At 31.3% G+C, this 72089-nt stretch overlaps 3 protein-coding genes across 7 annotated transcripts; 2 read left to right on the top strand and 1 right to left on the bottom strand.

Moving 5' to 3' along the window:
* Positions 1–25091: 25091 nt before the first annotated feature.
* Positions 25092–30939, top strand: LOC129303531 (hexokinase-3-like). The gene is made up of 9 exons (XM_054942906.1): positions 25092–25683; positions 26787–26937; positions 27021–27203; positions 27570–27644; positions 28947–29102; positions 29249–29347; positions 29418–29545; positions 30069–30150; positions 30242–30939. Exons 1-9 carry the CDS (start codon positions 25412–25414, stop codon positions 30623–30625), a joined length of 1530 nt encoding a protein of 509 aa, XP_054798881.1. The 5' UTR covers positions 25092–25411; the 3' UTR covers positions 30626–30939.
* Positions 30940–33853: 2914 nt separating this feature from the next.
* On the bottom strand, positions 33854–40829 carry LOC129303187 (biotin synthase, mitochondrial). 3 transcript variants are annotated; one of them, XM_054942312.1, is made up of 7 exons: positions 40592–40829; positions 40275–40479; positions 39783–39962; positions 38997–39103; positions 36458–36663; positions 35917–36056; positions 33854–34405 (listed from the first exon to the last, which is right to left on the bottom strand). In XM_054942312.1, exons 2-7 carry the CDS (start codon positions 40467–40469, stop codon positions 34109–34111), a joined length of 1125 nt encoding a protein of 374 aa, XP_054798287.1. In that variant the 5' UTR covers positions 40470–40479; positions 40592–40829; the 3' UTR covers positions 33854–34108. The 3 variants fall into 3 exon arrangements, with proteins under 3 accessions (XP_054798287.1, XP_054798288.1, XP_054798286.1); XM_054942313.1 differs by having other exon boundaries at positions 40275–40475; XM_054942311.1 differs by having other exon boundaries at positions 40275–40829.
* A 21432-nt stretch (positions 40830–62261) lies between these two features.
* Positions 62262–69323, top strand: LOC129298066 (OVARIAN TUMOR DOMAIN-containing deubiquitinating enzyme 11). Of its 3 annotated transcripts, none has more exons than XM_054936476.1 (11): positions 62262–62391; positions 62924–63121; positions 64456–64529; positions 65204–65258; positions 65367–65441; positions 66155–66228; positions 66336–66384; positions 67333–67417; positions 67801–67857; positions 68006–68101; positions 69004–69323. In XM_054936476.1, the coding sequence occupies exons 2-10, from the start codon at positions 62954–62956 to the stop codon at positions 68050–68052; spliced, it is 684 nt and encodes a 227-aa protein (XP_054792451.1). In that variant the 5' UTR covers positions 62262–62391; positions 62924–62953; the 3' UTR covers positions 68053–68101; positions 69004–69323. The 3 variants fall into 3 exon arrangements, with proteins under 3 accessions (XP_054792451.1, XP_054792443.1, XP_054792460.1); XM_054936468.1 differs by lacking the exon at positions 62262–62391 and adding an exon at positions 62398–62565; XM_054936485.1 differs by lacking the exon at positions 62262–62391 and adding an exon at positions 62697–62799.
* The last annotated feature ends 2766 nt before the right edge of the window (positions 69324–72089 follow it).

Genomic DNA, 72089 nt, shown 5'->3' with positions numbered 1-72089 from the left:
CGGGGATCTTTTAGACTAGGCTAACCCATATCACTACAATAGAAGCCAGCTTTCCTTAGAGTGGTACATGGGTTATTCTTTACCCTACTAAAGAGGTCTTTTGGAGCTTTTTCAGATTCAAACCTCCAACCTCTATCACCTAAAGAAAGTTGAGGCTAAGTCTGATGCTATTAGGTCAAGAACTCAATGGTACATAAGTGATTGGCTGTGGTGTGTTACACAAGTTCATGATAGTTCATTGAGCGTGGTTTAAGAGTTAGTATAGGCTTTTAGCACTTATATGGTAAAATAAATACCCTAGTTGTATATTATTGTTGAAAACAAAAGGTGAGTTTGGAAATTGGTGTTCATCTTTTGATTGAAAAATAGTTTGGACTTGAAATCAGTGCCATTAGTTAGAACTAGGAGTAAGGTCTTTATAAATATATGAATCACCTTAATCGAATATTGGATGAAGAAATAGGGCATGTCAAAATTTCATCCCCAAAGATGTCAATTTCGTGCAATGCACAAAACGCATGGCGCAAAAGCAAAAGAGCCGCCATGCATTTGTAGTAAGCCGCAACATATCAGGCTATTTTGTTGAAAATGATGTTTTTCTACTTCTTTTGCAAATGATATAATACATTTGGATTCTCATGCTTTTGTAAAGATGTTTTACTCTAATTTTTAATAGATATATCTATATTGGAATTATTTTCAATTGCAAAACTTGGGATCCCATTTTTTTAAATTGTATGACTTGATAATCCTTTTTGATTATTCTCATGATTACCCTAAACTTAGAGTTAATTATGGTTTAGTAAGGAAGACTTTATAAAAACCATGGTTCGAGAGTAACATAATAATCTTTGGCATGGTAGCTCCTCATATTGGTGAGCTTAACTTAGCTCATTCACACGAATATAGCTCTATTCGATTTAATAGCCTATGGTTTCCGTTAAAGTATCAAGAGGTTATTGATCATGCATCTCATTAATAAATTATCACATAGTTGATAAGCTTATGACTGCGATAATATGTGTTGTAGAAGTTAATGTGATTTAGATAACTGATTGACTTATATGTACATAGATTAGACTACCTTAGTTATTAAGTAGTTGTCCTCACCTTTTTACTTGAGATTTTACAAACATTAGCTCTTAGTAAGATAGAAGGAAAGTACTTGAGGCTTAGCAATTTTATCCCTACTAAAATGACTCTTATATTTTGAGCTTTGATATGTATAATTTAATTTGACATTGCCAACCAGGATTACATATTTTTCTACATACTTGCACCATTGGCATACTTAGTTGAAAAGGTTGATTTTGGACCCTAGGATATGTGATTTGTAATTTGAGTTATATGGGCAAGGCTAAAATACTGGAGCAAATATAAGTATGATTATACAAATAATTGAAATTGATTATCTTAAGATTTGATATTGTAAACCTACCCTTATTGTTTTTTGCAAATCAAAGGGTTAGGGGATGAAATTAAGATATGCGATATTTAATAATTATGGTGTGTTGCACAGATTATCCTAAATCTTTTGAGTGTAGCCTAAGGGTTGGGTTAAACTCTTGATACATGGGTTGAGTTTTGGATAGAGCTGATAATTCAAGCCAACCCGAACCCACCTGAAAAAAAGTTAGGGTCGGGCTTGACTATATGGACTTTTTTAAAAGGGTGAGATACTTTAAGCTCTATTTGGATAAGCTTAGCCCGAATTGAGATTAATTCGAATAAGTCTAGCCTGCCCGAGTCATCGGCTCTAGTTTTAGACACCATAGTTGTGAAAATGTGACTAGTATGGGGTTGGTTATTCAACTCTTTAGTATAAAATATTTTGAAAATGAAACAAGTGTCATTAAGCTAGTTTATTGAATAAAATTTTTATGGATATCTAAATCACCTCAATTAGATATAGGACAAAGTTTTGGGGTGCCTCAAAAGTTCAACCCCAAGACTAGAAAATGAAAACAAAGTACCATAATCTATTCTATGCAATGCGCCGTAATGTATGATGCTTACACTATGGCAGATGACATAGAGAGTGTTGGCCATGGCACATCTTCCTTTGGTTGTGGGGGATTGCTCACTTTGATGGTTTATGATTTTTTGACCTATCTACAAATGTTTTCAAGTTTAATTAGTATCTCATACTTCTATATATTTTAGAACTCTAATTTCAAATTATCTTAAATTTAATGTGTTTGATTCAACTAAACTTGGGATCTCATCTTTGCCACTATTATTATTTAAAATTAAGTTTGATTATTTGGAATTTTAAATGAATTTAAATTACTTGGTTTTGGACCATTCTACTATGGTAGAATAATTCTACCATAGTAGTGTGTATTTAAATTATAAATTGTTAGTTTCAAACATTTTAACCATAGTAGACTTTTGAATCGATCTTTTCCTTTATATTATAATTAGTCTTTTTAAAAATTGTAGTTAAAGCATTTGATTATGGTAGGATAGTTAATGTGAATTTCTTCCATGTTGCCATTGAGATTTTGGTTATATGTTGGGGTAATAAAGGTAATATTACAATTAATGAAGGATATGATTCTCCACTGGTGCAAGCTATGTTCAATGCTCCTTTTTGTTTATAAGAAACTTGATTGGCTCTAGTAGATTATGCTAATCTTAACAAAGCTCTTAGCTCTTATTGCTATAAGTGGATTCCTAGACTTCATAAGGTATTATTGTTTGGTGCGTTTGAGTTGTCTATTGGGAGAAATGCTTGAAAGATTGGGTGTTGCAACCACCTTTTCCCTTGGTTAAAATCTTAGGTGTTCTTTTGTTCTCTCAAAGGCTAGGAATCATTGTCCTTATTTTTTTCCCCTTGTTTTGTTTTTTTTTTCTTATAGTCATTTTCCTTTGGCTATTGCTAGTTTTTTTTTTTTTTAGCTATTGTTGGTTGCTAGTGCTGATACTCTGATGTTGTTTATAGTTTTGTTGCTTTTGGCTCAAATGATATATTTTCCTTGTTAAAAAAAATTAAGGGATTTGAAGTAATTAAAAAAGTAAAAACTAATACCAACACATATAAAAAATATAAGGACAAATAATTATGTTATTGGATTTATTTAATCTTATTTCATTTTTATAAGTGAAGTAAATTTGACATCTCGAAACAAGATAAAATATGAGTTAAAATACTAGATTGATCTCTTTGGCAAAAAGAGACAAGGGCAAGCGCTATTGTCCCACCACACCCCTATTAAAAACGAATCAAAATTGAAGTGAATTTCATCATCTAATTTGGTAATTAGTGTTATTAAATTCAAGTTAAGTTATGAGAGTATAAATTATTAAAGATCATGTAAACATCACCCCAAAAACCTACTAACATGGATCACGACTCAAGTTATAAGCAATGTGACATTTTCTGATATTCGTGCAATCTTTTCTTTTTGATAGTTTCAATATTTTTTAAATAAACTTCTTTTTTTTTTTTAATAAACTCTAGAATTAGTATGTCTCCGAGAGAAAACAATGCATAGGTAATTCTTCAATTGTTAACATGGCTCATAAAAAAGTGAATGATTGTAAAGTGAGCCCAGCTCTATTGACCAGGCCCAAATTGATTTATTTTTTTTTAACCTTGTTTTGAGAACCAAACTATGTTTTTGTTTCTATTCACACTTACGCACTCATTAACAGTAATAACAAATTACATTAAAATTCACCCAAAACAAAAATTAAATTAAAAATTTACTCCTTCATTGTACCCAATTCTTGAACATTTAAATTTAAATTTTATTTAAGTTAAAAAATAGAAAAAAAAAAAAAACAACCCTTATTGAATCAGACAGCTCCTGTAAACTTTATATTCTATATTGAATTAATTAACTCACAAGAATTCTCTTAAAAGAAGCCGTACTTCACCAATTTAAATTAATGTAAACGGTAGAAATTCTCTTAACTAAAACAATTGATTGTGAGTTTAAATTCTAACACGCGCGCGCGCGCGCGCGCACCAACTTAATGAGGAGGAATTTACTCTTTACTCTCAGTATTCCAAAAAGAAAAAAAATGTCTGTCGTCATCAGGTTTCCTCTTTATACTTAAAAAAAAAAAAAGTTTAACTTTGTGATGGACCTGTTTGATATCTGGGTTCAACTCCCTTTTAGGGCCTTGGCCAGTATCACAAATATGGCTCAAAATTATTGAATGCATTTTTTTGACCCAAAAAAAAAAAGGAAAACCAGATAATGATACAATGTGATCTAGTACTTTGTTAAGACTTTTGCCTTGTTAATTTTATGATACTACTGCTTATATCTTTGAAAGAACTTGAAAGGCATCAAAATCAGAAAGTTTCAGTGTGAAAGGAAAAATCAATTTAAATCATCAATATTTTATGATAGACAATTTTATGCTGATTTTGATCCATTTAGATCTTTACGTCGGTGGTAAAAAAATTAAATAATAAATATAAAACAGTGCTTTTGGAAAAAAAAAATATTATTATAATAATGTTGAAAAGATTTTTCAAATATGTTGAAAGATTAGCAAAAATGTCAAAATAGGTCAAAACCTCAATGTCATAATTCAGAAATACTTACCCAATGTTTTGTTTAATGAATGTAATTAAGGAAGGGAAGTAAAAAGAATTTTTTATACATATAGCTATTCATTATATCATATTCGAATATTATTGAACTTAATCAAAGGTATATTCTCATAAAGATATTTTTTGGATTCACACAAGATTAATATTTCATGCTTAAATGATCATAGTTATAGGAAAGAATTTTAATAATCCTTCAAGTCCCCTCAATTTGGAGGAGATGATTTTAATGTTTTTTTTTTGTTTTTAAACCAAACAAGAAAATAAAATATCTCTCCAATTTTCTATCGAAACAAACTTTCATTCCATCCACTCTAACCAAATACTCTAATTTACGATATAAGCATTGATATCTATTTCATGATTCTAAAAAATTTGTTAAAATTTTAATATTTTAAAAAATTATTTATTTTTTAATTATATTCTCATAAATAATTTATATAAGTTTGTTAATAATAACAATTAAAGTTTTAATGTACTAATTTTTTATAAAAAATAATAAATAAAGTAAGATATAACTAATAAAATTATATAAAAATTACTCTATATTTTAGACCAACTATAATTTTAAAAAAATACTCTAAATAGGAGGGAGTAAAAATTTGAGAGAGTCCTTCAATGGCACGGGCGTTGAAGGCCACAGGCCTTTGATTGATGAAAACAAAAACAAAAAAGTGGTTGGACTGACGGACTTAGGTCGGTCCAATAGGGCATGGATATTTTGGTCCAACCAAGGACTTGGCTTTTTAAATGATTATTTTTAAAATCTATGGTTCTTAAATGTCACTATTTGTCATCTCAAAGTAGCGTCGTTTCCCTTTGAGAGACGTTTTTTCGTTAAAAGTGTAGTCACAATCACCATCGATTTTAAAAATATATGGAAAGCCGACGCAAGAAAATTTTCCATGAAGATAATATGAGGGATAACAATATTACCTTCTCCTCCACTCAATAATTGTTAATGATCTAAAATTTTAATCTAAACTCAATCTTTTGAACAAAATAATATCAAACATAAAGCTAGATGAAATCTGCGAGATCTTGCATAGGGTAAGCTTAACGTTAATAGTTTTGTTAATATTAATGGTGTAACTATTTATGGAGGTGTTATGAAGGATAATTGGGTTAAAATTTTTTACAAAATTCTTAACTATCAACCCAACATAACAAATGAGCTTATAAATATTAAAAGAACAAAACATTTGTTGAAATGTTAAGATTCTTAGAATTAATGTTTACTCAAATTTAATAAAAACTATGTCACGCATTGAATACAACTCCTTTGATAGCCATCGTTCTTTCATTGATTATCAAGAATCATATATGTCACCATGCATTACAAAAAATTATTAAAATAAAGACAAAAATTAGAGATGCCTAGTTATCATCTCTAATAAAGACGAACATAGAAACTAATTATATTTTTAGAAATGATTTTAATTTTAAAAAATATTTTAAAATATAAAAACATATTTGGATATGACTTATATATGTCTCTAAAAAAAATGTTAGAAAATCCATCTCATTTTTCTGTCATTATGCATTAAAAATTTAATTCTTAAAAAATTAAATGTTTAAAAACAAGTTTAAAAACGAATAAATTTTATTCTTAAACTAGTTATCTCTAATATTAAATCATTATTGTTATATATTTTCTTCAATTTAGAGACTAAATTGGGGACTTTTTTATATAAATTTAGAGACAAAATTTAACCACATCTAATTCTCCCTCTATATTTATTTAGAATTTCATAATTTTATTTTTATTAATTTAGAGAAGACTAAAATAAATATATTAGAGAGAGAATTATTCTTGTTTCTCAATACGTCTCTAATTCAAAGTAGAGATAGATTTAAAAATGGGGTCATATTTTTTTATTTTTTTTAATTTTTAGATTATCAATTATTTTAATACATGTTTGAAATATATTAAAATGAAAATTAATTTGAAAAGATAAGAAATTTTTTTATCATTGTTTAATGAACTTCCCATTCAATGCATATAACAAAAATTCAATGTTTGTGTTCAAAAATATTTATCTTTAAAATTTATAGAGTGTTTGAAAATATTTTACATGTCATTTAAATCTTTTTCTTTCACTTCCCCTATTTTTTCAAGTTTAACCATTCTAATTTTTTAAATTTTTATTTAATATTTATTAATTTATTTTATTTACAATAATTGATTAATGTTTTGTCTCTTGTATCATTTATATTTTTCTTTAGTACTTTTTTATGTTTTAATAAAATTTTACCAAATAACAAAATTGTCTTGAAGGAGTCACTAATAATATTTTAGAACAACACATGAAAATAAAAAAATAAAATTAAAATTCCAAAACATCTATGAAATTAAATATTAAAAAGAATTATAAAAATTCATTTGAAATTACTATACAATATATTAGACTAATAGAATTAATTATTTAAGTACAGAATGTCATGTTTTATTCTAATTATATATATATATATAATGGTCATTTTCAGCATAGGAAGGGGAAGAGAAAAATAAATTTTGAAGTATATAAGAAAATAATTATTTTATGTAATATGCAGTATAACTTAGAATTATATAAATAAAATAATATTTAATTTATGAAATAAATAAAGTATTAAATATATATATATATAAAACCATCTTTATCCGATTTTAAATTTTAAAATTTGTTCCCTATTCAATAAATTTTTTTAAAATAATTTTTTAATACAAAAATCCTATAACTATATTTAATTTCTATATTCATTAAAAAATTTAAAAATTCGTTTTGTTTACAGTGAAGCATGCTAATCTTTTAGTTCACAAAACCTTAAAAGAGAATTTTAATATTAGGTTATTCAATATTCCGCCACCTATTGTAGAAGCCTTATGGCATTAAATGTGACTTGATTTTAGTCTTCATGCATGATTTTTACCATGGCCTTGTATTAAAAAAAAAAAAAACATCCCCACTGAATTCTTAGATGATCATGTACCAGTCGTTATAGTTTTAACTAGTAATTTCAAGCTTGAGTTTTAAGAAATAAGTTATATTATAAAATTTGAGAAAACACTACTTTTAGTTCTTGTACTTTGCTGAAGTTTTAGTATAAATTCATGTTTTTAGTATTTTTAAATTTTTACACTTTTCTCGGTCAATAACATTGGTCGATATATTTTCAGAGGAATGTTGACATAGCACAAACAATATTAATAATGCTGACATGTCAATTAACATATTATTTTGTGCCTGAGTGTCAAACTAATATTGACTTGGACTTTTTAGTAGGAAAAAAAATAGAAAAAATACATTAGATGGAATAAAAAGGCTAACTAGACTATTTAAATGATCAACAAGATGTAAGCTTTTTGTTTTTTAATTTTTTTGCTTTTTGAAAATCTCATGTCAATATTAACGGTGTTGATTGACATGTCATCTTTATTAAAACCATCTGTACCATATTAACATCGCTTTGAAAATGCAAGGACCAAGTTATAGATAAAAAAAAATACAAAGACTTATACTAAAATCCGAGTAAAGTGTAGAGACTTATGCAAAAATTTGAGCAAAGTATAGAGATTAAAAGTGTGATTTTCTTAAAATTTTTTAAAATCATGATTTTGAATTCAAAATTAATTTTAAATAGGTATCCAAACAAGTTATCTATGATAAAACTCTTCATCCAAAAAGGTATTATCTTACCTAACTTGGATTAGCTTGGGTGTCATTAAATTGTCTCAACTTGAAGCTGGGCACGCTAGCGTTCCTAGTGCCACACAACAGTAATAACAAAAAAAATGTAATAAGCACTTATGCATGGATCCGTGGCATATTGGGGCTAATTGCTCATTAGCAGTATTATTAGATTAAGGTACGTTTTATTTTTGAACTTTTTTTAAGAAGCACTAGGAACCCCTCTATTGATAAGTAAGATAATTTTATCCTTGAATTATTTTTTTGAGAAACAAAAAAGCCCTTTCTGTTAGTGTACTGTCAACTTTTCCATTTTTTTGCTAATGTATGTGGGGCCTACGTCTAGTAACAGGTAAGACTCTAATTATGTCCTTTAGTATGAATTTGCCCTTAAATTTTTTTTCAGGAGCATTGAGCATTTTAAAGTCTTTTTTAAGAGCACCGAGCACCATGAAATCTTTATTAAAATAAAATTTAATAAATTATATTAAAATATTAAATGTTTTAATATTTAATAATGTAAATATTATTATTTATAAATATTAACTACTCAAATTAATATTTCAAAATTAAAGATGACTTGTAATATTTTATATATCAATTATATTTTTAATATTGATTATGTTCCTTAAATTTTTTTTGTCATTCTTTGTAATTTTTTTATTAATTAATGATCTTACTCTAAAATATTACACCACCTAATATAATATTTTAATATTTTTAATATTTTTTAATTTTATATTAAAAACAAAGAGAATGAACCTCTAAATTAATAGAGTGATATTTTTTACTCATCTCTCAATTATTTGCTTCTTAAGTAATTTTTTTATAGTACATTAATAAAACAAGCGGTATCTTCCAAATAAGCCTTTTTATTATCACATTGTTGGTTTTAATCTGTTATGTTTCTAATTTTACCCCTAACGTTACAGAGTATAAAAAGTATTAAATTTAGATGGTGCAATATTTTTTAGGAAGGTCATTAATTGATCAAAAATATTACAAAAAAAAGGACCTTGAGATTTAAGGAATTTAACCAATATAAAAATATAGGTAAGTTTCGACCTGTACGAAAGGCTTAATGATCTGGGCACTGACTCAAAAAAAAGGATCAGAGATTGATATAAAAAAAATAAAAAATCATCAATAAATTTTAGACAATTATTTATAAATAATAATATTTAAATTATTGGATATGAAAATATTTAATATTTTAACAATATTTATTAAATTTTATATTAACAAGACTTCAGGGTACCAGGTGGTCTTAAAAAAAGACTTTAGGGTAACCAGCACTTCTGAAAAAAGAGTTCATAAGCAAATTAACACTAAAGAACATAATCAAAGTCTTAAATGTCTGTGTGTAAGCCCTACATACATGTCATGTTAGTAGAAAAAAACAAAGTTAGTGGTTGACTAATAGAAGAGGTTTTTCTTCTTCTAAGAAAAAATAGTTCAAAAAGAAAATTATCCTTATCAATACAAGATGCCCAACGCTTTTTGAAAAAAGTTTTAAGGATAAAAATACATTTTGACCCATTATTATTATTATTTTATTTTTGCCAGAAAATTATTATTATTTTATTAATCATATGTATAACGTGTAACGTTTTCTCTTTACTCTTTATATATATATATATATATATAATTCAGGCCAGAGTGTAATGTTGTAATTTTATGCATCGTCTTTATTTTTTGACCAACAAAATATGCAATCCATAATCAAATCAAAAGAGACCGTGACATCGCATCAACAAAGCTAAAAAAACAAAGGGATTCAAAACTAAAACCAAACAGGAAAAAATAACAGGGCACAAACAAAAAATAAATAAATAAAAGGTGAGAAGCTTCAGCTATCACCCAACGCCTAGTCTGTCAGTCCTTGAAGAAGGTTGATCCAAGATCAAAGAGGCCTCCGTGACATCAATAGCTAGAATATTAGACAAAGGAAGTGATGGTATCACCATCCACTCAAGAGGGTACACATCCTTACAAGCACCAGCAGCTAAATGTTCAGCTGCCTTGTTACCTTCACACCAAGTGAAAGAAATAGAAAACCTAACATTTGATGTCATAAGATCAATTAAATCTAAGATTAGACCTCTATAAATCCATTCACCAAGGTTAGACTTGCGTTCTTTCACATAGTTTACAAGAGAGAAACAATCACTCTCAAATTGCATTATCTAGGTCAATTGCAATCACTAAAGCCTTTTTAAGGGCTAGATATCACGGGCTGAGAGTCTGGCGCAGCACACGGTGTTCGTGTGGCGTCCTGGAGGACCCCATAATCCTCAGGACAAGCCTTATCACATACGAATCACACTGGTTTCACCCTGCCATGGGCTCATCAGGGAGGCGGCACTAACCCCCGACCAGTTGTGCACTTAACCTGAAGACTAAGGCAGAATGCACCCAATGCCAATGTCGCCCCTTTTATCCATATTATGCAAGGCTAACCAGCGGATCATTTATTATATTGGTCTTTACACAGTCACGGAGATATCATCCGTGACATAGAGCTTCTATCATAAATGCCGACAGTGACTTGATTTTTTCCACACAAGCCCATTCGAAGTCTCCCCTTACATCTCTATAAATTGTTGGATATTATAAACTATTTTTGAATATTTTAAAAGAAATTATTATGAATTAATAATATTAATTATTATTTAAGTCTATTTATTATTCTATAATGTATAATTTAAACATCATTATTATTTGAAATCATCTTTTAATTGTAATTAAAGTAATTTTATTGCCCAACATTATAAAATCTACCTATAAAAGGCAGTGCTTGCCACATATTTTGGAAGAACTTTTATGCTCTTAACCTTTCTCTCCTCTTTTATCACATTGCTTCATTGTGCATATACATGAGGTCATTCTATGAATTTTTGTTATTCTGTGTTTCTACTTTTAGTAAAAAGAGTATGTTTAATCTTAAAGAGCTGCGGCGCGATCAACCCAGTGTGGCAGAATAGCTCTTAAGGATAGTATCCTTATACACGACTCAGACTATATCTTTACCTATTGATGCCAACAACTTTAAGAGCTATTGGCTACTGATTCGGATCATGGTGTGGAGTGTAAAACTTAGAAAAAAAAGGGCATGTTGATGTTGAAGTTTTTTTATGATTTTCTTGGCTCACACCAACATATCTTTCCAGTGTGTAATTAAGTAGGTATGTAGAAGTTATGAATTTGCTTCTAATAGGTTCGAGCCATCATTTAAATTGATGTGTGTGTGTTGGGGGGGGTATGGCTATTTGAAAAATATTATGTTTTAGTATTGAAAATATTATGGAACATTGACTAAATGTTGACAGAAAGATTTGCATCAGGGTTTCCTATGGCTATTAAATATGGAAATGATTGTGTTCTTGTTGAATGTACAGACATGTAAAACACAATTACTTGAATCTATGCTTATTTTGCAGAGCAAGTTCTGTTTATTTTGTGAAAAGGAATTATTTTGAATCGCATTAATGCATCCTTATATATAATCAAGTACAACACCTGAAGTTTTTTCTTATATGATGTTTAAATATATCATATGGAACGTGATGATGAATAATTATTTGATATGGATATTTTATTAAAACTACTATATGATTTGAATTTTCTGTGTGGAATGAAAGCATTGGTTCTGGGTCAAAGAAGACATCCCTTTGCAATTTCCTTTTGTAATACATTTAGTATATATCAATTAATGGAGTTTTTTTAAAAATAAATATTTGTAAATTAAGTTGATATTATATCCAATGTGGAACATTGATGAACCATCAATTTTGGAATATTATAGCACTAACTCAAGGGATGGCATAAAAGTGTAAGTAGCCATTCGTTACTTTATTAAGACATTGAAGTAGTAGTAACGTATGCTTTGGTTATAATTCATTTCATGTGATTGGTTTTTATAATACTAATAACAAATAAATGCCATTATGGTTGTTGAATTGTTCTTGGGAGCAAGTGTTTAATCTGTGATATATATTATGATTAATAATATTGATAAAAGGGGCTTTGATTTTGGAATGGGAAAAGTTGACCTTGGCTAATGAAGGTGGTATAGCAATTGTTATGAATTGCAATGATGGAAATTTTGTCAAGTTATTCAAAAATGCTTCTTATTTTGTGCTTGTAAATTGGTCAAGGTTTAATGTTAGGATCGCGTTAAATGGTTATATCATTTCACATTTAAATGATGTTATAACATCTCTCTTGGTAATTTGAGTAGAAGTTTTTGCCATTAGTTCAGTATGTAACTGTCACTATTGAGGAACATGGTTCTCTAATTGTTATACCATTTGGTCGTAGATATTAATGAGTATTTATTTGCATGAATGAATGATTTTGGAGTGGTTATATAGTATAATAATTTGCATCTCAGCTCAATTTATTTTTATGCGGTATCTCATAAATCACCGCAAGAGGGATATTGCGGGCTATTAAAAGCATTTTGTCCATAACTCATGAATAAAAATTTGGTGTTTTATGTGGAAAATTTATTTTATATATGGTAATTATGCCTTTTTCTTGAGTTATTATTCACAATGCATGAAAATATTTTGAATGTGATTGAGATAATTAAAAGTGTGGGGGTTGTGTCTAGCAAAATTATTATTATTATTATTTTGCTTGATTCTAAAAATGTATGTGTTGTGCCAAGTTATTAGTCTCATTCTATAAATGCCAAGATGGTTTTGTGGTGGTTTAGAGAGGGTTTGTGAATTTTATGTGGCTTGAAACTAGCATATAAAAATATAATCATTTATCTAATGTAGATAAATGTATTTTTAAAAAATGGTGTGTGATCTATTTATCTTGGCATAGATATTCATGGTTGTGGATAATAATTTATCTATAAGTGTTATGATCTCATGAGATAACTAATTTTTAAATTATGGAATTGAAAATAATGGATTCTCACTGCATAAAATACGTGGATGTTTATTGAGTTATAAATTTATGTGAGAAAATCCACTAGTAATTATCTACCTCGATAATGATGAAATCAAAATATAATAATAGGATCATAGTAGAGTTCAAGCTAATTAATTTGAAATTAGATTGGAAGCTAAGTTGTTAGAGATCATCTAAGCAATTATTTTGTTGTGTAAAATTGACATTTCGTGTCGATCAATTCTTATAAGGCTAATATGTTATTTAAAAAAATAATATATTTTTCTTACTCAATTTGTATATATACAAATTTGTGAGAATTTGTTGCATTAATAAGTGTTAATCCCATAACATATGTTGCATGGAGATTAAGTCTCATAAAAACATGAGACAAATGAGTATTTAAGGGAAACCATAAATGTTGGTATCATGTATAATAGATTTTCATTGTATTAAGACAATACAATGATGTTAACTGAATTTTATATTCAGATTAAAAAAATCTATTAGTATTCAAATAAAATGTTATTTGAGCTAGAGTTTTTCACTCTGAAATTGGCTAATAATGAGGCTGAGTAGTTAAGAAACTTCTCAATGAATATTCTACTATAAATAAAATCGACACAAGCCATACCGATAACTTGTAATTGCCAAATGGCAATAGTCATTGTAAAGAGAATAATGATATAGGTAAATATTGATTGAGAGACAATTAAGTATGCTAAAAAAGGGAGTTATCTCAATCGATTATGTGAGATCGGATGTAAATCTAATGAATCTGTTGACTAGCCCCTAGGGAAGAGATTAATTTTTTAAATGTCGAGGGGAATGAGACTTAAACTTATTTGAAATTAACAGTGATGGTAACCCAATCTTTATGATTGGAGATTCCATGAAAAAGGTTTAATGAGTAAGAACAAGTCACTTGTTAGTTCTGTTAGCACTAAATTTTCTGTCCCTTCCTATGACTTGAAAAAGTGCTAAAACGTGTTGATTGAAGGCTGAGCAAAAGCTCTTAATATTTTTCATAGTTCTTATGGATGGTGTATTCATTACAGATACACTTGATGAAAACACATGTGGAGTGGGACCGTTCCTATGAGATCGTGGCAAAATCTCTAGAGCATTTGTTAAAACCAAGCGTGTGTATGGCTGATAACGTGCAAAAATGCGATAACAACAAAAATTGTGGGGGTATAATTTGACTAATAAGACCTCTAGTAGACGACCAAGATCTGTTAGTTTAATAATAAAGTTACACTAACTTATCTGTGCGCTAAGTTTTATTAGTCTAGGTTTGGTTCAAGTCAAAAGATACGAAGTTCAAAGTGATTATCTTTCATGTGAATAACTTAGATGACCGTGGTTTTTTGACATATGTAGAGAATTGTTGCAATTGTGTCAAAAAGGAAAGTCTCATGTTGCTCAAATGAATGGAGGCCTTAGTTTATAGAAACAAATATGTGAACTTGGGCTAGATAATAGGCTTAGAGGAGAAATGAGCTCTTGCATACAATTGTGTACGAGTTAAACGTGGTATTGGGCAATTTTTCAAAATTTTGGAAATTGTTTTTGGAGATACAAAATATTTTGTATAATATAGTTTTTCAAAAATTTTCCTTCCTTTTGAAATATGTGGGAATTGTTGGATATTATAAAATATTTTTGAGTATTTCAAAAGGAATTATTATAAATTAATAATATTAATTATTATTTAAGTCTATTTATTATTTTGTAATGTATAATTTAAACATCATTATTATTTGAATTGTTTTTTAATTGTGATTAAAGTGATTTTATTGACCAACATTATAAAATCTACCTATAAAAGGCAGTGCTTGCCACATGTTCTGAAGGAGCTTTTGTGCTCTTCAGCCTTTCTCTCTTCTTTTATCACATTGCTTCGTCGTGCATATAGATAAGGTTATTTTATGAATTTTTATTGTTATGTGTCCCTGATTTTAATAAGAAGAGTCTGTTTAATTCTGGAGAGCTGCTGCGTGATCAACCCAGTATGGCAGAATAACTCTTAAGAACAGTATCCTTGAACACGACTCAGATTATATTTTTACCTATTGGTCCTAACATAAATAATACCAATGGCAGCATTATTGTCTTTAGAATGAAAAGCACCATCAAAGTTGACTTTCAAGCATCCCATTTTAGGAAATTGCCGCACATTCAGCTGTTGATTATTACCATTTGCATCCTCAAAACCTAGTCTTTGGTCACAAATTGCCTAATATTCCAAAACTTCAGTTTTAGCCTTAAGAATCACAAACATTGGATCAACTTGTCCATGGTTAAAAACAAAGTCATTTCAAAATTTCCAAATAAGCCATAAAATCGAGCATAAATGGGACAAATCATATGCTAAGAAGGGACTCCCAAAATGAATAACAGAAAACCACCAATTCTTGAAGCTAGAGGTTCCATTGGGATCAACTTTAAAAGAGGACTGACTACCAAACCATACATACCTTGTCCAAGGACAAAGGAAGAACAAGTGCTCTATTGTCTTCGGGGCTGCTTCACTAATGGGATAAACATCAGTGTGCCGTCGCTTTCTTTTAACAAGGACATCGAAAGTTGCAACGGCATTAGAGAGGACTCGCCACATAAAATACTAGATTCTAGGCAAGGTTCGAATCTTCCATACATTTTGCCAAATATCACAAGGAGTAATAGAGTATTAGCTGGAGTGATGACCAATTCTCCACTATGTTTTGCCTTGTGGTAGCCTGCCTTAACAATGTAAATACCATTCCTAGTAGGTAGCCAAATGACTTTGTCTTCCCTCTCACAGCTCGATAGAGGAATTTGTTTTATAGCTTGAATATACTCTTCATGAACCATTCCAATTAGAATTGATAAATTCCACTGTTTATATTGTTTGCCCCTATAGCCGAACCCAGATTCTAAGGCAATCTGTGACTTCTCAAGGAAGAGATCCATTTATCTTTCCATGTATGAATGTTCTTGCCATTTCTGACCCGCCAACAGAGATCTTTTGCGAGAAAATCTCTACCATCAATGATCCTAGACCAACACCATAAGGCTTTATAGCCTTTAGTTGCAGGGAGAAAATCAGATTTAGGAAAATAAAGTCCTTTAAGAATATGATCTCAAAGAGCATCAGGGTGTTGCCAGAGACGCCAAGCCGTTTTGGCAAGCAAAGAATCATTAAACAAAACAAAATATCTGAACCCCATTCCACCAACCTTCTCCCCTTGAGTTAATTTGTCCCAAGCAAGCTAGTGGGTTTTGTTACTACCTTGTGCCCCCTCCCACCAAAAAACTGAGATGAGGCTATTCAGTTTCTTGCAAGACTTTGATGGGAAAATTGAAGCAAGACAGAGAGAAAATAGGGATTGAATTAATAACAGATTTAATTAAGACCTTCCTACCAGTATAAGACAAATGTTTTTTACTCCACCCATTAACTTTCCTACAAACCTTTTCCCTAACAAAAGCCAAGGCCTGGTGTTCGGTCTTTTCCCAAATATTTGGAATGCCCAAGTATTTTCCTGGTCCCCAGCTTCACTAATAGCAATCACTTCACACACCTCCTTTTTCACAAAAAAAAAAAACAAGAGTATTATTGGAGAAATAAATTTCCAATTTTTCCAAATTAGCTGCCTGACCAGAAATCTTTGAGAATTTCACAATAGACTTTGAGAATTTCCGCCAACTGGACACAATTTCCTCAAGAAGCATTCATAAAGAAGAGCGTCTCATTAGCGGAAAAAACTATGAGAAATCTCAAGGAAGTTAGTACTCAGCTTAATTCCCTTCAAAGAGCCATCTTCAATGTTTTTCGTTATCAACAAAGACAAAACTTCTGCTACTAAAATGAACAAGTATTGCGAGACTGTATCTCCTTGTCGCAACCCCTACTTGGTGAGATAGAGGCTATTAATTAAATTTAAAAACTAATAAACTGTATAAACTTTATACAGCAAAACATTTGTTAATGGCCTAGGATACTTGAAAGAATAAAATGCATACTAAGCCCAAAAAATGATTTCTTTTACAGGAGCCAAGAACTCTGACAGAAAACATTAAAATTCAAAAAAGAAAAAAAAACAAACACAAGATCTTATATTATAAAATTCAATATCGATAACACTATTAGTAGAAAAGATAATAAATTTTTTTGTAAAAATATACTTTTATCCTATAATTTTATATAAGATTTTAATTTATTTTTTAAATTTTGTAAAGTATCTTTTTAATCTTTTAATTCTAATATCATTAGTTTTAAATAATTATTTTTTGTATCATTCATTGTTATTTTAAAAAAATTAAACTTAATATGTTAACATTTGAGAATGTTTTATCAATATTTAAAAGTTCAATATAAAAATTTGTTGGCATAAAACTAATAGTATTAGAATTAAAAGAATAAAAAAATACTTTATAAAGTTAAGTGACTAGAATAAAATATTATGTAAAATTAAACGATTAAATATGTACTTTAGTCTAAAATTTTTAATCCATTAAATTTGTTTCAATTATTAATTTGGTCCTTTAAATTCAAATTTCATCAATATGGTCCTTTACATTTTCTTAAATTATCATGTGTAGGGATCTAAAATATTAAAAAATAAAAACATAGAGACTTAAAACACCGAAAAAAGTGCAAGAACCTATAACAAAACGTAAGTAAAGTATAAAAACTCAAAATTATATTTTTCTTAAATAAATTAATCAATCATTTACCTTTAAACGAGACACCTTATTAAATAAGAATAAATATAAAAAATGATATAAATTTAAAGATAATTAATTAATTTATTGAAGATTTGATTCAAATATTTTTAAAGCCCATAAAGTAGTATAAAATTACGAGAAAAAAACAAGTGAATTTGGTACAAATTAATTGTAATATAATACTTATTTGAAAAAATTACATTTAAGTTTCAAAGAAAAAAGTTTATTATCGAGAGGTTTCAGCCGTTGATGGCCGTTGCTCGATTATCAATGCCTTTAATTAATTTATCAATGCATAGGATTTAAAACTTAAAAATATTTTACAAAATTCATGAAATCTCTCGATAATAAGCTTTTTTTTCTGAAAGACCTAAATGTAATTTTTTTAATTTATTTTGAGAGGTCACTTAGGCGCTGCAAAAACTGGGTTTGATTAAAGCATAATAATATGATAGAGAGGATCTGACAAAAAAGCCTGAAATAATAATGTTAGATAAGGTGTGTAGCATTTAAAAAGATGGAATCACGCTATAAGGAGAAATAGAGGCTTTCATCGTATCATATTGTCTGCGACATCGCCCATTCTTTATATCCCAGTCACTACAAAATTTGATGTGTCATCATGTCATGTCTTCAACATGTTCATGCTTCATGGGACAATAATACCAGCACAGCATCATGCTGCAACGGGCAAAAATATATTGTAATCTTACCAGAGATAAGCATTGGTTTGAAATGTTTTGGATGTTTAGATTTTTGGTGTGCTAAGAATGATTATTTTAAGATTTAGATGATTACCCCACATTATAAGTATTATTGTTAAACCCTCGAATTAACTTAATAAAATTATTATTTTTATATTTATAATTTATAAAATTGAATCAATTTATTTATAAATTTAAATTAAATGAAACTTGTTTAAACTCTAACTTAACACTTTAAGTTTATTATTTTTACTTTTTTAATTTGTATAGTCATACTTACTTGCAAACTGAAATAAACAAGTCAATCTTTTCACAGAGTTAAACAAGTTAGAAATATATTATATAGAACTTTGTTCAACAAAATGATAGGATCTATTTCAATAAAAAATAAAATTCAAACAAATAAAAATTAATATTAATAAAAACACAAAAAATACTAAAAATAAGTTGTTATATTTTAAAATTTTTATGTTGAATATGATAATTTATGATAGATTTAATTTTAATAATTTATATTTAAAATATATTTAAATTAAATTATAGTCATATTTTATATTTTAATTTTTTAATTATATACTTTTAATATCTTTTTATTCATAGAGATAAACTCTTACTGATTTACAATTCAAATGCACATTTCTATTACCAGTTTAGTTTACACTTAAGAATTAGACAACATTGAGTATAAAACACTTTTAATTATTTTATTGGAATTAAAAAATGACAACTAGCTCGTTAAAAATATCTTAAAATGAAAATAGTTTTCAACTCTACTCCAGTTAAAAATATAAAGAAAAATATATAATATATGATAACCCATAGAATTAAATTTATAATAGGATTAAAATTGAAAAATGATAATAAATAATCATCCATAAATCCTCATAATTTTTAAATTTTGTATCAGTAGCCCTTTCGTATGAATTATTTCAGTAATGGAGCACAATATATTATTGATAATATGGAGCGGCTTTTGAAAGTTTAATTATTTTTTTTCAACATTTGATCTTCTCCAATTTCAAGTTATGAGTAAATAATTTTTTTCAATTTTAAATTATATGTGAATAAACCTTATAACAATATTATGTTATTTTAATTAACAGAATAATAGATAGTATATTCATGGAAATTATCGATTCGCATCTCCTCGATTAGACTAAGTGTACACGAAAAGTATTTTCTAAAAAAAGAAAGAAAATATATCTAAGACAAAAATGGGATACATGTATTTTTCGTTTCTTTTTTAAAAAACACATTTTCACCCACCAAACGGTACATTAATATTCCTCCGCTCTTGTGAGATGGATAAGAGTGAATCTCTTTTTCTCTTTTAATTATAAGAGCAAGTTAACAGTGTAAAATGTCATATCCAAGTATTATGATGAGAAGAATACCCACTCTCTCAAAAAATATAAGGCATTTTTTGTGAGGTAATGTATTAAAAAATATAAGATATTTTAAATATTTTAAAGTGTAATTAATGAAAATTTTAAAATTATCTTAACTAAAAGGTGTAATTAATAAAATTTGTTAATTAAGACACCTATTAAATGAAGATAAACATAAAAGGAGAATATAATTTTAAAAACAATTGACTAATTTATTGGGAATATAATTCGATTAACTGATGGAACTCTCTCTACGCACTACAATTCCAATTCAAGTATTGGATGGTTTTCAAGATTTGAACCTCCCCAATTTAATTACCTACATCAAGAGAGAGATAGAAAATTATGAACAAAGGCAAGGCTAACTAGAGCTAAAAAGATAGGTCAGGCTTAAGAAATTGCTCATTTAAATTCATTTTATAATGATATAAGTTTGAAAAAAGAATTTTTAGTATGACCAGTCTTCTAAGTCTGATTTTATAAAAATAGGCTTGGATTCTAGTGCTCATTTGTCATTGTGTCCTTAAAATTAAAATATTTTAAAATTACATTTAGACTTTAGAATATTTGTTTATATTCTACATTTTTTACCATATATTCATATTTTAAAATTAGAATTTATTTTTATTTTTTAATATTATAATTTATATTTTAAAAAATTATAATATTATAATGTAAAAATTAATTTTCTTTTAAATGAGGGTCTATGAGACTGGCCGTGGGCATGATGAATAAAAGCCAAGTTTAAAAAAATAACTAATTTCATAGTAATAAAACTTTTATGTTTGACTATATTGACTGAGCCCATTGGGGCTTAACATGCCCTTTACTTACTCTATGTCCTATTGTCACTACAACTTACCAATGGATATTTGATTAAATGGTCAGGGACTCATTAGTAGTACTTGTAAAATTTTTTGAAAAAAAATTTCATCTAAACAAGGATCTAAATTAGTTTGAAGTAAATTGAGCAGGAATAAGCCCAACATATCCAGATATTTTAGGAGATAAGATGGGAAACCAAAAAAAAAATATCACTATAACTTACCTTGATTTTAATTTTATATTTATCTCTCCCCAAATGTAAAATCTTCCCACTTCGTTGTCATTTGTAAAGAGAACAATGAAAAATACAGACAGACACACGCACACTTTTTATATCTCCTCACTTGAATGGTTGCAAATTCTAGGCCATCCTCACTCATCTCTTTTACTGGCTACAAATTCATCTCTATTCTTTTAGCATGAAGTATGTATATCTTTGGTATCCTATGTTTAATACACATTGAGTTGATGAGAATTTAAGGAAGGAATCGATTAATTCGAATCAAGCCAGGCATTTTTCTTAATATCAGGCATACTATGAACTATTAATTATATTTTTTTTAATATTATTCATATTTAAACCTATTAACTATGAGATATGAGAGAGAATGTAATATAAATTTAAATAAGAAAAATTAATTTTTTTTAATATTTTAACTTTTAATTTATTTATAATTTAGTTCATCAACTATAATTCACTATTGTAGTGACTTCCTTATGATTCGGTCTCTCAATTTTTGTTAGTTTTTTTTTTTCATATCAGCTTATATTCCATATTAAAGAACAAGTGAATGGTATTTTAGAGTAATATATGAAAATTTTTTTATCTCTCTTATTTGATAAGAATAATTTTTAAAAAAAATTTGAAAAGTAAGGATCGAGTTATAAGTGAGTCAAAAGTTGAAGGACTGAGTCACAGCGAGTCATAATTACAAAACTGAGTTATAATGAGTTATAATTGAAAGACAAGGTTACAAATAAATTAAAAACTGACAGGTTAAAAGATTAATTTTTTTCTTTAAATAATTATCTAAGGGGAATGACAAGTAAAGGTCTCATAAGAACATTAATGTTGAATCAAGAATTTTGATACTGAAATATTAGAGAAAGAATATTGAATTTGAAAATGTTAGCGTTAAAAAATGTTTAATTTGATATTAATATTTGTATGAGTCCTTACTTGTCATTGTTCTTATTATTATATTAATAACCCAAATGTGATAGTAAATTCATGTATTTAATCACGTGGACAAATGAAATAATTGAAAAATATTTTTTTTTAAAAAAATAGGAATGTTGTAGAGCAAGGAAAAAGTGAAGTACGGTGGAGGGGGGGTGGTGGGCTTGGTTTTGGTTGAGCAGAGCAGCACAGCTGGATCAAGCTCATCCCAGCTGGCACTGTACCTTCTTCTCCCCATTTCCCACCCTTTTCTTGTGCCATTCCTGATTTTATTATGCTCATGCCACCCCCTGCCCTTCTGTTATTTTCTTTTTTTCTAAATTATAAAATAAAAAATATATATATATATGTACTTATACACACACACATTCAACTACCCCTCACACCTTAACCAAGGGCAAAACAGCCAATCCATCTCCCTCTCTTGAAATTACAATCTTACCCCTCCCTAACTTTTACTTTCTACGATATTTTCTTGCAACTTGTCCCTCCTCTCTTTCCCGCTTTGTCCTTTCTTATCTTTTCAACAACGTGGGTGAAGGCGAACAATCTCTTTTTGTGTACTATTAATTTAAGAAATACCAGTAATGATTATAATAAGTGATTAAAGATATTTACTGCGATGTTTCAACTGCTGTTAAACCGTTGTTGTATCATGTTTCTGTCATTATTGTACTTAATTTTAGTCATTATTGCACTTAATTAATTCTTCCAATCACTAGCATATTATTTTTGTTCATGAAAATTACCAGCTCTATCCTTTCTTCCTTTCTTTTTTGTTTTTGTTGCTAAAATTACCAGCTAATTGGTATCTCTTTGTAGAAAAAAAAAACTGTATCATACAATTTAAAAAAATTAATTAATTATATTAATTGTGTTTAAAAATAAAAAATGAATTACAATACCTTTTATTAATTGTATTAATGAAGTATTCATTAATTATTTTTTATGAACATGAATGATAAAATTATGAGAGATAATTTTAAAAGTTTGTAATAAATATCTATTAGTGATTTTATTTATAGAAAAAGCAACTTAAAATTGATTGTTTCTCTTATAAATAAAAATAAAATAAATAGTAGGAATTCTACATATTTTAAACACGTGGTGTTATGATATTTTTGAGTAAGTATACACTTTTTGTTCTTATCTTGAAAAAAGAGAAAAAATATTAATTGTATGCTTCACCTACAATTATTAGAGACAAAATTAAAAAAATTATCATGATTTAATGAGATTTTAATTAAATAATAAACTTTATTAGCATGCATGATTTGATTAAAAATACTTTATAAATAGGGTGGAGAGAATAAGAAACTGTCACATATCTTTTTTTTATTTATAAGCAAAATAATAAATTTTAAGAAGCATTTATCATTTTTTTACATTGTCCCACATAAACTCAGTATTTATTGTCACTAAACAAACTTATTTCATTAATTACAAGGATAATTTAGTTTAAAATTTTTAATTTTAGAGATAATTATTATATTTAACAAACTTTATTAAACTATAAGAATTGATTATTTTTTATGTTAAAAAATGGAGGGAATAGTTTGGAGGGGTTTACTGTTTTCCCTCAAAACTCAAATCACTGTTATTTTTGGCATAATTAACTAAAACAGTTGTTTAAAAAATTGTACCTACATGATAATGTAGCAATTCAGTTATTTAACAATAAGAATGATTGCAATATAATGATATAAGAATTTATGATCCTCATGTCATTTGCAATATAAGAATAAACACACAGTTATATTTTATTTATAATCCTCATTACATTTTAATGATGTAGAATGTCACATTACCATAGAATTATCAATAAATTAAATTCATGTTTTATTGTTCATAGAATTTAATATACACATAATAAGAAAATTTCCTTTACTTTCCTAAGAGAATTTATTGTACTGCTATTTTTTTTAACATATATTATGAACGCAACTGGTTCAATTTATTTCCATTAATATTTCGTATTTGAAAATATTCTAAACTTTATTTTCATTTTTAGCATGTATACATGTACGTATAATTTCCAACAAATTGAAATACCAAATAAATAAAGTTTTTAGCTGGAAATAAAATCCACACAATTTCTAAAACTATATGAACAGTTAATTCAATGGTTTGACGAATTTACTGATATTTATATTTCTATATCTACCAAGAAGATTTTGTTTTATTTTTAGTCCTGTCAAAACTTTAATAAGGAAATGATCTTTTGCGGATCCATTGATTTCTAAAATTTACTTATGTATCGACAATTTCGAACAAAAAAGATTTTGCCTTTATTACAAACGTCCAATTATCCAATAACGATTTCAATAAGGAAATAATATGCTACTATTAACTAAACTAGTGTAATATAATTACAGTCACAAAGTAATTGTGAGTAAAATAAGAAAAAACGAGAATGGAAATTAAATACGCAGTTATATTCTTAAAATTATTAAAAAATATATAACTGTCAAATTTTATCATTTTTACAATTATTGATTATAATAAATTATTATTTAAGAATTTATTAGAATAACGCTTATTGCTGCTGCTGCACTGTTTAGGAATTCAAACTATAATAATTAAATAAAATTAATAAAAGTTAATTACTCTATGTTTATCTTATATTAAAAATAAGTTTTTTAATTTGTCTTATAATAAGAAGTAAAAAATAATTATTATGTATATTTTTATATATATATTGGGCACGGACATATGTAATATACAGTAAAAAATAAATAATATATGTCATTATCATAATGAAGACAAAAAATCTTGTCACACTTTTCTCCTTATTGGGCAGCTATTGCTATTAAGACAAAATAATTGATTACATCTCTCATCAATCTTGTTCACCTTTACTTACCGTTTTAAAAATTAAAATGGCAAAATCGTAATATCAAGCACTGAAAGTGGCAAATATGTAAATATGAATTAGATCATATGGAATTGAAAGAAAAACAGGAGAAAAAGAGAACGGAAAAGCAGAGCACAAGTCAAAGTTGACCTCAAATCTATCATGAAACGGTTAAAAAATATCGCAGAGAGCTCGTGTGACAGATCCGTAAGTTTATTGAAGATCAAGGGCAAATTGGTCTTTGCGGTCCACCTTATAGGTTTTCCTTACTGGTCCTCCTGTCAACACATCCTGATTCCACAATAGTGCGTAGCCGCTGTTTGTGACTTTGTGTGTGACTCTCTCTCTCTCCCCCTCTGTCTCGCACTTTTCCGGCTATAATCGCCGGAGAACCACTGGTCTCGTCGCCGGCGGCGCCGAGAAGCTTGAGTTTTGTGGAGAGCAATCATATCGTTGAAATATTGTTCCTTTTTCGTAAGGTGGTGAAGGAGGGTGTTCAGCCGACTGCGTGCATGTTTAAACGGCGACGTTTCGTTACGGTAAACAATCGGAGGAGAGTTGGGAAGCGGCGGCGCATGAAGTTTTTCTGATTGATCGGGGGGATATGGGAAGAGTGGTTCTTGGTGTGGCGGTGACTGTTGCGGTGACGGCATGTGCCGTGGCGGCGGTTGTGGTGGGGCGGAGAGTGAGGAGCCGGAGGAAGTGGAGGAAAGTGGTGGGAGTATTGAGGGAACTAGAAGAAGGATGTGACACCACGGTTGCGAGGCTGAAGCAGGTGGTGGATGCTATGGCAGTGGAGATGCATGCCGGGTTGGCATCCGAAGGTGGTTCCAAGCTCAAAATGCTCCTCACTTACGTTGATAATCTTCCTAATGGGTAATCATTTTATTCGCCGGCGGCGTGTCTCTTTACTTTCTTGAAGTCTTCTTTGGTTTCCTTTGTGTCTGTAATCGGCTTATTGTGTCAATGAGTGGTATTACCTTTTTCTTTCACGGTTTTATTATGTTTTTGATCGGCATTTGATAAAATGTTCCTTCTTTGATTGGAAATGGTTGTGGATTTGGTCCCAGGGTTACTGTTGGAAGAAAATACTTTCATTTTCCCTTAATAATTTAATGCTATGGTTCTGGTATTTCTTTCCGTCTTTCCCAAGCCTTCTCTATTTCTGGCGTGGGTTAAATTTATTTGCTTTTAATGTTCATATTATCTGTTTATAGTCTAATTACATTAAATTTTGTTTTTGTATTCTGTTTTCGCTGGCATTGGTATTGTAGATATTTCACAGCATTAGTATTCTGGAAATATTATAATTACCAATGGAGATTGTCATTGGCTTTTGCTGGCAAATCTGTTTTATTGCATCATATTGTCTTTCTTGTCTATGTAGGAGCTTTGATACCCACACGCATGTATATGTATTTACGTATGTATGTATGTATGTATGTATGTATTTGACCATTTCTGTAGTCACCTATTTGTTTATTCCCTGAGAGGTCCTCCTTTTAGTTGATAGCGATGCATCACCTAAACAGATTTGGAAATTCTGACTGTAACAACAGTAATTAATTTTTAACATCGGATAAATTATTTAATTTACTGTTTTGAGAATTGATCGTTAGGATCAGTGACTCGTTTTAATACATCAGATTAAAGTACTGTTGAACGGTTTTAGGAATGGTTTGTAGAATCTATAGGTTATTATTGTATAATTTCATTAAGACCTTTTCTGGGCATTACTGGGACTAGATTTCCCTGTGGAGTCTGTGGAGATGCTGTTATGAGCAAGTAGATTGCAATTACCCAGCCATCTACTTTGATAAGGTATGGTATTTTTGTGTGGCATCAGGTATTGACATGCTTGGGCATAACTTATATTATGATTATGGAGTCATGCTGTTACGTTGATTTGTTTATACGTGTGTCTTTGGTGATTGCATGGGTTAGAAACAAAAGTGATACACACATATTTCTTTTATCAGGACTGAGAGAGGAACATATTATGCGCTAGATCTTGGGGGAACATATTTTAGGGTTTTGCGTGTCCATTTAGGGGGTCAACGACCTTCTGTTTTGGAACATGAGGTAGAAAGACAACCTATCCCCCAACACCTGATGACCAGCACTTGTGAGGTGACTAAAATTACTTCCTAAAATTGTCTTCTCTGTCGTTATTTTTAGAATATAAATGGGTTAACTGATTTTGCTGTTTGCAGGACCTCTTTGATTTCATTGCTTCTTCATTTAAGGAATTCATTGACAAAGAAGAAGATGGTTCTGAGTTTTCAATGGGCAGAAGAAGGGAACTTGGATTCACATTTTCTTATCCAGTGAAACAAATGTCTGTTTCCTCAGGCATTTTAATAAAGTGGACAAAAGGATTTTCAATTGTAGATATGGTTAGTCAATGGAATTTTGAGTAGTTTCTGTTTCAAAAGCTTAATGATTATCTTTGTGAAAAAATGCAATCCTTGTTTCAAGGCACATGGTAACACTGGACCTGGACCCTGTTAAATGGTGACAGACAAGTTAGTCTTTTTCCCCATAAAGATATACTTGATGTAGATTGCACAGTAGGCTTCTAATTGTCTGGATCTGGGCCCTGTTAAATAGTGCTACGGGCTTTTCTCATCTTGAGGTTACAAAGTAGATAAGTGAAAAAGCAATTTCCTTTTATTGGTCTCCTAATAGGATTGAAATACACACTGAAGTTATATCTTAATGTTCGATGTGAACTATTAAGCAAAATATCTGTTTGTTGTCAGGTAGGACGAGATGTTGCTGAATGTTTACAAGAAGCGTTAACACGAAAAGGCTTAGATGTGAAGGTAGCTGCCCTGGTAAGGAAGTATTTTCATTGTACCAAAATTTTGATTCATTTTGCATTTCCCCCCTTTATTATTCTGTCTTCTTGTAATTTCAAAAGTGAAATCCTGGTGCCTTGCGAATTTCTCAGTGAATATTGTCTTGAAGGAATTAGGATATTCAATAAGTATTATTCTAGAACAGCCAAATTTGCTATGTCTCATATGTAATTGACTTGTAAGCTCTCTCACCATTGTGTATGTCTTTGTGCTGCTGCTCTTTTGTAGTTTTGCTAGTTTATTCCCTGATGATTTTTTTAAGAGAAGTTTTCAATGTTTATACAGCAAAGCATATTTCATATAAACACGGTTATTAGTTTATTTATGAGATCCAGATGTTCACTCATGCCCTTCTTGGTATGGCTGCCACTCTTATATTTCTTCTGAAGTTTTTATCTGATACACAAGACAATGAATGTCAATTTGAATAATGAATGTAGAAAATGTTTATCTGAGCTGGTAGGAATTAGTATTAGCTCTGAACTGATTTCCTACTTTTATGTGGCTTGGCAGCTTTGATTTCTGTGGGATATTGGGTTACTTTGTTTCAGTCGCGTTTCATGTTATGCAAAGAGGTCAATACGATGTATTTTGATTATCTCATTATGGTTTTTTTTTTTAACCTACAAAATCAGAAATCCACACTCTCCCAGAAAAAAGAAAGAAATATTTAATATGGTTATACAAAAAAGGTTTTGAAGAGCCGTTTCTTTTAAACATCTAACTCAATGAAATTGATCGGATTCCCCCTCCTAAAAAGTAAGTGAATAAATACAGCCTACTATTACAGCTTACCTTATTGCTTATTCACTTTATATTTAGTTCTCTAAAAGCTCAACTTGTGCTTATTTGATTTTAGCAGTCACTTGCTTGCACATCTGAAAAATTGGCAAGTATCTTGAATAAACTTATTTCTCAATGAAGCCTTTTTATTACTTTTTTCTTGAGCTAGAGGATGAGTGGTGAAAATTGTACAAATGGTACCTGTGCACTTGCTTGTCAAAATAACGCGTAATGTATTTTAATGTTGTGCCTCTATTTTGAACTCAGTTGGACATGCAAATACCTTTATTTTTTTGGAAATAATAATTTTATCTCGGGAACACTTGCTCTCAAAATTATGTAAAAATAATTCTTGTTAATATGTGTTCAATGTTGCTGTGAGTGGATGGGCATATGAATATCCTCACTTTTGAAGCATTGTGCCATTTAGGTTCATGTCAAATGTTCATCGTATTACAGACTTTGTAAACATGATAATATGTTCATTTTAAACAGGTTAATGATACTGTTGGGACATTAGCACTTGGGCATTATCATGATGTAGATACTGTTGCTGCAATTATTATTGGCACTGGTACAAATGCATGTTATGTGGAACGAGCAGATGCTCTCATCAAGTGTCAGGGTCTTCTTATTACATCTGGTTGCATGGTAACACTTCCCCCCTCTTGGTAACATATGAATGCATAATTCTTCTGTGGGTGATATATGAATGCATAACCCTTTTCCCCCCTTTTCTTACTGCATTATTTCACTGAGTTATTTTAGAACTTTTGTAAAATCTTTCTGTTTGTCAGGTTGTCAATATGGAATGGGGAAATTTTTGGTCTTCTCACTTGCCAAGAACTTCTTATGACATTGATTTGGATGCTGAGAGCCCCAATCCAAATGACCAGGTTAAATTTTTGTTTCTTTATTACCTAGTTTTGTGATATAACATGACTAGAATTTGTGATTTTGGTGCAGGGTTTTGAGAAAATGATATCAGGAATGTATCTTGGTGATATTGTGAGGAGGATTATCCTCAGGATATTGCTAGAGTCAAATATGTTTGGACCAGTTTCTTCCAAGCTCTCAATGCCTTTCATTTTGAGGTTTGTACTATATGGCAATGACGCACCGTGGCGTAAATAGATTCGTTTTTAGATAAGAGATTCTATTATCTAATTAAGATGACCCTATTAGTCTTGGGGTACTCAAAGGGGCAAATATCCACTAGTTGCCCTGGGACAGTGATGTATTTATGAAAATAGGTGGATTTGGAGAGGATTTGTTTTCCATTGGCTGCATGCTTATAGGCCCCTATTAGTTTGGCTCTCGTTTTTGTTCAAGCCTTATCAAGTTGTTATGGCGATCCTAGTTCCTGTATGGCATGTCTGAAATACACTGTCGGTAATTTTGTGGTTATGGTCTTGTCATAATGTCGTGTGATGAAATTGTGAACTAAGCATGCCAATGGGCAGACAATTTATATTTTAACCGTTGACTTTAGGCTGAGGTGATATATGGAAGCGAAATATTTTGCCGTTTCATTTCTAAACGTTATAAGATCAATTCCTCTCTCTTGACATCTCTGATCTTGATTCAAGCCTCAACTATATCGTGGTGCTATATCAGGACTCCTATGATGGCTGCTATGCATGAGGATGATTCCCCGGACTTGAGAGAAGTGGCAAGAATCCTTAGAGAAATCCTCGAGGTAAAAACGCCTCCTTTATGGACCAAAATGCGTGACTTTCTTCAAAGTCTAATTATTATTCATGGGGGTGGATTTGATTGGATTGTTTCAGATTCCCTATGTTCCTCTCAAGTTGCGGAAAGTCATGGTTAAGGTTTGTGATGTGGTAACCTGTAGAGCTGCACGTTTGGCAGCTGCAGGTATTGTCGGTATCTTGAAAAAGATTGGTCGGGATGGCAGTGGTGGCATCACCGGTTTCCGGAGCAAAAGTGAATCGAAAATCAGAAGATCAGTTGTGGCAATTGAAGGAGGTTTGTATACTAGCTATACATTATTTAGGGAGTATTTGCATGAAGGTTTGAATGATATATTGGGTGAAGATATTGCAAAGCACATAATTCTTAAGGTCACTGAAGATGGATCAGGCATTGGAGCAGCATTGCTTGCTGCTTCATATTCATCATATAATGTGGATAGGAGGGTACAGATGCTATAAGTATATATATAATATATCATGCATATAATATATATTCATATAGCCCTGTAAATCAGAATTCGTCTCATATCAATATCTCTGTATAAAGGGAGGTTCTGTCTATTCTTTGTCCTAATGTTGTCGTCATTTAATATAATTCTTGCTTTGTTGTTTACATTGGTGTTCTTTATACTGGACATTATTTAAAGGGAATTGATCTCCTGTATTAGTTGAGATCGTTTGTATGTAAACGAAAGCATTAGGATTGTTCAGTGACTTTCAAGCTTGAAAATTCATTAATATATTGCTTTCTGAAGGTGTTCTTTTGGCCTAAACTCATTAATTGTTGTGTTTTTTACAGTATGTTTGATTTTACTAGGAAGGAAACCATTAAAATTCATTGTAATTTTCCAACATGACACTCGTTTAGGAACCAACAATCATGTTGGGCAAGTTGGCCTAAGGTTCAGGTGGAACAAGGAAAAATACTGGCTTAGGTCAATTCACTGAAAAATAAGCTGTAATGTAGCTTGAACATGTGAAAATTGATACAGAAATTCTATGCTTTTTACATAACAAGTCTAGACTTGGGGGAAAAAAATTAAAGTTTGAGGAACAGAGGATATATCTTGATGTGAGTCGGGAAATATTCTACGAATAGCTTGTTTCACTTGGTTGCTCCTTCTATTTTATTTTCCAATTTAATTATATTTTTGATCCTCAGTTTATTAGCTTTAATTTTATCTTTAAAGAAATATGTAATACAGAAGATATGGCTAAAAATTACAACTAGAAACAACGTAAAATTTAAGAATAAAAGTACAATTTAGGGGAACACTGAATTTAATTAAAGATGAAACTTGAAATTTTTGGCAAAAAAAAAAAAAAAAGACGGCAAAGAAAATAAATTTGAAAAGCCAAATCAAAATGGAATAAAATGTGAAAAAAGATGAAAGTAATCATGAAAATAAAATTAAAAGTTTTAAAGTGTTTCTCAATTTAAACTAAACCATGTCCCTGTGTATAGCTTCGAAAGCAAGATTTTCTTATTTTATATATACATATATATATATATATAAATATAAATATATATATATTTTTTCCCCGGTCAAAATTATAATATTTATTATAATTCATGGATATACTCTTTGCTTATCATAACGTCGTGTTTGTATTTTTTAAGGTGGGACTTGAGAAAAAAAAGAAAAGAAGAATTTTTTGCATAAAAAAGCATTTAAGCCTGCACCTTATAAGCCATCTGAATTCAGGAAGTTCTTTTAGGTCTTGTATTCTTTTCTTTTCTTTTTTATCAATTAATATGTGGATGACATTGTTGAAAATTGTTTGATTGAAATTGTTAATATTGCAAAATAATATGAGTGAAAATGTTTGGTTTATTTTTATTTTTGAATTAATATACATAAATGACAATTTCTAAATCATGTGGGTTTTTGAGCCTTGCCCTATCAATATATGCTGAACTTAAAAAATATGATCAATTTAGAATATATGAGTTTATGGGTTTAAGTCCTTTAAAAGTTGAGCTTATAAGAGTCTAGTTTGTCTTTAATTTATTAATGGAGGTACAAATAATGCAAATGAAACTGAACAGTGGGATGAAGTATTTAATAAAAAACTAGTGGGGATTGGTTTTAGTGAAAGAGTTTAATTGCTTACAACTTGATAAATTTAAATTTAAATTTAAATTAAAAATATATTTATATTTAATGTCTGATAATACTTTAAATATTATTGTTTTCAGTTGAAGAATAGCTTTTAAGAACACCAAAAGAAAAAGAAGCATGCAATGAAAGCTGAATTTGCAAAATTGCGTTTTGAGCATCTAAACTAATATCCAAAATGCCAAACGGATTTTTGAATATTGCATTTCTAACTTTAAAAAAGAGAAAAAAAAAAATAAGAAGAGAAAAGAAGGGAAGAAAGAGGGTATGGTGAAAAATTGAAAATCAAAAGGGTGACTAATAGAGGAAAGGGACAGAGATTATGATATGATGAAGACTCAAAAGAAAACAAAAGAAAGTTGGGCGGCTATGACAGTGAAGGTTTGTTTGATGCTGATAGCTACACTTTACTTTGACAACATCAAAAGCAAGTGAGGGCCAAATAGATTCTTACAATTCATTCACTTTTTTAATTTTAATTTTATTAATTAATTTTTGAAGCATTTGTTTTTGCTTTGACTCGTCTTCCTTCCCCACAGTTACTTCCAAATCTCTCTTTGATTTGATTTGATGTCTTTTGTTTTATAATTTGTGTTCTTTTACTTACCTTCCTAATTTATTATGAGCGAGGTACCACCCACTGACGTCCCCTTTCTGACGTATACAATGACATCAAGCAAAGCCCCAATAAAATATTGATATAAATATCAATATTTAAAAATTGGTCAAAAATTATAAATTTTTTATTGTTTTTTAAAATATTATTAGGATTATTATGATATTGTAAAAAATTATAAATACAATTTTTTCCATTATGTTGTACTAAAAAGTTGTAATTATATGGGAAGATGAATAAATAAAGATTAAAAACCCTAAAGTCACTAATTGATTAGACATGAGGTCAAAAAAAAAAAAACAAACAAAAATTAATGACAGGAAAAGACAAATCCTAAAATAATTATTTATATTGATAGCTTTAACCCGAAAACTTTGCGTGCGCTGGAATGATAATTCATTAACAGCATAGTGAGGAGATTCGGAGCAAATAGTTCTAAACTGGTAGTTCATTGCCTTAATCAGTTTAATAAATTTTTTTTATTTATAACTAGTTTGATTATGATTTAATTATAATTTTAACTATTAATTTTTAAATTAACACTTTAACTGATTTAATGACTAAAGTTAATTACACAGACTTGGGACGTAATCTTTAGTGCCTGTACCATTTTCTCAAGTTAATAAAATGCCCTTCTATATCTTGGTAGGAAGGCCAACAATTAATCAAAAAAGCAAGAAAATCTTTCTTTTTAAAAAAGTTTTTTGGACATTGAAGGTTAAATAAAAATAAGAATTTTAAAATCGTTTAGAGCAATTAAATCTTGAAAAAGGTTTTTGTTATCTCAAAAAAAAAAAAAAAAACTCTAATCGCCACATCTCATGGCAACATTATTATTAGAACTAGCCCCGGGCATGTGCTTTAATAATCATTCTGACACCTGACTTCAGCCACATCTTCAAGAACAAATATTGACCCGAAAAAGCCTTAAAAAAGAAACAAGACAAGAGAGAAAAAGAGAATCCAATGCATCTTAAGACGTACGCCAGTACGGTTAACCATAAGCTAATTTGACTTGGAGGAAATTGCTTTCTCACAATCCAAACAAGAGATTGTTTTGCCAATGAGATAAGTTTAAATGCTTGAGAAAGAATCTCTCCCAAGCTGCGCAATCCAAACACCAGAGAAGAAGTTATGAGCAGCATAATTGGACGTGGTAAGAATTTTTTTTATGTATGTATCGTCTTAGATTGTCCTTAAACTCAACTAGGAGGAGACAGCTTCCTTACAATTATCTATCTCACTGGTTTCATCTTCATGAAAGCTGGGAGCTTTGGGAGTGAGTCCAAGAACTTTGAACATGAGTTGATCAGCATCAAAATCATTGTTAGGTGTGGTGAGAAGCTTCTCTCCTGTGAATATAGAATTGGCACCAGCAAGAAAACACAGTGCTTGCTCAGGCATGGAGAACCGAACTCTGCCTGCTGACAACCTCACCATTGCTTTCGGCATAACAATACGCGCTGTGGCAATCATGCGAATCATCTCCCATATTTCAACAGGCTGAAACCAAAATAGAAATGCCATGTCAACTAGGTCACATTCACATCTAATAGCAGATTCTCAAGGGTGAGCTGACCAGTTTAGGGCATCTTCTGATGACAACACCAGTTCAAGTATGGTTTAAAAGAATTTGGATATTTAATATCCCAAAGGGCCTTACTAAGACCAAAAGACAAACACAACGTTAAACCCATTGCGTGCATGAATTAGGGTTCCATCAAAACATGTTCTTTGTTAAGGTTATTAATTTAGAAGGGGGAATAAGATACTCCTTCCAGCCTCTATTATAAGAAACCTCTAACTACCTTCCTTGTACCTTAGAAAGATGATTAAGTTATTAACTCAGTCTAAAAATATAAAAAACTTTCAATTTTATTTCTATTTAAATGAAAAATTTTAAATTTGCATTATTTTTTTTGAATAAAAGTAAATATTTTAATTATAAAACGATTACAAAAGTAAAAGACCCTCAGAACACTATCTGGGGGCCTAACTGTATAGTTTGGCTAAAAGTTACAAGAACAAGAAGTAAAAACAAAAACCAAATAACAGCCATGCACAGAAATTTAAGAACGAAGGAAACTAGAACATGACCCATTAGGTAAACCGGAGCATATGGATAAGGAATTACGTGGCTAATTTTTTTTTTTAAACTGTAGTATATTCTCTCTTACAGTTAATGAATTTAAATAAGGGTAATATTAAAAAAACATAATTAATATTTTATCAAGTGCTTTATATTAAAGACAATTTTTTTCCCCTAAAAGGCTGGCGGCTGGAGGTATCAGATTCCCAAGGGAGATTTTTGAGAAGAACATTCCCCTAAACATGGGGAAGTGAAATGATTACTCAAGCAAAACTTCCTCTTCCATCTTCCATTCCATTTTCTTTGGATTTCTTCCTTCCTAACTCCTAAGCTTGCCATTACGTTTTGGCAGTTATGAGGAGAAGAAAGGGGTAAATATCCAAAGAAAATGGAGGGGAAGAAATCCATGTTTCCCTTCCCCTGTTTGGAAAGCTTTCTCCTTCAATATCCCCTAAATTAGGGCGATTTAGTATTATAAAGGAGGGAGAGTTTTGAATGTATTTGGAGGGTTAGTTGAGAATGCTCCATAATACTCCTTTCATTAGATAACTCTCAGATAGGGGAGAGGTTTTAATGAAGTTTTTCCTTCATTGTCTTCCATCCAAACATACCCTTAATAATTGAACTCAGACAGATGCTTTAGCTTGTTTTTTTATTGAAACTACAGCATACGTCAACATTTCTAAGTTGATTTCAAACGCTCAGAAGCCCAGAATATCTTCAAGGTATCTCTCTCTATCCCAATAAAGGTTATTTTCATAATAGGAAGTTCCAAACTTGCACCTTGGTGCTGCTATGAAAAATTATTGAATATCATTATAGATTAAGCTCCATTGATCACGTGCCTCAGTAATTGTTAAAATAGTGACTCGTGTTTTTACAGTTTTGTAGATTAACAAGTCAATCAATAAGTTGTTAAATTCACCTTCTGCTCCTGAAGAGGAGTGCCTTTTACTGCAACAAGTGCATTGATAGGAACACTTTCTGGATGAGTGGGAAGTGTTGCCAATGTATGTAACAAACCTACACGGTCCTCCTCTGCTTCTCCAAGCCCAATTATTCCTCCTGTAAAGAAACCTCGATTACTCATTTTACTATGTGATGATACATAGCGTCCCTATCATAGAAAATAAAAGTTCTATTATTTTAATGACACGTAACCAGATTAAGAGTTAAAGTATAAAATCCAAATAAAGGATGCAGCCTTTTGCAACCACTGGTGAGAACTGAAGTGTTAAGAGAAACTTATTTGTTAGCTATGAGGAACTGACACAAACACAAGACATGCGTATGTATCTCATTCAAACTGTCGTATTTTAAACTTCCCATTGAATGAGTTACAAAGGGGAGCCATATGCACAATCCTATCCCATGACGCATTTAAAGACAAAGATATGCCCTTGAAGATGAGGCAATTCCTCTGCAACCAAACAACATTAATTGTATTTAATGTTATTAGGCCTTACCACTACAAACATTAATCCCTGCATCACGAACAAACTCAAGCGTTTTCAAGCGTTCATCATAAGTCCTTGTTGTGATGATATTTGGATAATATTCCCGTGAAGTATCAAGATTATGATTATAGGCAGTAAGCCCTGCCTTCTTGAGTTCAACAGCCTGCTCTTTCTCCAGCATACCAAGGGTGCAGCAAACCTCCATTCCCATATCCCTAGAACAAGTAATACCATTTTGAATTTTGATTAAATAATTATGATATAAGTTACACAACAAGAAAGTACGATAAATAAGAATTGTCAAAGCCATAAATTATTCACAATTCAGACAACGCAAATGTCAGGAGTGAAGGGAGAAACTTGCCACAGTCCTGTCCCTTTATCTATGCTACAGAGTACTGAAGCGGGTTCGTTCTCCCACTTCAGTTGCTAACTTTTAAGGGAAGCTTTCTACTCCACTTCAGTTCTCACCATAAAATAACCTAATTTTGGTTACCCGGGGGGGGGGGTGTGGGGGAAACCTAACTTCCAGAGATACAGTAAAACAAGATAAAAATAATAGGCAAAATTATTCCCAAGGATCAAACGCAGATGCTATTTATTCCCGTGGACCCCAAATGTACCACTTGTATGGCACAAATTTACAAGTCGAACAATATTTACCACTATCTGTTGTTCAAACAGCACAAATTTACAAGTGGAACCATGAGTATTTACCATTAGAGGCCCTTAGGAATAAAATACTTCTGAATTTGGTCCTTGGGAATAATTTTCCCAATATGATAACAACTAAAGAAAAGTTTCACTAACTAATCACTCCCTAAGTGCCACCAATCGAGAACTTTATAAGTGTTTGGTTGTGTCAAAGGAAAAGTAATGAGATATGTAACGTTTATGATATTGTTGCCCATGCTTAGTAGTCAGAACTATCTTACTTTTTTATTATTATTTTTTATTAAGAGACATAAAAGACATTTTTCACTTATAAAGTTACTTTTTTGGTTATATTCTCCTCGCCATTCCATCTTGTCCTGCACAATAAACTGTTCTAAAAGTAAGCCCAGATTAGCATTCATAGCATCCATGCAATTTAGATAGCCTACTTATAGTACAAAGGAGCAGGACTACCAAGTTCATCTCTTTTGGTAAACATCATTTGAAGGAATTTCTCTCTCTTTTTTAAATGTAAAACTGGAGAACTTTCCTTCAAAATGAACAAAGAGAATACAAAGGAATTTACAAAACCTCACACTTAACAATCACCATTCATCGCCTCCAAACCTAAAGGTAGATTATGATCAAAGCTGCAAAGATCATTAGTAAACTCATCAGCTTTCCTAACGAGACTAATAACAGGACCCAAAGCTTCCCTAGACACAAGATCAACGGCAAAATGCCAATTAACACAAAAAAGATTACTATCTTCTTGAATAATGTCTTGAAATGATTTGAATGAATTTCTTTGGACTATTGTTGTCAAACTCTACAGTTAAGTCACTAATTGGACTCCTTTAAACTTAAGGTTTTAAATATTCAAATTTGCAATTAACTCTAGTCTGCTTGAGAGTTTAACAAGTTTGAATTTTGCATCTACTTGGGCCATGCTTTTTGCGTTGACAATTGTCATTTTATGTACTGCAACAAAGCATACTACATGGGCAATTTTAAGGGGCTAATTGAGGGTATTTTTAAACTCAATGTCTCACTCAGTCGCTCAATTCACTTTTCCAGCCAACCATTATGCATCAGATTGGCTCTTCTTCGTTTTCTTCAGTCATATTCTATCTCTCTCTCCCCCTTCTCTGATTTCATGGTTCCATTTTTTTCCTCTTTGCCTCTAAGTTCTATTTCCTTATTTGTTTCTTTCTTCTTATCCCCAATTAAGAACTTTCATGGGATCACACATATCCAAAGAACAAGTTAAACAACTTGTTGAAGTTGAGTTGAAAATACTAGGATTCATAAAGAAAGCTTTGGATGGCTGGCATTAAAGAACTCCCACCCCATCTTAGCTTTCACACGCATGTGTGTGAGAGCATGCTCATGCTCCTAATATTATTTTATTTGTCTCCTATATCAATATTGTATGATGCACTATCAACAACTATGAATTTAGATATGATCCACACATTGATGGCATGGAAATAAACCATTTTTGTAAACAGAAAATGATCTTTCGCATATTTAATACAATGATACCCCCTGCAATGCACATAGCAAACAGTATCTGAATAGCATTGCCCTGCTGGCATCGGCATATTTCTGTTTGCTGACGCAAGTCATTCTTCCAAACAATGAAGCACTTACGTGTCCCCCATATAATTCTAACTCCTAACCAGTGCCCCTAGCAAACAACTATATGATTCTTGTGTTGTGAATGACTACTCCAGAAGCACACAGCCATATCATCTTTCTATCATATTTTTTAACCATCAAACTCCACTTTGTACTTAATATATAAAGCAGAAAGAAGACTTGACAGTTAGCTTAGACTCAATGGATCCATTTCTTATTGATTCAGATACCTGATAATGTAAAGTTTCATTACCTTATTTCTTTTACATAATCAAGGATATTATTGAAGTTGCTCTTTCTTCCTATTGTGTCCCTCCATGCAGCACCCATACAAAAGCGTGTGCTACCAGCCTCTTTTGCCTGCCAAGAAAGGAAAAATCATCTACATGTAACTCAAGAAGGAACACCAAAATACATGAGTAATCTGGACTAAGAAGTTGAGTTCAAACACTAGGGAATGATAGCAATGTGAAGAGCTAAGTTGTTTATCTTCAGATGGCCTTGTAATTCATCTTTACTTCTAGCAGCGTATGTTGCGGATAAACTCCATTTTCAGAATATTTTAAACATAAGAAGTATAAGTGAGCTGAGAAGTAAAGTTAGTATAAAACAGTTCAACAATCAAATTCATGCTAAATCTTAATTTCAACAGATTGAATAAACATATACTAAATATTCAAGGGATTTTTAAAACCTCTCCAACTTGACCTCAATAGTATTAATATTTACCAACCCTCCATGACGTTTCGTGTGTCCACAAACCATACAAAAGTAATTCACAAAATTCTAGCAGTCTCATATCTAGATTGACGACATCAGTTCATAAACTAGAAGTTGCAGGAAGAAAGGATGAAGGAACACTAACAATGACATGGGTCAAATTTAACAAACAATTTTGATTGCAAAAGGTTTGGAGGAGCGAGGGGTTTTAAGCAAGAACTTAAGTTTTCTATATGCCAGGCATAGAGAAAGATATAAACGAGCAAAATTGCAGAACCAGAAACGTAATGCAAATCGAAAGATGAGGGGGGGAAAAAACCTTCTTTGCAGCTTCAAGAACAGCCTCCTTGTTCATTAGCCGTTGGGCTTTTAGTCCTGTGTCATACCTTGAGGATTGAGGACAATATGAACAGTCCTCACTGCATCCGCCTGTTTTAATAGACAGGAGAGTACACTGTTGTACTTCTCGGAAGTTATGAGCATGCCTGTGAACTTGAGCCTGATAGAGCATAAAAGTAGCTTCAGTACAATGCTAGCAATTGCTGTTCAATACCCAGTTAGCAGTCAAGACGGATAAGCTTCAGGACACAACTTCAATACAGAAGAGTTTGCCATCAATTTCTAGTCTTTCAAAAACTTTCCTCCACATACCCATCTTTTCAGAATCGGACAGCAAAAGCTTAAATTTGCCTCAGTATCGTCAGAGTCATCAGAAGATTAATCATCTATTAATGTTTTCACAAACCCAAAGAAACCTTTATTTGGAGAACAATAACCAGGACACAAAAATTCGAAGGTGAAGCTTACTTACTCCATGGAAGAGAAGATCGAGTACGGGAGAGTTGTATACGGATTTTACTTCCTCTCGTGTCCAATCGTTTCTGGAGCCTTCTCTGATAGTCCTCTCAGCCTGAATTGCAGCGGCAGAGGAAGTATAGGAAGAATGGAGCAACAGAGAAAAGAAGGGCCTTTGGTGTGCCCGGAAAATGGGTCTAACGGAGAACATGATTTCCTTACTTCCCAGTTCAATTCAATATATCAGAACGAGACGAAACGCATATGCATGAACTATCTAGGAATCAGAAATCAAAACGAAAGCAAATTTAGAACTTCAATCTCGAGCTTCACCTTCTCCCAGTGTGTTTTGGTTGAAGTGGATGATACAGAAAGCAATGGGAGATAGCTTGGATGGATCTGAAAATTGCCACCCTCGCCACCGCTTGCAGTTGCAGAAAAGGTGGAAGACGCTCTTCCTTTTTCTAGTGTAGGTAAGTGAGCGGATTTATCGAGGCTGAACTACCCGCCCGCCTTTTGCCACCTACTCCCAGCAGGGACTCTTCTTCAATGATTCTGCAGTCTTGAACTCATCGACATTCAGGCTCAAGGAACGATTGATAATTGATAATAACGGCGTTAGAAAACAACTTTTTTAGAAAAACACACAGCTATTTTTTCAAAAAAAAAAAAATAAAACCATAAAAAAGTGTGCAAACTAATTGTGTAGTTTTTTTTTTCAAAAATTAGTTTATCAAAAATATATTTAAAAAAATTAATTTAATAAAAGTTAATTATTATAATCAAATTTATATTTAGATATATTTTTTAAAAAGTTAGTTTGGTAAATTAAAAATTATTTAAATTAAATATAATAAAATATGTTTTTAAATGTCTAAAAAAGACATTAATTTAGAATGATTTGTAATTTTTTTATATAAATACAATAAATTAAAAATGTTTAAAAATGTAATAAAAAATTTAAATAATAGAATATTAGTGGTTTAACATAATTTTTTAAATAAAAAGTAGTGATAAATCATAAAAAATAGGAATTCCATTATCTAATAATTTTTGTACTAAATTCGTTTACCTAATTTGACTCATCACTAGTATTAATATTTAAATTCAAAATATTTTATTTATTTTACGTTTCCTATATTATTGTTTTATAAGATCATTTAATTTTTTTTAATGTAATTAATAACTCAAGTTGTATTTTATTATATTTATTATATTATTATATTTTTTGTGATAGATGTTGTTGTATTTTTTTTCCTGAAAGAGAAATCCGTTGTGTGTTTGCCTTCACATGCCAAGCTGTCAGACGCTGCCTTTGCTTTGCATCCCAAGTGCACATATAAAAGGTCTAAATATTTCATTTGATAAAATTTAGTTTCAAACCCATTTAAATGTACTTCCAAGAAAGTCTTTCTTGACAACAAGGTATATCTAAACAACTTCTTCCATTTGAAAAGTTGGAAAGAGTTTTCCAAAAGTGAGATGCCATATGGGTGTGGGGTGTCTCCACTTCTCAATTGTCCTTTTTTTCTCCATTTCTTCAAAACAATAGCATTTGGGTTATTAAAAAAAAATATAAGGAAAAAACGAAAGCAGTTGGGAAGTGGAACCTTCTCCTTGTCGCCCTTCTCCTTCTTAGTAATTGGCACCCTCGCTCATCTTCAGTTCTTCTTCGTCCATCACCATGCATGAACTCATTCAATTAATCTGATAAGGATGTTTTTCTCAATAAAAGGAAACTAACAAATTGAATCTTTCCAACCTCATAAGACTAGTATACTTCTCCTTTCTTTGTAACATTCTTAAATTTTTAGTCTTGATTAATTAAGCTTGATTAGAGTAATTAAGTTTATTAGTGAAGTGTGTGGCCAGAGAAGTCTAATAGGTGTGTTTGGTTGTAATTTCAGCCTTAAACGCAGGTCCAAGGTGAAGTCAGGTCACCCAGACATGAAAGAAGGAGAAAATATGAAGAATAAGGTTTTGTGCCACGCACCGTGGCTTGAGAATAGGCCGCTGTGGTGCATGGGTGCTGATACACTTAAGGAGGACTTATCTATGCCATGAACCGCAGTGCACGGCCATTTTTCTGCAAAATAAGAATGCGAAACTAATGCAACGAAAGAGAGAAACAAAGAAGAGGCAAAGAGAAACAGAAAGAGCAGTGTTAAGGTTTTGAGGACTTAAAGGTTTGAAGTATTTTAGAGCTCATGAACATTAAAGGTAAGCCTTCTAGGCCTAAATCTTCCTACTTTCTTCCATTTTCTTAATGTTGGAAGTTAAGGTTTATTTGATAATGATAATTTTCGGTTCACATAGACTATGAGTCTGAACCTATTAACTTAGATAGAGTTAATGAGAGTTGTTTGAGCTATTGAAACTTAGCATTTATGGTGTTATGATGGTTGGTGGTTAGGGAGTAATTAATGAACAAAATTCCACCATAAATGTATTAGTTAGGGTAATGTGGCTCTATTAATGATTGTTTAAGAGTTAAATGATGTTAATATGAGTTAAAGGAAACTAAGAACCCTTATAGGTATTTTTATATATGAGTAGAAAATGAATCTTAGGAGTGAAGAAGTGTTGAGTTAGTAGTAAAAATTATCCAAAAATTGGATATTGATGAATTATATTGTGATTAATTGTAGAGTGACTATTTTCTCACCATTCAAGCTTCTTGGAAGCTTTTAGAGTGAGTATTTAAGGGATGAAACTTTTAACCTCTTAAAGGTCTAAGGTAACCGGGCGAATTCTACCTTGTGCTTTTGTGTGTTAATTAGTTTATTGTTTAGTAATTGAAATGTGTGAAATTAAATGAAACGCAAGTATGGCATGAAATTATTTGAAAATTCACTATGATGATTTTGCAAAAGTTTAATGATATGTTATATGCAAAATTATATGAACATTGTTAGTGGATTTTATGATGAGCTTTTCCTTCAAGTTTAATGATGTATTTGTTGATAGGGAGTTCAATGATTAATTATTATGAGAGTTCAATGATTAATTATTATAAGAGTTCAATGATTATGTGTTTTGGTAGAGTGCAATGAGTATGTGCTAATGGAGTTTTATGAGTATATGTAATTATTCAGAGTTCAATGATTGCAAAAATGTGAAATTTCAATAATTGTAAAAATGTGGAGTTCAATGAGTGTGAATGTGGAGTTCACTAATTGATTGTTATGTGATGTGTCACAACCACTTGAAAAATGAGTTCAATGATGATATAGTGCATGCTTGTACAATGAATGTTTGCATGCTATAAGACAGTTGCGTATTGATGCATGCATGATTATGAGAGGCGGGAGTTCGCCTAGGGAGAAAAGTAAAGAATTAAATCCATATGGTAAAGCTTTTATCCAAGGTGATGGCTTGTCTAGATTTTTTATATACATATTGTCGCGCATTTATTCAACGAGGGATTGTCCCACTAGTTCAATGAGAGACTCAAACTTAGCTAGTTATCCACTTGTTCAACAAGGAAACTGGTCTAGAAAGGATGGCATCTCATAGTGTAAGAAAATAGGAGAAACTGTGATCCATAAGTGAGACGGGAAACCTTAACCAGGTAACTTCTCACAAGTGTTTTAGCTAGGGTAGTCTCAATGTATAGATGAACCCAATGTGTGAAAGTCTATGATTTTGTATTAGAGGAATAAGGAGGATATAAGGGAGGTATGATCATACATTAAATAAAAAAGGGCACATAGTTGTTATATCGTGACCCTAATGTAATAAAACATGTGAAAGCCTTGTTCTTTGTGAAATAGCATTAACTTGGTTAATATGTCATGAGTATGTATCATTGTGAATGAGAATGTGGATGTAAACTCTTGAAATCTGTTTTACGACTCAATATTGATCATTATCTCTTGTGTATACCTTATTAGGAATGAAAAGGGTTGAGGTATGTTTTGGAATATGTCTATGTTTTGAAATTGCTCATCAGATTGTCACTTGCATTTAAATTAATTGACATGCATTAGTATGAGTTAGTTGAACTTTGGTTACTGAGTGATTGTACTCACCCCACTATTTTCAATATTATAGGAAATAGTTCAAGAGGATTGGATAGAGGAAAATAGCTAGGGGCATAGGATTGTCATCCTATTAGTAGGCCTTCTTTATTTTGGGTATTCATGTGTATATGATGATTGATAATGCCAACTAAGACTTTTCCATCTTGGATCTTACTTGCATTATGTGTTTTATAAATTGTAAAGTGTATTTTGGGGCCTTCAGTGTATGTATGTGAATTGTGATATTTAAAGTAGGGTCAAAATATTAGTGCAAGTAAGAAATGCTTATAACTTGTGATTTTATGGATTATTAGGTGAAAAGTGAGATTTTAGCTCCCCCTTTTGTTTTTGAGATTAAAGGGTTGGGCATTGAAAATGTGATTTATAAGTGTTATATATGTTGTGGTGCATTGCACATGTTAGTTTTAGTCTGTTTTATGTGGTTTGAGGCTTTTGGCTTGTGGTATGTGTTTTGGACACTTTGTTTTGTGAAAAGTTATGAAAAAGTAAGAATTTTGAAATGAGTATCCAATTCTCGAATGAGAAATAATTTAAGTATGAAACTAAAGCTATTAGTTAGAGCTTGGAAAATGCTTTCTGTAGACACCTAGTTTGCATTAATTGGATAATGAACGGAGAAATGGGGCACGATGAAAGTTACCCTAAAAAGTTATTAATTTGACAACAGAATTTTTCTATCATGAAACATGCAATGTGCCGTGGTGCATGTTCAATGAGCCGCAACGCATGCCTCAAATTTTGTAGAATTCTTTTGTTTTTTGATTCCTAAGCAAATGCACTAATTCTTTAAATGATCCTCTATTTTTACATAATATTTATACTTTGATTTGTCAATTGTAAGATCTTTTGGGATGCTTTGAAATTTGAAAGCTTGGGATCCCATCATTATAACTCAATTGTGAGTTTGACAAACTTGATTTCTTTAAGCTAACCTTGAATTAAGTGAGAATTTGAGATATATATTAATTATTGAGGAGATTACACTCTTCACCCTTTTCTCCTTCCTGACCATGTCAATCCGTTGGCAGTAATGACAACAACAAAAGAGAGGCTTGGCTCAAATGGCTAGAAAAGCATCTTGGAGGCAGTGATATAAGTAGAGTAAGGGCTAAAGTGTCTGAGATGTGACTCACCCAAAACTAAGTTTTGCTACAATAGTAATTATAGCCTTACTCAACCAAGGCATTTCTGTAAGACTTGTTACAGATACTGGACAAAAGGCAGAGCCTTGCATAACATTTCGATTGGAAGCGGTTCTTGGAAGAACAAGACACTAAAATCATCATCCTCTGCAAGTCTTTCAAATGATGGTGGGTTTTGCCCTTCCCTAGATTTTCACCTTAGTGTACTCTGCTAGATTCATTTTAGCATCTTTGAAGAAGAAGAAGAGGGATGGTGCTGACAAGGAGAAGGTCCCTTTTCCTAGTTGCTTTCTTTTTTCCTTTTTGTTTTCCTTCTTGTACTTTCTTTAATAATCCAAACGCTGTCATTTTAAAGAAATAGAGAAGAATAGGACAATTCGGAAGTGGAGACACCCCACGCCCAAGAGGGTGGATCATTCATAAATCTAATGTGGTGTGTTTGATGAACATATCAATCAATATAACTAGGGAGAATTTCAATTAAAGACCACAGGAGAGAATTAATTTGTGATGGGTCTAAAAACATTCCAAAATTTCAATTCAATTTAAGGGAGAAAAGTCAAAAAGCAGTTAGGAAAATTGATAAAAGTAAGGTTGAGGATTCTATTAAAGTATTTTGGGTTTGGACTCGACTTCAATTGAGGTTAAAATTTAAAAATAATAAACATTAATTAATAGTCTAATATTAATTATAAAAAATGCAATTAAAAATATAAAAAAGGTATGGTTCAGGTTTGGTTAAGGTTTTAAAGGAAAAAAACCGAAACTTAAAACAAACCATTCAGTTTTTTAATTTATAAAATCAAACCGAACTTTACTAATGATCGATTTTCTTCGATTTTGATTGAATTGGTTTAGTTTAATTAATTTTGTTTGGTTTTTCTCACCCTTACCCCCAAGTCCCAATAGGCAACAAATTCGGTGCACCTTGTGTTCAATAGATTTGGGCTCATATTTAAACTTTTTTATTTTATATTTATTAAAATAAAAATTTATAAATTTTTTAATAAATTTGGACGATTCAAATTTAATTTGGACCCTACATATTTAATTTGAATGATTCAAATTTAATGTTAAATTTCTTTTATATTTTTTATAAATTGATTATGCATATTTTCTCTACACGGTTCAAATCTAAAAATTTTAACTTGTAATTTTTTTAAAAAAATTGGGAAGTTCTAATTAGGAAACTATCTTTATTTTTAATATTGTATTCACCAAAACAAAATTTATAAAAATTTAAAAAAAATCTAATATTAAATCTAGATCATCTAGAATAAATTTAGATAGTTAATTTATAAAAAATTATAAAAAAATTTAACATTAAATTTGGACAATTCAAATAATCCAAATTGGAGATAAGAAGGTTTATTAAAAATTTATAAAATTTTTATTTTTATAAATAGAAAATAAAAATAAAAATAAAAACAAAAAATTTATATTACCAAAAAAATAAAAAGCTTAAATTTGAACCATCAAGAGAATGATCCAAATCTAATGAGCACTAAGTGCTCATCAACCATGATAAGTATTGAATGGGTTGCCAAGTCACATATCATAAAAAAATTAGGATAAAATGTTTAAGAGATTATTAATTATTTTCTCTTTATAGTTTTGACTCAATCATAACTTAGTACATATATTTTAATTCAGCATAACTCAATCCTATAGTATTGACTTAGTTGCAACCTAGCTTCTAATTCTTGACTTATTACAATTGTAACATCCTGGATTTTAACCTCTAGATAGAATTAATTAATCAAGGGTAAAAAGGTAAAATTGAGTGTTAATTAATAAAATGATAGTTAGTGATGGCAAATAGGTTTATTGGTTTTGGGCCACATGGGCCCAAGTAAAAGGAAAAAGTTTTAGGCTGCCTTGTCTATGCCATTTGCTATAACATCCTAGAGAATTTAACTCCAAATTAACTGAGTAAAAGAGGATAATTAAGTAAATTTATGTGGTATGTGGTTACAAAGAACTAACGTGTATTTTAGATTGTGATTTCAGTCCTTAGATTGGGTCTGAGGCAAGATCGAGCCACTTAGACATAAAAAGTGAGAAAAATAAAGGGAAATGGTTCTATGCCATATGCCACAGCATGTACACGAGATACCACAGTGCACAGGCCATCAGAACACAGAAATCCCCTCTCTATACCACATGCCCATGCGTCGCAACGCATAATGACAAATATGAAAAAAATAAGATGTGAAAGCAGATAAAAAATAGAAAGGAAACAAAAGAGAAATGAAGGAGAAGCAAAAGAGCTCCCCTAGGGCTTAAGGTTTGGAAGCATTAGGATTATTTTGAAGCCTTTAAATATTAAAGGTAAGTTCTTTAAGCTTAAATCTCTCTTCCTTTTGCATTTTCTTAATGTTGGAAGGGTTTAGTTGAGAAAGATAATTTTTGATTCATAGACGCTATAAGTCTAAACCCATTGACTTAAATAGAGTTAATGAGAGTTGTCTAAGTTATTTAAAATTAGCATTTATAGCCCTATGCGTTTTTGGTAGTGGGAAGCCATAAATACCTAAAAATCCACAATTAATGAGATAGTTGGAGTAATGTGGCTTCATTAATGATTATTTAAGAGTTTAATGAAGTTAATGGGAGCTAGAGGAAGCTAATAACCCTTATGGTACCTCAGTATATCAAGAGATTGAATTTTATGAGTGTAAAAATATTGAACTAGATAGTAAAAATTATGCAAAAAAGGATATTGATGAATTATATTGTGATTAAATGTAGAATGATCACATTTATACTTTTATGTGTTTATTGATTTAAATATTATAATTGAGATATATGAAATTTTTGAAATGTAAGTGTGGCATTAAATATTTAAAAAATCAATGATTATGTGTATAAGAAGTTCAATGATCATTATGTAAATAGGATTCAATGATTGTGTATTATGAGGAGTTCAACCATTATGTGATATGTGAAGTCAATGATATGTTATTTGTGGAGTTCCATGAATAACTATGAATGAAGTTCTGTGAATGTGTGTAGAGAGGAGTTCAATGATGCAGTATGTTATGTGATGAACATGTAATATGTGAGTACTATGAGAAATTACATATTTATGCATTACATGATCATAAGAAGTGAGAATTCACTTAGGAAAAGCGATAGAGAATGGAAATCCATGTGGTAAGGCTACCATTAAAGCTTGATGGTTTTCCTAGATTTGTGTGTATTTATTGTCTCACTTATTCAATGAGGGATTATCCCACTTATTCAATGAGGGACTCAAACCTAGCTAGTTTTTCACTTGTTTGATAAGGAAGTTAGTCTAGACAGAATGACACCACAGTGTGAGGTTTGAGGAAAACCGTGACCCATAAGTGAGTTAGGAAACTTTGGCCGGGTAACCCCTCATGTGTGAATGGATAGGGTAGTCATTTCATAAATAATCCTAGTATATTATAGCCTACGGTTTTGTGTCAGAAGCATTAGGAGGATATAAGGGAGGTATGGTCATGTATATTATGATAAAAGTGCACATGGTTTTATGTATTGTGTCTCTTAAGAGGAAATCTTGTGATTAATCTTTTATTATTATGACAATGATTTTTATGATTTTAACTCATGAATTTATGCCACTGATGATGAAAAAGGAAAATATGTGCTTGAATATGTCGATTTGACTTGAGTATGATAACATTTGCTACTTGCATTTAAATCAATTAATATATATTAGTATAAGTTAGATGAACTTTAGTTATAGAGTGGTTATACTCACTCCTTTCATCTCAATATTACAAGAGCTAACTCATTGGGTTAGGATTGAGGGAAACAAATTGAGGCTTAGGCTTCCATCCTAAAACTTGTAGGCCTGATATGTTTTGATTATTATAATATGCATAATTCAAATGACATTGCCAACTAGGGTTGTTCATGTTTTTGGGCTTACTTGCATTATGAAGTTGTTAAATTAAATTGTGTATTTTAGGCTTTAAAATGTTGGTGTAATGATCGTGAAATTCAAAATAGGGCCAAAATACTAGTATGAGTAAAAAATTAGTGAGATTGTAGTTGTTGTGGAATGATTTATGAATTTAAGACTCTCCTTTCTGTTTTTTTTTGTGATTAAGGGGTTGAACATTGAAAATGTATTTTATATGTTATGTTAGTGATGTGGTACATTACACAGGTTCGTAATAGTTTATTCTTTTAGAACTTGAAATGTGAATTGGGCACACGAGTTGTGTAATAAGAGTGAAAAGGAGTGAGTTTTTGAAATGGGTATCTAATTTTTAGTTGAAAATTAATTTGATTGTGAAATTAATATCTTAGTTTAGCTAGGAGAAAGCTCTTTGTAAACATCAGATTACCTCAATCGAATGTTGGACAGAGAAATGAGACGCGTCGCAAGTTCTCCCCAGTTGTTGTCATTTAACAGCAACAATGCTGTCAAAAACATGCATTGCACTGTGGCACATGGAGCATAAGCCATGATGCATGGTATAGAGGTAACGTGCTGCGTTGCATCGTCTGTTTCCCTTACCTTGTTTTGTTATTTATACTTATTATGCAAATTCTTTAAATTGTGAATGATCACATGTTTTCATATACATCTAATTACCCTGATTTTGAATTATAAAAATCTATTGTAATGTTTTAATTTTAAAAACTTAAGATCCCTATTTTGTAAAACCTATATACTTGGTAATCTTTTTGGGATAATCCCTCAATTACATTGAAATGAGAGTTAATTGGAGATTAGTAAGGGAGATTTTACATTCACTGTAGCAATCAATCAGATAATTTAAATTTGCAGCTCGAAGAAAGAGGAAAGGAAGAAGATTTAGAGAGAGGCAACGGGAGAATACATAGGTCAACTTGAGCATAAGTCTGCTAGCACATACATGCAGTTTTAGTTTTAATTGGGGTTAGATAGATAGGGATGTTATTTCGTTTATACCAAAAAATAAAAAAAAATCTCACAAACTATATTTTTACTCTATTTTTTTTAGGACAAAGGGGTAAAAATACTCACAAAGTTGTCAGCTAGGAGTATCATGTATTCTAAAGTGAAGAAAATGGCAAAAATGCCTATGAAGTTATTTTAGTTGGCACATTTGTGACTAATCCATAAAAAATAAATGACCTATGTTAACTTTCTATCTCATATGCCACAATTCATGCAAGGTGGCTTATGTGTATTGCCATATTGCCATCTTCCTCTAAATATCTCTTCCTCTAAACTAAACTTGTGCGTTGACTTTACTAATGATGTTCTCTTATAGTAGCGAACACTAACGATGTAATGCAAGGGAGGAGGATATTTGGTATAGCTAAGCATGAAAGGGGAGAGGACAAGGAACAAATAGGAAGCAGGTGAGAAGGAGAAATTGTGATCAAACGTCTTGCAGCAACGGATAAAGTTCTCACACACACCTATGCTTGCGATTGGTGGACACAATGGAGAAAGGCGGAGAAGATAAAGGAACAAGTTTTTTAACCCTATGGGTGTCCTAGTACATAAGGAGATTAAGTTTTGAGAGTTTGAAAATGTTAATTGGAAATTACCCTAGAAAAGGTATTGATAGTTGTTGTTGTGAATAAATATAGAGTAATCATGGCTTGGCGCCATTCAAGCTTTGTGAAAGTTTTGAAAGTATATATTTGAGGGGTAAATCTTTGATCTCTCAAAGGTTTGAGGTAATTGAGAAAAATTTCTCTTGTGCTTTAGTGTGTTAATTAATTTATCGACTTAAATATTATAGTTGAAGTGTGTGAAATTATTTGAAATGCAATTGTGGCATAAAATATTTAAAAATCAAATATTATGTTTTTATGAATTTCAATAACAAGATTCATGTGAAGTTCAATAAAATAGTATTTGCAAAGTTCAGTGACATGCTTTGTGTGGAGTTCTATAAAATAACATTTATGGAGTTCAAAGATATGGTGCTTGTAAAATTCAGTGACATGTTATTTGTGGAGTTCAATAAATGTGTATAGTGAGAAGTTCAATGATTTAAAGTGAAGTAGAGTTCAATGACTTAGTTATGCATGTTTGTGTGATGTTTATGTATGACTTGAGTATAATGATGATATTTTGCATGCCTATGCATTGAGTGTTTACATGCCATGACATATTGCATTTTTGTGTATCGCGTGATCATGAGAGGCGGGAGTTCGCCTAGGAAGAGGAGTAATGAGTTTAAAAATCCGCGTGGTACAACTACTTATAATATCTCCTTTCTCTAAACATAATAAACCAAACAAATTCATGGTAATTAAAGGATTGACCCATTTAGGAGATTACTAAGTTTTAGTTTTAAATCAAGGGATTCCAATTTTCATAATCAAAATAAGTTTAAAACTTTCATAAACTCTTATATCAAAGTAAAAACAAGCTACAAAAGCATGAAATACCTTGGAGGAGTGAAAAAGAATGAAAACAAATGAAGAACAACTCATTTGCCACAGAACAAGGCAATGCGCCGTGGCTTAGGAGCCAATATGTCACGGCATATTGCAAGTTTTCTTAACAGTAGATTCTGTTGTCATTTAATAGCAGAATCAGGGAACTTCTAATGCACCTCAATTTTTTATCCAACATTTGAATGACATGATCTAGGTGTTTATGAAAAGCTCTTCTCACGAACTAAGTAATGGCATGGGTTTCACTGCTAAAATAAATCATATCAGGAAGTTGGACACCTAAACCTCTTTTTATTACTTTTTACAACTTTCACACAAAAAGGGTGTCCAAAACCCATAACAAGTATCAAAAGCTATTTTTGACACCTAAACTATATCTATTGGACCTAGGACTATTAGTATAACACATTACATGCACTTAAATACTAGTATAACACAAAATCACTCTTCAACCTCTTTTTCACAAAAAAACAGAAGGGAAAGGTAATTTACTTTGCATTGCATCAAAACCAATTATAACATGTTTGAAACATTATTTTTATACTTGCACTAGTATATTAGCCCTATCAACATATATATCTCATCATACATAAATACTCAAGGGCTAAAATACAATTCATACATTTGCAATAACAAAATAGTACAAGTGCAACGATATGCAACCTAGAATTGGCAACAATATTCTATTACATAAAATAAATATAATTTAGAGGCATATAATAGGAATGAACTAATTTCTAGCTTTTTGAGTCTTCTCTCTCTTTGCATCAGAGTTAGAGCCTGTAAAATGTTAAATGAAAGGAGTGAGTCTAGCCACTCAATAACTAAGGTAAAACCTACCCTATGCAATTATATACTAATTAAGATCAAACATATGCATATAAAATCAAGTTCTTAAAACATGCTTAAACACATATCAGAACTTATCATTACACCTTTAACCCATTTTTATCTTACATACACTAGGTGTATTGTTATAAGACACTTAGACATGTGACCATGACCCGTTATCCATGCGACTTGCCATATCACAATCATATGACATGTCATAAATTTTACATAGGTAATGATCATCTAACCTTATACCCTTCTTATTTCTTCCAACTGAAACCATGGGCTATAACACTGAATAGGGCTCTGTAACATCCAAAAAATTTTAACCCTGATTTATTAACCTGATGAGGGTAATTAGTGAGTTAATGAGGTATGTGGCTAGTGGGGCTTAACTTTACATAATTGATATACTTTCAGCCCTAAAAGTGGGTCTAGATCGATGACGGACCACCCAGGCAAGGAAAGTGAGGAGTTGTTTTCTATGCCACACGCTGTGGTGTGTGGTTGGTCTGTCACGGTACATAGAGATAATTTTAACTCAACGGGCCTCTTTGTGCCATGTGCCATTGTGAAGGGTAGCGTGCGTTGTGACGCACGGCCAAAAATTAGATATATCTAATTTGTTTTTGCGCGAGAAAGACAGAAAAGGAAAAGAAGAAAAATGAAAAGCTCATTTTGGCTCTACTAGGGCATGACATTTAGTTCCATAGCTGATAGATTGAAGCTCCCGAACACCTAAGGTAAGATTATTATGCCTTATCCTTCCTTTCTCTCCCTCATTTGTAATGATTTATTGTAGCGTTTGAGTTGAGAGGTGGATTTTAGGTCTATAGGAATATGGGTCTAATTCCATTGGTTAAAATAAGTAAAATAGGAGTTGTTTAATATATTGAAACACCACATTGGTGATTTTGGAGGTGGTTGGTCCATGGGATCATTTATTATCCAAAAATTAATATTTATGAGGTAGATAGAAGAGGTTAATGTGCATTAATGATGGTTTGAGGTGTTATTAATAATAAGGTGCATTAATGAAATTTGATTTGTGGATTAAATTGATGACGTATATAGGTAAAGTGTTGATTTGTGAAATAATTTTTAGAAAGAAAACCTTGATTTTGCCATCCTTGGTGTTTTATGAAATTAATTGTGATTTATTACTATGGGTGGAGAATTGTGATGGATTATGTGTTAAATTGTGGAGCATTTGTGTTATGTGAGTTTATATATTGAGAAATGATTGTTAAAATGCATATTATGTGTGAAATATGCATAGTATTATCATTAGCCGGAGTTCGCCTAGGGAAAGGAGTAGATTAGTTGAAATCCACGTGGTAATGGCAATGACCGTTGGAATCGGGAATCGGCCTTGGCACCGACTGTTGGAATCGAGAGGTAGCCCTTATCCAATGATTGTTTCAGGATTGTCCCACTTATTCTGTGAGGGACTCGAATCTAACTAGTCTCTACTGGTTCATGAGGAGGCTAGATTAGGGGTATGACACCCCATGGTTGTTAGTATTAGGGAAAACTGAATTACATAAGTAAGTGAATTTACCCTAACCGGGTAGCTCCTCACAAGTGAAAGGCTGGGTTAGTCCGTGAAGGGCGTAGCCATGAGATAGCCATCGGTTTCGTGTCAGAGGTAACAGGAGAATATAAGATTGGCATATGATCATACATATAAGTCTGACCGCATGGTTGTTAATTTTGTGGTCTGGCATATATTGAGGGTACATGGTTGTTATTTTTATGACCCTGAGTTATGTTTTTACAAAATAACATGATATAGTGCTTTGTGGTAAGCCGGCCACATGGTTATTAGTTTTGTGAACCGTGGCTTAGTGTTATGTGATATATGTGTTTGTTTGCCTAATTGCATCTATTTACGATTAATATGCAATTGTAAGGGTTAAGTAAAACTTGATTACTGTGATTGTACTCACCCCTCAATTCTCAATATTTTCAAGATCTAGCTCATCGGATCCGAGTTGGGGAAAACATATAGAGGCTTGGGATTGGTGGAGTAATCCTCTATATGCCTCTCTTTTGCTACTTACATGTATATTTGTTAATGTAATTGCCAACCAGGGTTGATTGACATGATTTATACACTACTTGCATGATTTTATATGTAACTAGTATATTTTGTGCCCTGAGTTAGTGAGTTTTTATTGTGAACTTGTGGATAAGGCCAAAATACTTACACAAGTAGAAACATTTGTATTTTGAGAAATTTGGAATGAAATAGTTGATTTTGTGCAACTTTTTCTCCTCCTTTTTTGTTTTGTGAACATTGGGGTTGAGTGATTATTTTATGATATAAGTGTGTTTAATTGTGTGCGGTGCGTTGCACAAGTCTGCAAGAGTCCATTGAGTATAGTCGGAGGGTTAGTGTAATCTATTAGCACGTGTGGTTGAGTTAGGACACCCCATTTGGGAAACTTTGTAAAAATGTGGTCAAAATGGGTTTTGGCGTCCAACTTCTTATAGAAATGAGATTGAGTGTGAAAATGGTGCCATTAGTTAGAGCTAGGAGAAAGCTTCATGTAGACATTAAAACCACCTCAATCGGACCTTGGACAGAGATTTGGGACATATCGAAAATTCGCTCCTTGTGCTGTCAAATGACAGCACTGATCTGTCAAATTTTATGTAATGTGCCATGGCGCATGGAGCTCACACCACGGTGCATGGCACAGAAGAGACATGCCGCAGTACACGAGTTATAAGTCGTGGCGCACGTGTCATTTTCTGTACAAAATTTGTTTCTGAGTTTTAAAACTCATTATTATGGGTCCCAAATGATTTCCAAGCTTCTGCTTTGTTTTTGAAACTTTGATTTGGAATCCTTAAATCATGTTACAGATTTGAACTATCGAAAGTTGGGGTTCCTTTGAACTAATTTTGAGAATTTTCTTTTTATTAAGCTTTACAATTTGGTAATCTTTGAGGGTTAAATCCCAGATTACCATAATTTAGAGTTAATTGCGGTTTAAACTCAAGGAGGTTACAGGCTCCGTTCGTATGATTGGACTACCTAAGCTCACCAATCATGAGGTGTGACCTGGCCAAAGATCATATGACTCACTCTCAGACCACGGTTTCCCCCACTCCCGAATCTCTAGCATGTCATATTCCTTAGGCTATTCTCCTCAATAAACTGGTGAAGAAAGTTAGGTTTTAATCCCTTAACAAACTATAGGATAGTTCCTTGATAAATTGTAGGACAAAGCTATACCCCCATACATCGGAGGGCAGCCTAAATACTATAACTACTCCCAATCCCTAGGCGAACTCATGCCAACTGATCATACCATATATGTTGTCTACTTATTTTCACAAATCTCATTTTCTCAACATTATTTTCACTTTCAAGCGTAACATCTTACCACACCTTTCAGGATCTTTTGCCCTACTTAGGCTCACCATTGCCTTGCAGGTCTATTGATGTTATATCCTGACACAATATTATATTACCCATTTTCACATATAGCCACTACTTTCAAACTCAACACATACATCTTTGTCAAAACTCATCATCAACTAATCAATTTCACAATCATTTTTATATCTTTTCTTCATATTAAGGAAATTACGCAACATATGGTCTCATAGCATGTTACACAAATCCACAATTCACAATTCACATGTCAAACACATATTTCACATTATAATGTAATTAATATATAACTATTCAAAATAGAGTTCCCTTGGTTACCTCAAACTTTTGAAAGGTTAAAGGTTTACCCCTTAATATTATAGCTTCTAAGCTTGAATTCTCAAGCCAAAACAATATCCAAGAGCTTAATCTATAATTTACCAAGTTAACCCTCATTAACATTGTCAAACGCACATTTCAATTCTCATCTTCTACTTTTGGATTATCAAATTCCTACTTTGTATAAGTTTGGGCCTACCCATTGGATTTATTAACTCTCTTTAGTCCCTAATAACATTAATGAGCCATTAAACTCCCATTAATGGCATCATACTCTTCCAACAGCTCTTATTAATGTCATTTTCACATAATAATGGGATCCAACCACCAAAAGTACCAAAACCAAATATATATAGATTTAGATACTCTAATTTGCTCCTATTAACTTCATTTGAGTCAATGGATTCAAACCCATAACCTATATGGACTGAAAATCATCTCCCACTATCAAACCCTAACCATAGACTCATAAATGTGGAAGAAGATGGGAGGAATAGGGTTAAGGGTACTTACCTTAAGTGTTTAATAGCTTCAAAATGTCCCAAATATCCTCTAAAGATAAACCCTAGCAGAGCTTAGCATGCCTTCCCTATTTTCTCCTTTTTCTCTTCTCTATTTATATCTCAGTTCATGATTGAAATGTTGCAGAAATTGGCAATGCACCCGGCCAACACTACATGCGCTGCAGCGCATAGCATAGAGAGGTCCCTTCTCATATTAGTTGTGTTAGTACATTGCGGCGAATGTGATTCACGTTGCAGCGTGTGGCACAGTAACACTAAATCTCTATTTTCTTGTCCTTTTGACGCCCTGGTGGCCTAACATCATACCGGACCCATAATCAACATGAGTCATTAGACCTCTTTATCCACACACTACTACAATTTATTTAATTACCATAATTAAGCTTAGTAAATTAGGGATTAAAATTTGAGATGTTACATTACCATTGGAGCTCGATGACTTACCTAGATTTATTTATACTTATTATCTCATTTGTTTGACAAGAGACTGTCTCATTGTGTAATCAGGGACTTAAATATACTCTAGTTTCTACTTGTTTGATGAGGAACTTAGTTTAGGGAGAATGACATCCTACAGTGTAAGAGTTGGGGAAAACCGTGATCCACAAGTGAGTTAAGTAACTTTGGCCAGGTAGCTTCTTACGCATGAATGACTAAGGTAGTCACATCACATGGATGATCCCAGTATGTAGTAGCTCATGATTTCATGTCAGAGGCATAAGAAGAATATAAGAGAGATATGGTCATACATATTATGATTAAGAGCACATGCTTGTTTGTTTTGTGGCCCTTATGATAAATTACCATGAAAACACTTGTTTAGTATTGTTTTAAATGCAAAGAGTATTAGCATGTTGTTATAGCATGAAATTGTAAAACTAAAGAATGAATTACACTTGAGAAGTGTTTTAGTGAATTGATGTTTTCATATAAATACGAAATTATATTGCTATTTGCATTTAAATTGATTGACATGCATTAGCATAAGTTAAAAATACCTTAGTTATTGACCCTTTTCTCTTTAATATTACAGAAGCTAGCTTATTAGGACAAGACTGAGGGAAACAATTAGAGGCTTAGGATTTCCATCCTAAAACTGTAGGCCTCATTTATTTTGAGTATAATATGTGTATAATTCTTTTGATATTGCTAATTAAGACAATTCATATTTACTTACTTGCACTATATGAATGTTAAGTTAAATTGTGTATTTTGGAGCCTTATGTTGTGAACGTACCAAATTGTGAAATTTAGAAAGGGCCAAAATACTAGTGTAAGTGAAAAGTGAGAAAAATGTGTTTGGTGTGAATGATTATGATAATTATGAAATTGGGCTCCCTCTTCTATTTTTATGATTAAGGGGTTGAATGTTGAAAATGTGTTAGATATAAGTGAGATGTATTGTATTTGTGTAGTTTATTGAGTGTGATTTAGGGTGAAATTTAGCCTTTTGGCACTTGAAATGAGATTTGGGCACCCAAATTGTATTTGAAATGTGAAACAGAGTAAGTTGAGAAAGGGGTGTTCAATTTTTGACTGAAAAATAATTTAATTGTGAAGCTAGTGCCATTAGTTGGGGTTAGGAAAGAGCTCTATGGAGACACCTAAATTGACTTAATTGAATGTCAGATGGAGAAATGAGATGAGTTAGAAGTCCGCTACGTCATGACGTATGATACAGAGACAAATGTGCCATGACACGCATACAATAAGTCGTGACGCACCTCTATTTTCTACTGCACAATTTTTAGTTTTTAACTTTGTTGCAAATGCTTTGATTTGTTTAAGATCCCATGCTTCCGCATACATCTTTAACTCTGATTTTTGAATTTTAAAGGTATATTGAAGTGTTTAAGTTTTGAAAATTTGAAACCCCCAATTTGCAAAACTTACAAACTAGGTAATCCTTTTGGATTGGTCCTTTAATTACCTTGATATTGGACTTAAGTGCATATTAGTAAAGAAGACCAAACATTAGGATACTGATGCTCTTGGTTGACAATTTTGTGAGTATTTTTGTCTCTTTGCCCTTTTTTTTTGAATGCATTTGTACTTGATAATCATAACAAATTACTATTGTAATGTTATATTGATACTCTCTCTGGCTCTATTTGTAAAGCATAGAAAAATAATTTTTTTGGTTTTATTTTGGTTAAAATATACAAAACTCATATAAAAAAAATACAAAACTCTAATGAACTTTGACGCAGTTGCACAGAACGTCCCCCACCTTTAAAAATTTAATATTAATCTCTCTAACATCTTAGCATTATTATTATTTTATCATAGACTCCCCTAACATTATTTTTTAATTATCTTTCTAACATTATTTTTTGATCATAGACTCCCTGACATCTTATTATTACTTTTTATTTTATTTTAATGATATTATTAATCTTTTTATCAAAAAATTATCTTTCTAACAGAAATTGCCATGTTATATTAAGAAAAGATATATAAAAACTTACAAGGCATGCCATGTAAGCTAAAAATAACTTTATAAAAATTTTATCTATAATTTTTTTGGTTATTACTCATGCATTTTTTTTGTTTTAAAGGATAAATTTTTATTTATATGATTCTTCTTTAAGTTGTGTTAAAAATTAATTAAAATATTTTTACTATATCAGGTGTCATGTGTGTCTCATTAATTTGATATGGCAAACACTATTAATAAGATAATCAAGTTATTAATGATAGGAGGCATTGAAAAAATAGATTAGAGATATTAATTTTAAAGATTGAAATATGAGGAGAATTATATATAACTACATTAAAGTTTAAGAAGTTTTTGCATATTTCAATCTTTTATGTATAAATGATGTCATTAATTTTTTTATCAAAAAAATAAATCTTTTAATTTTTTATATTTTGACTCACTTAAAACTTAATCTTTTAACTATAATTCATTATAATTCAATTTTAAATTTTTGGCTCACTCGTTACTTATTCCTCAATTTTCTTGCTGTGGATAAAGTTTGTTCTTATCCTTCATAAGTCATATCATGTAAGCGCCACATCAGATCTCAAGTTTATGTAAGTGCCACATCAGATAATGAATGAGCCTTAGGGATGTGATAGAAACTAATTTTTTATAACGAAAAATGCTGACTTAATATTTAATATTGTTTAAATTAAATATTCGTAAAAAAATATTTGCAGAATTGATTAGGGCTTGTTTAAGGGGTTCTCATATTTCTCTTCATTCCCTTGCGTCGTCTTCATCTTCATCATCTTCTTGTGCAGAACATTCGAGCGAAAAAAAAAAAAAAAAACTGCGCTTTCATACTAGGAAGAAAACACATAGATTTGATGCAATTGCACAGAACTTCCTTTATTTTTAAATGTTTAAAATTAATTTTTTAATGTCTTTTTATCATAAACTCTCGTAACATTATTTTTTTAATTAATGAGATACAGATAACACCTGACATAGTAAAAATATTTTAATTTAATTATTTTTAACACAACTTAATAAGATAATTAAGTTATTAATGATAGGAGGCATTGACAAAAAATAAAAAAAATTAAGGATATTAATTTTAAATATTAAAAGGTGAAAAGAATTATACATAATTGTATTAAAGTTCAAGAATATTTTTGTATATTTCATCCTTTCATTTATAAATGATGTCATTAATTTTTTTTAATTTTTTAATTTTTGACTCATTTAAAAATAAATTCTTTAATTATGACTTATCATCAGTCTTAAATTTTTAACTCATTCAAAACTTAGTTCTTAATTTTTTCACTATTAATTAAGTTCGTTCTTATCCTCCTTGAGTCATCCAATGTAAGCGCCTCATCAGATAATAAATGGAGATGTGATGGAAACTAGGGCCATACAAAAGACATGACAGTAATGAATTTTATTCTAATCTGAAGTTCGGTCTTTTTTATGAAAAAGATTGGATTAGATAACCCATAATCTAATCTTATCCAGTGATAATTCAAAAATTAACAATAGTGAATTTGTTCCATAAGACTGTAAGACTGGTCTTGTCAGTCTAGTACTCACCTAGCTTTTTTTTTTATTCTATGAGAGGTAATAATTTATTTCAACATAATAAATTCAACTAAAATTATAAAAACATTTATAATAATAATAAATCCATAATAATTTTCAACAATAAAAAAAATATTTCTGTTATAGTTTAAATGATTTAAATTTATAACTTAAAAAAAAAACAACACTCAACAAAATTCAATAACATTACATTACAACAACAATTTAGAAACAAACTCAACAAATCTTCATATAATCATCTCCTTAGCATCAATTACACTTCAAACATTTTTCAAAAATAAATTAATTATAATTATAATAAAAAAATTAATAGGACTAAACTAGATCAAGTGGTCCGGACGTCTAATCTCTTATCCAACCCAACCCGAAGAAATAGTCTGTTCTTTTTGCTCTTGAAGGACCAATGTCTATATAGACCAAATAGAACTGAGATCATTTCGGGTTAGATTAAAGCAGACAGAACTGAAAGACTTTTGCATAGCTCTAATGAAAACTAATTTTTTATAAAGACAAAAGCTGATTTAATATTTGATATTATTTAAATTAAATATTCGCAAAAAACTATTTGCAGAATTGATCAGGGCTTGTATGAGGGGTTCTCACATTTCTCTTCATTCCCTCGCGTCGTCTGCAAGTCTTGGGGAGAACATTAAAAAAAAAAAAGAAGAAGAAGAAGAAGCTAAAAGCAGGTGGAAGAACCCTAAAAGCAAAGCTATCCCTAACTAAAATAAGAACAAAAAAAAAAAAAAGAAAGCTTGATTATTGAAAAATATCATGATTATTCGCTGTATTTTTTTCTTCTTTGCCTCTACAGTTCTCGACTTCTTCTTTGTCGTCCTCGACCATTCTCTTCCTCTTCGCCTTCGCACTTTGCCTCTCCTTTGTTCGTTTTTGTTTGCGTCTTCTTCTGCAGTTTTTCGAGGTAGGATACTGCAGCAAACCGTTTTTGCCACGTAAGATGACCCAGTGATTCCTCAAACTGAATTATAAATCATAAAGACAAAATTATTAAAAGTTGAAAGATTAAGGACTGAGTTTAACGTTGGTTAAAAGTCAATGAAATGAATTATACAAGTCAGAATTAAATTTTAAATGAGTCAAAAACTTGAAAAATTACAAGGCCAATTTTTTTTTATTTTAATCATAATTTTTTTACCTTATTAAATTTTTTGGAGGGAAATTAAAAAAAATAAAATTAAAAATTTATTAAAACTTTGAGATAAAATTAACGAATTCCTTGATTTTGGTAAAATTCTTAAGTGATTTTCAAATAATAAATGTTCATATTATTAATTATGAGAATAAGAAAAATCCAAACAAACGAGGTTGACAGTTGACGGTGGTGCAAAGGTCCTTACCCACTCGTGCTCTTGCGTGGCGGTTTCCTGTTTCTGATAATTGATATCTTCATCAACCTTCATTCCTCTCTCGCTTGGCTTCTCGGTAACTTCATTCCTTCTGAATACATATTCAACCCTTTCGTTTTTCGCTGTCCTTTTCCATCCTTATCGGACTCTTTCTCGCCTTATCGTTCTCTCGCGTCCATTCAAGACTCTTTCTCTCTTTACTACCTGTCTTCCACAGTTCCACTTCGTCCTCATTCTTGATTGTTGCTAGGTAAGGCATGATTTGATCACGCTTTTGAACAATTCTCTGCTGATTTCTTTATCGTAAAAATGAAAGAGCCTATTGTGAATTTGATCTCCTGCTCAGCCTTCAATTTTACTGTTGAATTTGGTCCTTTTCAGCTTTCGCGCTGGTGCAGGTTTCCTCCCGTTTGCGGTTTTCCTTTCTTTTATTTACAGTCGGGGCTTTATTGGAGTTTTCATTTGATAAATTTTCTGTTGTGTTGTGAGTCCTATCATATGCACTGGGATTTTTCTTTTGTTTTTGTTTTTGTTTTATTTTGTCGTTTTTAAGTTTATTCGCTTACTTTGATTTCCATCATTTAAATTATTGATGTATTTATGTGCAGGTTGTTTTTTTAAGTTGATTACAAGTTGCTATGGCTGAAACCCACAGGACTGGAAGTGCAAGCTCGAGCTCAAGTTTGAATAGCAGCTTGCAGGATACCGAGGAAGACCGCACCCTTGCAAGCATATTAGCTCAAAAGGAAAATTCACAAGCTGACAATAGGCTTGGGAAACGACTATCCCATTTGGATTCTATTCCGGTACGATATTTGCATGTCTTTGCCTTCTTGGGGAACGGGGTTGGGTTCTCAATAGAATAGTTACTTGGTTCCATCTCTGCAAATGCTTTAATGCTCAATCTCAACTTCAATCTGGCTACAAATTAAAAGTTGGTTATATGTGAAACGTGTGGTGGACAATTATCCTTGAGAAAATATTGCACCAAGACCGTTTTCTTCTGCACTTATATGTTTCTCAACAATGGAGACTCAATAATAAGTTTCCAGGTTAAGTGACCTATGAATAATACTAATTCATACATTGTTTTGACTATATGGGAATTCCTGTCAAATTATATATCATATATTTATATAAAAATCAGTCAGTAAACAACAAAATTATTGTATAGAAAAAGGTGGACTATTGAGACTCAATTAATGGTAGTGACTTTTTTATTTGTTTTTTTTTTTTTGGGGGGGGGGACCGGCAGAATGTGGAAGCATAATGAAAACATTTGGAGTCATTTGCCTGACAAAGTTTGGGTTCATGTCCTATTCTGAATGATTTTGGGTTCTTTTGTATCTTAGGTCATCAATTTTTTTTTTTTTGGGTGTATGTGATGTACTCTCTATTAATTACTATTTTAGTCATAGAGGTGTCAGTCCTGCTATCCGTTTTTACAAAAGGATAGGAAGGGTGTGAGTCTACAAACTCAACACTGTCTCTTGAGCCCCCTTGTTTTGTTTTGTTTTTTTTTTTTTTTTGGGGGGGGGGGTGGACAAAGGGAATAAGAATATGTGATGTGCAGGTATGGATGCATATGGTAGAGATTTAATCATGAGAACTAGTGATACTTTCTCCACTTCAAATAATAGAGATTTTTGACTTCTGGAGTGAGGGAGGAAGAGGCAAAAATTAACTTAGCTATAGATAAAAGTAAAATATCTTCTTAATATTATAAACAGTCAAATGAATCAAGAATGTTAAAATGTATCATAAAACTCAGAACCTGTTTTATGCAAATTTATAACCTGGATGGAACTTTTAAAAGGTGGGATCTACAAGTATTGAGCTAGTGTTCTTAAATCCTTTCAATTTTATATTGCATTGCTACATACAAGGCTGTTCACTGGCAATTTTTTTTAATGTAATTAATCTACCTATATCAATTTATTGAGCTAATGTTCTTAAATCCATTCAATTTATATTGCATTGCTACATACAAGGCTGTCCACTGTCAATTGTTTCAATGTAATTAATCTACCTATATCAATTTACCGCTCCAACCCTCCTACCCTTGTAAGTAAATGTGCTTTCTGCAACTATATGCTCTTACCTGACCCGGGCCAGAACACTAATTCAAATATGTTGACAGCACACTCCTCGGGTTAATGGAGAGATTCCTGATGTGAATGACGCTACATTAGATCACGAGAGGCTGTCTGAAAGGTGGCATATGCTTCTTTGATGCACAATTTCCATTAATATTGCTTAAATAATGCAGCAAATAACTCCCAGTTTCATCTCTGATTTTTTTTTTCCTTTGCAAGATATTAGAATTGTTTTTTATTTATATATATGCTTTGCCAATTGAAGTTTAATCTTAATAGTATACTTGTAAAAACATACTTATTGAGGGCATGATTGGTTAGGAGCACAGAGAGCGATTTCTTTTCTATCTTCTTTGTGAATGTATTTTATGTTCTTATAATCATTACTTAATTGTATTCTCTGTGTGCCTGTGGGTCTCTTCTCTCTGTTTTTTTTTTTAATAATTTCTTTTAAAGTCAGAACACAAAGAGTATTTTCTATTTTCAAAATCATTTTTTTATTGTATTACATTCCATTTTGACTATCAAAAAACCTCTCAGTCTTCTCAGCCTTACTAATTACTATATGATGATGAAGTGGGATGGAGACATGAGTTTTTGTTTTTGGTTGTTAATCAGTTGCGATTATTTTCACAAATACTTGGTAGAAGTGCTGAGTAATGTTCACTCTACTTTATTGAGAATGTTGAGGTTAATAGGATATGGAATATTCTAATTATGCTGGTGTAATGACATAAATTGCTTACAAGGTATTTTGGTTTATTTAATGATTATATCCATCAATTTCTCCAGGTTAGCTGCTTATGATTTAGCAGAACTCCAAATCGAGGGTGATGGAAATTGTCAGGTTTTGAACTTCAAACTTTTTAATACGTTGGCTTGTATCTATCCCTTGGTTGGGTGCTTTAATTATACTTACCATATTAAATATATTCTGTGAAATATTACTGGGCAGTTTCGAGCCTTAGCAGATCAGTTATTTCGCAACTCTGAGTATCACAAGCATGTAAGGAGGCAGGTTATTAAGCAGGTAGGGTATAGCTGTTTTTTTTTTTCCCCTTGGGTAACTCTTCCAGTGCATTCACTTTGGTGGTTATTTGAATCTTTTTTAAGTCAATACATGATAACATATCAATGTAGGCCTTAGTAGATAGTTTCCTCCTAGAAGTTGCTGTTCTGATAGTTGCTTATCTTCATTTCTTACTGTAACTCTTTTGTTGATCGTATCATGGTGGTTAGTCCAATGTATTGTAAGAGAAAAGAGAGAAAGAAAAGCAAATATAACAAGAGGCAGCTAGTGGTTTGAACATATGATACTAACCCTAATCCTTATTACAAGGCCACTGCTCATGGTCCTTAATATAAAGTCCTTTATGCAAAACGATACCCCCCCCAACCCCCAAAAAAGTCCTTTGCATTGATATTCCCTAACTCATAAAGTAAACTCCTAACTAACCAAACAATGTCCTCTAATCATTAAGGGTAATTTTGAAATTTTAAAAGCTCTAACTAGTTTTAATAATCTACTTACAGTAGTTAATAGGTCCTCGTACTAAGGGCCAGAGGTAATTCTTAAATTTTGGTGCAGCTTTCCTCTTCCTTCCACGGTCCTCGTCCCTTGTTTATCTTCGTTTGTGTCAGCCGAGTGTATGGTTTTAAATTTGTATGTGGATAGATGTTTTCTTCTGTCTAATTCCATATTGATATTCTCCTTCTTAAATTTTCTATCTCTTGTTTCTTCAGCTAAAGCATTTCAGAAAGCAATATGAAGGTTATGTACCAATGGAGTACAAAAGCTACCTGAAGAAGATGAAAAAGTTAGAAATCAATTGTGATCAATTTTGGTTTCCTTCCTGCTAAATTATAGATCATGTAATACCGAGGGTGAATGTTAATTTGATATTTGAACATTGTTTGCCTATAGATCAGGGGAGTGGGGAGATCATGTAACTCTACAAGCAGCCGCAGACAGAGTAAGTTGTCTAGTGTTGATCTTATCTTAAGCAAACTTATCGTACTGATTAATTAACTACCATTTTTATTTATTTTACTATTATAGTATCATATGATTTAAAAGCACTTTCCTTGTAAAATTAGCGGGAAAATAATAATTACCCATATGACCTACTATTACCCTAAATAAAGGGACAAGTAAGGTAGAGGAAAACATGAGAAACAGGCTTGAGATTGACGTGTAAAGTTCAACTCAGGTAGGAAAAGCCGCATAGATCAAGAAGTAAATTAACCTCCCTCACTTTGTCATAATATTATTATTTCTAAAGGTAATCAATGTGCTCACAGATTCATATATACAATTTTTTTTTTGGGGTTATTTACAATGAGCAGATATGTGTTATTGCTGTTAGTTAGTTAGACCCCCTTTCATTCTTCTTCTCTTCTCTCCCATCCTTCTTTTTCATAACATCATAATAGGAAGTTGTTTACTTGTAGGCAGATCCTTATGATCTGAGAGGTATTCTAAAAAGTTGAACCTGTAATCTCGACTAAGTTTACTTCCTATTTCACTATTAGCGGACTAAAGGAGAAAGAAATCGTAACTACGACCCATACTATCAAGATTATTTAAAAGTGCAAAGAAGTTTTCAACTCATAATTCTCATTTCTAATTAACACGTGCTTCAGTCAAGTTGCCCTTCTTCTTTCTATTTCATAGGCTGGTTCTCCCCATGTTATTGTTAGCTCCCATATGAATTATAATAGACTGTGAGTTTGCATTTATTGCAAATGATTCATAGACCTTGTTGCGTCCTCTCTTATCAATTGAATGTGATTCAACAAAGATAACACTCGACTTATAGGCTAAATCCTGCAGTGGGTGTACTTTTGAGTCAGTTTCTTGCTAAACAACCTTTCCCATATTGTTACAATTGACTTCTAACTATTTGTGTCTTCTTGTACAGTTTGGTGCCAAAATTTGTTTAGTCACCTCGTTCAAAGACACATGCTATGTTGAGATACTTCCCACTGACAGAAATCCCTCTAAAGGCAAGTATTGCAAGTGTTATTTTGTTTAACAATTAGTTGCCTCTATCATGAACTCTAGCTCACACACATTTTATCAAATAATTTGGTTCAAGAATGTTATTATCTCTTTAGCAAGTTTGGATCATGTATATAAAATGTTTAAATTATTATTCTTCTTGTGAGTGATTTAAGTGATGTGATATGGATAGAAGTACAAGATGCGTTAAACGGTTAATGTCGTTGTCAAAGTTTAAGAGTTTCCCTCTTAGTAAGTAATAACATCACTTAATTAAGTGTTATAGGTTTGTGTGTTTTTGTGGTCATTATTTCCTTTAATTTTCATTTGCATTCCTTTAATGCGGTTATATGGGATTGTCATTTTTTTTTTCCTCTGGAAACTGCAGAACTTTGGCTAAGCTTTTGGAGTGAAGTGCATTATAATTCATTATATGCAACAGCAGGTAGTATGCCTAACATTTATGATATGGTCTTTTTCTTTTTCCTGTTTCTACTTAATTTTTTGTGCATGGCTTTATGAATTTTCTTTTTATGGCTCAATATATTCGATGGAAATAAGCTCTTCACCCAAATCATTTGTTAATTTTGCAGATGTTCCTTCTGCGGCACCCAAAAGAAAGCATTGGTTGTTTTTCTAGAAAAAAATGGCAGAATGTGAAGTCTTGCAAAACTCATATCTAATGAGGGGTAATTTCTGTTCTGAATTACTTTAATTTTTTTGGTCACATTATCCTTTTACTTTATTCACGTACCATAAAAAAAAAAAAGAACAAGTTCAAAGCATTAATTCTGGCAAGTTGTGGCAGTTTTAGCTGGTGAGGATTGATGCCCTCAAAGTTTCATAGGAAATTAAATGTAAATATGTTTCCTTTTCAAACTCCACTGCCACAGTTATATCAAGCCATACTGGCATTCTAGTTGAAGTCTACTTTTTCACATTTATTCCATCACGTTTCGTCCATCACTCTGCTTCACTCTGTTTGGAGCCTTTTAATTGCTGGTTTTGCAAAATGATGAAAATTTGTCATTGGAGCCTTTAACTGTTATGGCACTGAAGGGTTGAGGTGGTGAGAAAATTTGGCTCAAATTATGAAACTTGAGTGTGTGCAATGTGATGAAATATAAGAATTAACATATTTTAAAGAAGCCTAGGCTAGTAGTAGATCATTACTGTATTTTGCTTTAGCTTGTAAGCTTGTAAGAAACCTACCTAGGTTGTAGCTTATTCTAGGAAGAAATAGGTTTCCTCTTGTGTTGTTTTTATTAGAGGAAATCTTTAACTTATCTTTGTGGGATGGGTTATTAAGGTTTCCTTTATAGGTAGGAAATTATTGAATGAATGAATTGTTCTGATTGAAAATTATTGAAGTTTCCTTATATGAATGAATTATCAAGCCTCCCCCCCCCAAAAAAAAAAAAAATTGATGCTAGTTTTATCACAGGAAAAAAGTATTGATGCTTTATTACATGTGATAATGTATCATGAGTATTGTATTGGCATTAGCTTACTGGAGATTTTGGATCTCATTAAATTTGTATTTTTCCTGCATAATCTTTTTTCATTAAGGCTTTTTTTGCCCTGCTCGCAGCCTTCTTGAATTGAAGCTGGAATCAGAAGAGATAGCGACTCCCCTAGGGTTGGGGCCTTATTCCTCACCACGCATCAAAAGCTTTATTATGCTGAGCCTTAGCACAAATTATATATTAATAGGCCAAAGCTTTTCATTGTTGGGACAGGTTGGGGTATTGCTGGGAGGATATTACAAAGATTTTTGTAAAGCATTAGCAAATTCCTTTTGATCAAGATGATGATTCCTTGTATTTCAAGAGGCGTGGAGGTTATTTTTTTTTATTATTATTATTTATACAGTTACTTATTATTTATGGGCCGAGCCAAGAAAGTTACTTATTTTAGGGGAGCTTATAACATAGAGAATGTGTAATGGACCATTAAAGTCAGCCCATCCATTTGCTAATATAGATGTTCAATTTGTTTTTTTTTTTTTTGAATGAAAACAGTTTCTTAATCACGTAAGATTACAAGCTATTCAAGTCTATAGACAACTTCAATGGGGTGGGGATTGATCAAATGTAGTAACACACAAAGTCATTTTGTCCTTGAGTGGCCAACAATTGGGTACTAGTGTTTGCCTTTCTAAACATGAAATTTAAATCAAATAACGGCAGGCTCATGTTGACTATGTCTGCTCATTTCCCACCTTAATAATACAAGTTAAAGAATGATTTGACTTCAAAGAATATAAATTATATCAAACAGCTAACGACAAAAATATAAGATCATTTAATGGCCAATTTCTTCGTGAAGTTTAGGGAAAATAAAATTCATGAAAATTCATTTGAATGCTTATAACTCAACATGCATAAGCTAATGTCATTTTATAGATGGGAGATTAGATTAGAATTAGGATTGAGAAAGATTGTCCTCTCTGCATAAAGATTGTCAAAACAATATCTTTATGCAAGATTCATGTTAATCTTCTACATATCGTTTCAATTTTATCGGATGTCTCAGAAAGGATAATGTCAACATATTTTTTGTAATAGATATAAATAAATCAAAGACAAATATGCTTTATGTAGTGTGTAACTACTTGTGCACATTTCCTTTGGTACAAATTAAAAGGTTTAATTTTTTTTAATAATATTATGATTTTTATGGATTAATATACGATACTGATTTAGGTTAGCATGAATAATAGAGGATCTCATCTCTTAAATAAATGGCTGAAAGTTTGATTCAACATTTTATTGATGGGAGATTAAATTTTCATTGTGAAAATAATGGATCGTCAAAACAACGTCCTAAAAGAACACAATGATGTGCTATGAGAGTTTCATTATATAATTCTCATATTAGATGGCTTGGATGTATAGATAGGTTTTATGAACGGTTGTGATTGAATAACTAAAATGTTACTTTTTACACAACACTAGCATGTGGCTTACACTTGAATGAATTGAATACGATTTTAATGAAATTATTGTGTCATTAATTTTGTATTGACAAAATGAAATGATAAAACTATCATGAATGGAGAACAAAATTCTTCAATTAATCAATTTAAACAAAGAAACAATGAATCTCAATGTGATGATGTGACTTGGAGATATATTTTACGCCTTGTAGAAGGATGGGTTTGAACAATTAAAACAACATGATTTCAAAACTAATACTCCAAAGTCAATGCCCTTTTTCTGATAATAAAAATTAATGTCATTTTGAAATTTGAACCGACATCTAACTGAATGGAAAAGGTTATGAAACCAACCATTAACATGCAATGTTTTATTTACCATCTTTTTGGGTTTGCAACAAATTTGATTACTTTATTATCTCAATTCATCATTTGATTAATTTTACGGAGCCAATTGAGCTTGTCAATCCAATCCAAATTTAAGAATAGTGATATAATATTATAATACTATAACAACTAATTGTAACTATGGGGAAAAAGCATTTTGTAACTAAGAACTAACATGTACATGACTAAGATTGTATAATCATTTTAAAATAAAATGGTTGAGATTACAAATCAAGAAGTACCTGTAGTGCTTTGATTCCTTATGAGAATAAAATACTAAATCTCTCTTTCTTAACCATTGTAATTGGCTAGCTGACTTCATGGATCAGAGTCTTGAGGCCATTGAATATTTTCCGAGTCTACATCACACATTTTTGTGGTCTTTGTGATCTCCCACTTCTACCACGTCTCTCTACATTCATTTTGTTGATGATGCATTCAGAGTAAACTGAGATGGAAAAAAAAGATATGTAGTTGGAATTGAAACGCCTCTTCCACCAATAAAATTTTAATTAAGGTGTGGTTCCCATTGTAAAACTACTTTTCATGTTCACTCTCATTCTCAATGCACCCTTATATTTATTTTATGAATATGGAGGATCCGAGGGCCTAGTTTTTGACTATCAAGAAGGATAAACAAATGCATCTTCCAAGCGTATCTTATAAGAAATTGTGCCTGTGCGGAGTCGTGGACCCTTATTGTTATGAAGGCTATTCATCCTACACAAGAATAACACATTATTCTCTACAAGTCATATTGACTGGAATAACAAGCTTGTTTGTGTGTTGTTTGTGTTTGGAACAAAATGAAGGGAAGAAATATTCCATGATTTTAATAAAAAGGAATATAAATGATTCAAATAACTAATGGTAAAATTGTAAAATGCTATACTTTTTGGTATTTCATTGATCTGATATCTTTTAAAAGCCAAATGCTTGTGGTATTGACATCATCATCTTCCTCGTCTTCATTTTTATCACCATAAGATTTCATGGGCAATTTTCTCATGAAAGCCAGGGCAAATAAAATTTGATGAAGATACAATTGATGATTCATGGCTCAGCACGCACAAGCTAAAGGCATTTTATAGTGGGAGATTAGAATTAGTGTTGCAAAAACAATGAGCCGTCAAAACAATGTCCTGTGGGAGACTAGAATTAGGGTTGAGAAAACAATGGACTGTTGAAACATCAATGTTATGTCAAAACAATGTGCTATGAGAGTTTCATCAAACGTCTCAAAATTGATCTTATATTAAATGGACTTGGATGTGCAAAGGTTTGTTAGATTCTGCGAATGGTTGAGATTCAACAAAACATTATTTCTGTAAACAGTTGAAACATTATTTCTG

This window comes from Prosopis cineraria, unplaced genomic scaffold (genome assembly GCF_029017545.1).
Source record: "Prosopis cineraria cultivar Desert tree isolate PC_DT_omini unplaced genomic scaffold, ASM2901754v1 PC2, whole genome shotgun sequence".
NCBI lineage: Eukaryota > Viridiplantae > Streptophyta > Magnoliopsida > Fabales > Fabaceae > Prosopis > Prosopis cineraria.
Note: the sequence above shows the minus strand (reverse complement) of the source record. Positions and strands in the feature narration are given on the sequence as shown.

Bases quoted from the DNA above. Each gene is read 5' to 3' on its own strand.
- LOC129303531 (XM_054942906.1), top strand. From the start codon at position 25,412: ATGGGAAGAGTGGTTCTTGGTGTGGCGGTGACTGTTGCGGTGACGGCA. The intron at 25,684-26,786 runs GTAATCATTTTA...TTCTTTTATCAG, and splicing joins GTTGATAATCTTCCTAATGG to GACTGAGAGAGGAACATATT. The intron at 29,103-29,248 runs GTAACACTTCCC...TCTGTTTGTCAG, and splicing joins TTATTACATCTGGTTGCATG to GTTGTCAATATGGAATGGGG.
- LOC129303187 (XM_054942311.1), bottom strand. From the start codon at position 40,469: ATGTTCTCCGTTAGACCCATTTTCCGGGCACACCAAAGGCCCTTCTTT. The intron at 39,963-40,274 runs GTAAGTAAGCTT...ATGCTCTATCAG, and splicing joins TCGATCTTCTCTTCCATGGA to GCTCAAGTTCACAGGCATGC. The intron at 39,104-39,782 runs GTTTTTTCCCCC...CTTTCTTGGCAG, and splicing joins TTCTTGAAGCTGCAAAGAAG to GCAAAAGAGGCTGGTAGCAC.
- LOC129298066 (XM_054936476.1), top strand. From the start codon at position 62,954: ATGGCTGAAACCCACAGGACTGGAAGTGCAAGCTCGAGCTCAAGTTTG. The intron at 67,418-67,800 runs GCAAGTATTGCA...TGGAAACTGCAG, and splicing joins TGACAGAAATCCCTCTAAAG to AACTTTGGCTAAGCTTTTGG. The intron at 67,858-68,005 runs GTAGTATGCCTA...TTAATTTTGCAG, and splicing joins TTCATTATATGCAACAGCAG to ATGTTCCTTCTGCGGCACCC.